At 44.3% G+C, this 72,089-nt stretch overlaps 2 protein-coding genes across 2 annotated transcripts; one reads left to right on the top strand and one right to left on the bottom strand.

The window, feature by feature from the left end:
- Positions 1 to 23,309: 23,309 nt before the first annotated feature.
- LOC117455423 (streptococcal hemagglutinin-like) lies at positions 23,310 to 25,682 on the bottom strand. Its single transcript, XM_071204906.1, has 3 exons — positions 24,373 to 25,682; positions 23,773 to 24,331; positions 23,310 to 23,357 (listed from the first exon to the last, which is right to left on the bottom strand). Exons 1-3 carry the CDS (start codon positions 25,680 to 25,682, stop codon positions 23,310 to 23,312), a joined length of 1,917 nt encoding a protein of 638 aa, XP_071061007.1.
- Positions 25,683 to 31,663: 5,981 nt separating this feature from the next.
- LOC117455422 (immunoglobulin superfamily DCC subclass member 3) lies at positions 31,664 to 59,305 on the top strand. The gene is made up of 15 exons (XM_071204905.1): positions 31,664 to 31,764; positions 32,524 to 32,594; positions 39,375 to 39,662; positions 45,175 to 45,319; positions 45,904 to 46,034; positions 46,927 to 47,064; positions 47,159 to 47,317; positions 51,587 to 51,752; positions 53,565 to 53,815; positions 53,897 to 54,061; positions 54,611 to 54,799; positions 57,459 to 57,572; positions 58,399 to 58,525; positions 59,007 to 59,121; positions 59,231 to 59,305. The coding sequence occupies exons 1-15, from the start codon at positions 31,664 to 31,666 to the stop codon at positions 59,303 to 59,305; spliced, it is 2,235 nt and encodes a 744-aa protein (XP_071061006.1).
- The last annotated feature ends 12,784 nt before the right edge of the window (positions 59,306 to 72,089 follow it).

Raw genomic sequence — 72,089 nt, 5'->3', positions numbered from 1 at the left:
AAATGATCAAAATACTACGGAGGGAAGATATTTTCGTTTGGAGGGGAAGCTCGCGAGTGTGTGTGCGTGTGTGTGTTTGTGTATTTTTGCGTTTGTGTGTATTGTGTTTGTTTCCCGGGGAAAACCCTCACGAGAAACACCGGCTGTTGTTGTGCCTGCTGTGGCGTTAAATTACTCCGTTCTCCGCTTCTAATTATGCCGTTACAAGCTTCAAAGTTATATTTATCATCTGAATTTGCCGAAACAAGTTTAATATTCTGAAAGCCAAGACTCTGTTTAATTTAAATCAGATGAAAACAAACTGTAACGGATCCTGCCGTGTTATCTATGATTACTATACTCTTACGTTCATAATGTCAGCCGGAGGGAGGGGGGCGGCGCTGCTGGAAGAGCAGAGTGCGAGTGAGAGGTGCCTGTCTTCGTCCCTTCACAAGCTTCAAAAATGTACTTATCGTGTGATTTTGGAAATAAAAGTTTCATATTCTGAAAGCCAAGACTTGGTTTGTTTAAAATCAAACAAAACACCCGAACCCTGAAAAAATAGTTTTTTACGTAAATCCACGTTTATTCTGAAATGAGCCGTTGCGACTTCCGACTGATTTCGATAGAGCGGGTCACATATATAGCCTTGAAATAAAGGAATTATTTTTACTTTAATCTGCATTTGGGTCCTACCTGCTTCCTTCGCTCAACCGTAACATTACGAACCGACCAAGGATGGACCCAGCGGATTCAGCTTTTTTGATGCCACAGGCGGCTGCTAAGAGAAGGAGGTGCAAAGCCAAGCTAGCAGCCATGCCTCAATGCTCCAGTACCGACCCACGCAGCTTTGCGTCCATACTGGATTACCTGGCTTACACAGCCAGGGTCCAGGCTTCCGCTCCGGACCTTACAGCCAGATTTCCGGCTCCAGCTGCCACAGTCCCATCTCAAGTTTCCTCTGGAGTCCCCTCTGGAGTCCCCTCTGGAGTCCCCTCTGGAGTCCCCTCTGGAGTCCCCTCTGGAGTCCCCTCTGGAGTCCCCTCTCGAGTTCCCTCCTTTTGTCCCTGCTCAAGTCCCTGCTCTAGTCCCTCCTTTAGTCCCTCCTCTCGTCCCTCTTCTGGTCCCTCCTCTAGTTCCCCTCGCGAGTCCCCTCTCGAGTTCCCTTCTCTAGTTACTCCTCTAGTCCCTCCTCTAGTCCCTCCTCTAGTCCCCTCTCTAGTTCCCTAGGTCCTGCCAACCCTAGGTCCGGTCTCGTTGGAGGTCCCGCCGTCTGCTCCCCTGCCGGGGGTCCTGCCAACCCTTTCTCCTGTCTCGTTGGAGGTCCCGCCATCTACTCCCCTGCCGGGGGTCCTGCCAACCCTGTGTCCTGTGTCGTTGGAGGTCCTGCCAACCCTATATCCCGTGCCGTTGGAGGTTCTACCGGGGGCCCTGCCAGCCCCATGTCCATCACCTGTCTCGCCGGGGTTCCTGCCAACTCCTGGTCCACTTCCGTGGGGGATCCTGCCGAAGCCTGTCCGGCCGACACCGGGTCCTGCCCGGTCTCCGGAGCTGTCCCATCAGCGCTTTCCTGCCCGGCCTCCGGATCCGGTCCGGTCGACACCGGTTCCTGCCCGGCCTCCGGAGCTGTCCGGTCTTCGCCCTCGAGCCCGGCCCTCTGAGAGCCGGAGTCTTCACCCTCAATCCCGGTCCCCTGAGAGCCACGGCCTTCACCCTCGATCCCGGGCCCCTGAGAGTCACGGCCTTCGCCCTCGAGCCCAGCCCCCTGACTTTCCCGGCCGCGGTGGCCTTCGCCCCTCCATAACCCCCACCTTGGACTCTGTCTTGCCCCCGGGCCGTCCGCCCGAGTCCCCCTTCTCGGCTTCTACCTTACCCCCGGGCCGTCCGCCCGAGACCCGTTCCTGGTCCTCTGCCTTGCCCCCGGGCCGTCCGCCCGAATCCCCCTTTTTGGACTCTGCCTTATCCCCGGGCCGTCCGCCCAAGACCCCTTCCTGGTCCTCTGCCTTGCCCCCGGGCCGTCCGCCCGAGACCCCTTCCTGGTCCTCTGCCGTGCCCCTGGGCGGTCAGTTCAGTCCCGTCCTCCAGACCCCCTCCACCCACCCTGGTGGCCCTAGTTTTCACTTACGGAATGTGGGGTCAGTCTTTACTGGTTTTGCTCTGCATTCTCCCTTCCTGGCCTTTGGGAACTGCAGTTTATACAGAGGGTTTCCAGTGGATGTAGTGGCTTGTGCACGCTCAGCGTTTTCATTGTAGTGCAGGGCTGCCAGGTACAGTCTTTCATTTCCGCCATGATAAAAAAAAATGTAAATAATAGCAAAGGATGTACAAATTGTCACTAATTAGTAAGTATGTGAGGTGCTGGCCTGTAAAGAAGAACACATAGTTAGAACAAAATCATCTCAACTTAGTATTCAGGATGAGAAAATACTATTTGGATAAATATAGTCTGAAATCCCAAGAGATGGGGCTAAAACTCTCTATTTAGCAAAACTCTCTATTTAGCAAAGCTCTTTGCTTAGTCTTTTCCAATCTGAGTTAGTTTTGAACCGTAACGTGCATGCTGTGTTTCTGACTCAATACAGATGATGTGTTGGAGAGGGGCTGAGCTCAGTAGACTGACTGTAATGAGTGCTAGCCACTAATTAGCCTGTTGCTAGAGGTAAGGCCTTGTCAACAACAACAGACCGACGGGGCTTTAGCTCAGTTTTACTCGTGGTGTGTGTGTCCCCTCGCATACATACACAGTGTTGTATCCTAACACACCCCCATTTATATTCATGTGCGCAAACAAGTAAACACACAAAAGCTTTTACATATAACGCTGCTAAACACGGCATGTCTCATTAGCTTAGCGTAGCGTAGCTTAGCTTACAGATCGATGATATCTGATCGTTCTTACAGACTACAATCACAAAAGCGTTTACATATAACGCTGGAAAAAACGGCACTTGCCTACAGAAGATTACGTTTATTTTTATTTTTTATTTATTTGTTTATTTTATTTAAAGGACAGTGCACATTAATTCACATTGCTGTAAATGAGCCAGTATTAGCCAGCAGGCTAATTTTCAACTGTTGTCCTTGGCAAGATGTTAACTGACCACAACAAGACTAGAAAATAAAAACATAATTAAATAGAGTACAGCAGACAACATCAGTACACCAATAAATAAATAGCAGTACAACAATAAATAAATAGCAGTACAACAATAAATAGGAACAGTAGTACAACAATAGAGAGGAACAAACAAACATGCAAACAGATGAAATATCATCATACCTTGATTCAGTTAAAAGTGTTCACATTTTTGATTGTTTAAAAGCCAGTTCTTATGATTGTGGTTAAATGTATGATAAGAGGTGTTATTATAACTTACTCAATATGATTGTAGAGGATACAAAATACTAATAAATAGGAGAATAAATACTTGTGTTATCGCCTAGGGCGTGGCTTTACAGCCTTCACACAGATCGCCATTACGGCAGTATGTCTGAACATGTTAGCAAATGCCTGATAATTCAAATGACAAAGCAAAGACTGCGGAGCGTACAAAATAAAATGCTACAAAAATATATAAACACCTAACCGATTACTATTTGGGTTTGAGGCGACATTGATACGGCGAAGCTACATGCTACATGCTACAAGCTAGAGATAGCTTTATCAGGAAAAACACCGCTAAATAAAAACTTACAGCTTCAAAATTGGATGTGTCCTCACTGGCCTGGTCCCGGATGGTTGCTATTGATCCCGGGTTTAGCATTACTTTGGAGGCATATCCGTGTTGGACTTGAGACAAGTTCATAAACATGTCCGTCGTAAAATGTTTGGAACACACAAACAGAAATCTGCCGTGGTCTTCTGGCACATGTCCCTTGTAAATGAAGTCTAGCCATAGATTCATTTCTTTTTCCACTGATGGCATTGCATGCAGTCCCCTGTCCCGAGTCTTGCAGCCAACAACAGCACAACGTTTAACTATCTTAGACATCCTGGCAAGAGCAGGCAAAAACACAGATGTGGGTTGATTTAGCCTGCCGATAGCCTATATGCGAATGAGAGGTTCGGCAATGCACGTGGCCGTGGCTCATTCCCCTGATAGGTGGAGAGTTGACCAATAAGCTGAGGAGTTCTCTGTGACGTAGAAAAGTATTGAAATCTGGATCCGTTTTTTTCAGATCTGTAGCAGCCCCTTTTTTAGAGATTTGGCGAAGGAGGAAAATAGAGAGGGTTGTGTTTTCTGACACTTGGTGAGTTCCCTGGAACACCGGGGACACATATTCATGTATAAAAGACGTACAAAGGTGCATTTTGCATGATAGGTCCCCTTTAAGGTAAGATGGCGCCTGCCCATTAAGGGCTTTGTAGGCGAGAAGAAGAATTTTAAATTCTATCCTGTGTTCTATAGGGAGCCAGTGTAGGGCAGCCAGAACAGGAGTAATGTGGTCCCTTTTCCTAACTCTGGTTAGTACACGAGCTGCAGCATTTTGAATCAGCTGAAGCGACTTGATTGACTTCTTGGTACTGCCTGATAATAAAGAGTTACAATAATCCAGCCTAGAAGTAACAAATGCATGGACTAGTTTCTCTGCATCGTTTTGAGGCAAGATATGCCTGATTTTTGCACGTAGATGGAAGTAGGCGGTCCTTGAAATTGATTTTATGTGGGCGTTAAAGGATCAATCCTGATCAAATATAACACCAAGATTACTTACAGTCTCACTGGAGGCCAAATTAATGTCATCCATAGTTAGTATATCTTTAGATAATTTGTTTCGTAGATTCTTCGGGCCAAGTACAATAACTTCAGTTTTGGTCATCCACGTTTTTAAGTCCTTGAGGCAGTCTTGAATTTTATTTAGATAATTAATTTCATCAGGCTTGATTGATAAATATAGTTGAGTATCATCCGCATAACAATGAAAGTTTACAGAATGATTCCTTATAATATTGACTAACGGAAGCATATATAATGTGAACAAAATAGGTCCGAGCACTGAGCCCTGTGGCACTCCATGGCTAACTTTGGTTTGCGTGGAAGATTCATCGTTAACACGTACAAACTGAGAGCGTTCAGATAGATGTTAAATGGTAAATGGACTATACTTATATAGCGCTTTATCCAGTCTTTAAGACCCCTCAAAGCGCTCAAAGATAGGACCTAAACCAGCCTAAAGCAGTTCCCTGTATGCCAACTAAGTGCTCTAGTCTTTGCAATAGGATACCATGGTCGATAGTATCAAATGCAGCACTGAGATCGAGCAAAACAAGAATAGAGACAAGTCCCTTGTCTGAGGCTATTAGAATGTCATTTGTGACTTTAACCAGAGCTGTCTCTGTGCTATGATGTGTTCTAAAGCCAGACTGAAAATCTTCAAATAAATCATTGTTTTTTAAGTAATCACACAACTGTTTTGCGACCGCTTTCTCAATAATTTTTGAGAGGAACGGAAGATTAGAAATAAGTCTATAGTTGGCTAAAACCTCTGGATCGAGGTTGTGCTTTTTAAGAAGCGGTTTTATCACTGCTACTTTGAATGATTGTGGAACATAGCCTGATAATAAAGACATATTCATAATATTTAATAAAGAAGTGCTAATTAATGGAAAAACTTCCTTCAACAGCTTAGTTGGAATTGGGTCTAACATGCACGTTGATGGTTTAGAAGAGAGAATCATTGAATGTAATTGTTCAAGGTTTATGGCGGAAAAGCATTCTAGTTTACTATCTAGTGTAATATTAGAACTTACGTTTCCGAGAGCTGTTTATAACACTATACTGGTCAAAGGCAAGAGGTCATTAATTTTGTTTCTAAAAGTAACAATTTTATCGTTAAAAAGCCACATACAATCATTACTACTGAGTGCTATGGGAATAGAAGGCTCAATGGAGCTGTGGCTCTCTGTCAGCCTGGCTACAGTGCTGAAAAGAAATCTTGCATTATTCTTATTCTCATCTATTAATGAAGAGTAGTAGGCTGCTCTCGCTTTACGCAGTGCTTTCTTATATTCATTGAGAGTAATATGCCAAATTAAACGAGATTCTTCAAGTTTAGTGGAACGCCATATCCTTTCAAGTTGTCTCGACTTTTGCTTTATTTTGCGGGTTTCGGCATTATGCCATGGAGCTAATCTATGTTGTTTTATTTTCTTCTTTTTCAAAGGAGCAACAGAGCACTATCAACAACATGATCAATTTGGGGTGGTGTACATTTTGTATAAGTTTCCTCCCCTACATGCAGACATGCTATCGAGTTAAGTATTGGTGGAATCTCTTCCTTAAATGTGGCTATAGCACTAACAGATAGGTTTCTGCTGCAGGAGCTTTTGACTAATGCTTTGTAGTCTAGTAACAGTACTTCAAAAGTTACTAAGAAATGGTCGGATAAAGCAGGAGTATGCGGTTCGACTAATAGTTGCTCAAATTCAATACCATAAGTCAGAACAAGGTCGAGAGTGTGATTATAGCAGTGGGTTGGTTTATTTACACTCTGACGGAAACCAACAGAATCTAATATAGAGTTAAATGCAACAGTAAGGCTATTTTTATCATCGTCAACATGAATATTAAAGTCACCTACGATAATTACTTTATCTGTTTTAAGAACCAAAGTTGATAAAAACTCAGAGAATTCTGATAAGAATTCTGAATAAGGACCTGGTGCACGATACACTGTAACAAATAAGATTGGCTGCAAAGTTTTCCAGGTCGGATGCGTAAGACTAAAAACGAGGCTTTCAAAAGAGGTATAATTACATTTTGGTTTAGTATTGATAAGTAAACTTGAGTCAAAGATTGCTGCAACTCCACCTCCTCCTTTTAGGTTTGCTGCATACATTTTACAACGCAGCTTAAAGGATAAGACAGAAATAAAGTCATAGGCAGTTATTGTACATACATGTCATTAAAGTCAGATCTACTCATGATCTTTTCCCTTGGGTGAATTATGACGTGTGTGACATTGTTGTAGCCTTATTCTCTCAGCTGCAACCCTGGCAGTGAAATTAAAACATATTTCACTGTTGTAAAAAGTTACATTCATCTTGTGATCATCTGGGAGTAAGGGATTACATCATGTAACAGGATTACATCAAGTAACAGGATTACATCATGTAACAGGATTACATAATCAGGGTAGAAAAAACGATTCCCTTACAGTTACATCAAACGTTACTTTTACTGTTAGACTAATGTGTTATTTGCTTGATTTTGCCCAGAGGACATATTTGTAAACTAAAGATCTTGGTTTCTTCTCTTCTAAAGTTAGATAGTTTTTTTGACCTAAATAATACACTTTTCAAATGTTTGTATACATATTATTTTGTAATCTGTAATCAGGTTACATTACTTTTATACTGTGATACTCAAGTTAGGCTGCTGATTACATGTGTCCACAGGTAACCAGTAAATGTAACAGAATACCTTTTTAAAGTAACCCTCCCCACCCGCACACTGCATACTAAGGGTTGAATGACCAAGGCCTGTACCTTTTATTCTGTTTCATGGGAAGACATGTAAGCAAAACATTAACTAATTGGAAAACACGCATTTAATTAAAGTCAGAGGTCGTAGTGTTCTGTAGGAATGATCAGGAGGCAGCCACTGTCTGTAAGAGTTTCATAATGAGTTCTGCAACAACACACCGTAGACTGGTCTTTAAACACACACCAAAGCATAAGATAGTTCCGGGCATTACCAAAACATGACTGACGTCACACACGTATCCCTACGCCTTGTATATTACAAAATAGTAGCATTACAACACAGAGGTTTGTTTTTTGTTTATTTGTTTAATTTGAGTTTTGAATTGGATTGAATGAAGTGGAAAGAAAGTCTGAGGTAAGGAGTGTGTGGGCAGCAGAGAGCGCTGCAGGCCAGAGGAGCATCCTGCACAGAGAGGACACAGAGTGATGGGCAGACACTCAGCTTCACTTTATCATTATATTCATCATCATGTTGACTTTACTCTGCAACATGTGATTCTAGGAGAAACTTGCAGAGAATGACAGATGATATATTTGGAGAAAAATCTGTTCATTCTGAAATCTGTTTCCCAAAACATTTCTCAAAGTCAAAGTAACATAAAACTATTTATAGGGACTTCCGGTTTACACATGAGGCGATAAGCAGCTAAGAAGAGGAGCTCCCGGCCAAATAAGTTCAAAAAGGAAGAAAACCCCGATAAATGTGATTCGAAGTTGGAAGAATAGGTCATGAGCAAATTAGTAAATAAGAAAGGAATGGAGAAAAAGACGAAAGCCGAAAAACAGCTGGGAGAGATGCAGGTCCAGACGGAACACAGTCAGCCGCTAACGGCTAACGCTAAAGCTAGCAACGACGAGCAACCTAGCTGGGTGTCGGCACTGCAGACTATCTTAGATGCCATCCGGGATAAACTCGAGAAAGCCCAGCACAACATGGATGCTAAACTGGATCAAATTTGCAGCCGGATGGAAGAAAATCTAAGAGGAGTAAGTGAGGAAGTGGGACAACTGAGAGAATATATGGACAAACACGGAGAAGATATGAAGCAAGGGCTTGATAGCTTCAGAGAGGAAACAAATAGAAACTTTGAGACCGCTGAGGCGGAGATGCGGGCCCAAAAGAAGGATATGGAGATCCTAGAAGAGCGTACGGCTGGGGTCGAGGAGTGGAGTACCGACGTCCAGGACATTATTACGGCCTCTCTTGAACAATAAACCAAGCTCCAAGATAAGCTGTCCGACATAGAAGGGAGGTCGAGAAGAAATAATATACGAATCTGGGGGTTGAAGGAGGGAATAGAGGGAGACTCGGTCTCCGAGTACGTCGACAGGTTAATTCACAAGGAGCTGGGAATGTCGGAGGATATTAAATTGGAGATTCAAACGGCGCACAGGGCACCTGCTCCAAAACCACAACCAGACAAACCCCCAAGAGCCATTATTGTCAACTTCTTGAGGTTCGAGGTCAAGGAGAACGTCATTAAGACGGCCTGGCGAACGGCGATGGAAGTGAAGGGACGGAGAGTGACATTCGACTTCGGAGACGAGAGCGGGGAGACAACAACAAGATGGGAGTGAGGGAAGACCGGCACCGTATCGAGGGTGTTGATGAGTAGTCTATGAGGGAACAAGATACGGCGTTGAAAAGACAGAAGGATGAGAGGTGACGGGCCACGCGATCAGAAAAAGACAGAGCACAGACACAAACAGATTTAACCAAATTACTTATAAATGCTATTGCCTTTTATTTTGTGCCCCGAAAATACCTTTGAAACACTGCAGTGGGTAAGTAAGAAAGAGTGTTATTTGTTTTTATAAAAGGAACCTGTATGGACATGTATGCACTGCAGGCTGGGGAATTATTTATCTATAACATTTTACGATTTGATTCGGACTAATTTAAAGAAGTGCTAATTCACTAGAAACATAGAATCACCAGAATCACCAGGGGTTTAAAGACTATATGAAAAATGTTCACAAAGTTCCGGCCGGGAGCTCCGGAGTTTAAACCACACGCTGGACAATTATAGTGAGGTTGGGAGATCAGCCACAGGAGAAATCTCCGCCACTAGGGGGGGGCCTCTCACAAGGAGAGGCCTTACCTTCCACCCACCAGCGGGGGAAAGGGGGATATTTTTGAAACCCCCGAAAACCTTGGAAGATCAAGTTCTGATGTTTAATTTGTATTTGTTTAGCTTAGTGGTTGCTGCTACTATATATATTGTGTTTTGTGACATGGAGGGAACGAAAAGATGCTTTGAAGGGAAATATAATGCAACGTAGGGGAATCAAAATGGTGTCGTTAAATGTCAATGGTTTGAACAATCCGATTAAAAGGGGGAAAGTATTAACCAAATTTAGAAAGGAGGAGATGCAGGTTATCTTATTGCAAGAAACTCACCTATCAGTACAAGAACATGAACAACTGAAAAGGTATGGATATAACAACACATTGTATAGTTCATTTAAACAAGGTAGGAGAGGGGTGGCTACACTAATTGGGAACTCAGTAAAATTTGAAATAAACAAAGAAATATATGACAGAGAGGGGAGGTATGTGGTGATCAAGGGGAAAATGGAAGGACAAATGGTTACACTAATTAATGTTTACGCCCCACCGGACAGCGATAAGACTTTTTTTAAGGAATTGTTTGATATCATAGCTGTGGAAATGGAAGGAATCCTGATTTGCGGGGGGGACTTCAATGTGGTACTAAACTATGATTTAGATACAACAAGTAGCCTACAAGGAAGACTAGGACGCATATTGTCAGATACATGAACATACAACTGAAGGAACTAGGAATCACAGATATATATGGAGAGATGTACACACACTAGATAGAGACTACACACACTACTCACACCCACACTCAGTCTATTCTAGGATAGATTACTTTTTTATGTCAAAGGAGATAAATATAGGGTAGAAGACTGTAGAATAGGTGTTACAGACCTGTCTGACCATAGTGCAATATATCTAACATTGAATCTAAATGGTAGGAGGAAGAACACCGCCTGGAGATTGAATGTGGGTCTATTAAACAATAAGGGGTTAGTGGAAGAAATAAAGAGAGAGATAATCAGATATAAGGAGGAAAATGATAATGGGGAAGTAGACCCAACTATTCTGTGGGATGCACTAAAGGCAGTATTAAGGGGGAAACTAATAGCACAAACGGCACACCTTAAGAGAACCAGACTGGAACTCTACCAAAATGTAACTGGACAACTAAAAGAATTAGAGAGGCAACATAAAAATACAAATGACCCAGAGACACTTAGGAAGGTTAAGGACATTAGAGGGAAGATAGAAAATATATTATTAATAGAGGTGGAGAAGAAAGCTAGGTTTGTAAAGCAGGCATATTATGAAGGGGGGCCCAAAGCAAATAGATTATTGGCTAGAAAGATAAGGGCACAACAAACATTAAACACTATACATAAGATTAGGAATCCTAAAACCAATCAGTTACTAAGAGAGCCGGAGGACATAGAGAGAGCATTTGAGGATTATTATAGGACACTATACGCACAACCAACTGCAGCAGAGGAAGAGAGTATGAAGGCATTTTTAGAGGGGCTGGACCTACCATCGATAGGAGAAGAACAGAATAGGCTATTGAACTCAGATATTACAGAAAAAGAGATGCGGGATGCAATTAGTAGAATGAAAAATAGCAAGTCACCAGGCAGCGACGGGCTGCCATCCGAATTTTATAAGATATTCAAATCGGAATTAAGCCCCTTACTGTTGGCATCATTTACATGTACTATGAAAGAGAACAAAACTCCCCCGTCATGGAAAGAGGCTATCATTACTACAATTCCCAAGGAAGGCAAGGATAAAGAATTATGTAGTAGCTTTAGACCAATATCCATACTTAATGTAGACGACAAGATGTATACGTCCATAATTTCGAAAAGATTTGAGACATTTATGCCCGACATTATAGATGAGGACCAGACTGGTTTTATTAGAGGGAGACAGACACAAAATAATATAAGGAAAACAATTCATATAGTGGAGGAGGCCCGAAGGAGGGGAGACAGTGCAATGTTAGTGAGTATAGATGCAGAAAAAGCTTTTGATAGTGTGAACTGGGTCTATTTGTATAATGTCTTAGAAAAGTTTGGATTTAATAAAAAGTCAATCAAATGTATAAAATCATTGTATCATGAACCAACAGCTAGAGTGAAAGTGAACGGTAGTCTGACGGATCGGATTAAATTAGAGAGGTCGACAAGACAGGGCTGCTGTCTCTCCCCGACACTTTTTGATATCTTCATCGAACCATTGGCCCAAGCAATTAGGCAGAACCAGAATATAAAGGGGGTTGAGGCAGGAGGTTTAGAACACACACTGGGACTGTTTGCGGACGACTTGATAGCAAACATGGGGCAACCAGATGTGGGCTTCCCGATACTGATGGATTTACCGGAGGAATATGGACAATACTCAGGGTACAAACTAAACGTGACAAAGACACAGATTTTAGCACTAAACTACACAACAACACCAGAGATCAAAGATAAATACAGAATTAGATGGGACATGGATACAATTAAATATTTAGGGGTTAACATCACAAAAGGATTAGACAAATTATACAACGCAAATTATACGCAGATCAATCAGAATATCAAGAGGGATTTATGTAGGTGGACAATACAGACCTTAGACCTTAGTTCAAGGATTGAAATAGTTAAAATGAATATACTGCCTAGGCTACTGTACCTTTACCAATCACTACCTATATCTATTCCACAAAGTCAATTTATGGAATGGGATAAATGGATTTCAAGGTTTATTTGGGGGGGGGGAGGCCCAGGAATAGGCTTGCGACACTGCAGCTACCCAAAGGGAGAGGAGGATGGGCAGTGCCGAGTTTCCAGGATTATTATTATGCAGCACAAATCAGAACAGTGGCATGCTGGTGTAATATGGAATACGTAGCTAAATGGAAGGACATCGAAACAAATGGGGAAAACAACCAGATTCACTACTCGGGGATAAAGAATTATTCAGGACACAGGAAAACGTATTAGACCCAATCACAACATTCACTTTAAACACTTGGAACACGGTAATAAAGAGATACAAAATAGGAAAACAGACAAAGATTTTGAGATGGATAACAAGTGATAATGAATTCCAGCCGGGAAAAGAAGATGCAGGTTTTAAGCGATGGGCCCGAGGGGGCATCACAGCAATATGTAGGGTGGTGGAAAAAGGGGAAATGCAGAGTTTTCAATATCTAAGAGATAAGTTCGATCTGGAAAGGGGTGACCATTTTAGATACTGACAGGTGAGAGACTATTATATAAAAGAAATAAAAATGGATAAAAACACTAAACAAAATGGGGTAGTTAAGGTCATGATTGAAGCATATGAAGGGAAGAAAGGCAGGGTGATTTCAGCTCTATATCAGGCTCTGTTGGAGAGTACGGGGAATTCAACTCTATATATAAAAGAAAAGTGGGAGAAAGAACTCGGGATTGATATGACAGAGGAAGAATGGTATAATGTATGTAGAGTGCAGCATTCAACTACTGGGTCAAGGGTATGGAGGGAATTTGGGTGGAAAAACATAATCAGATACTTCATAACCCCAAAGATAAAAGGGAGGTATGCCCCGGAACAGAACGCATGTTGGAGGCAATGCGGCGAGGTGGGGGCAGACCACACACACATTTTTTTAAATGCCAAAAGATGAAGGGATACTGGGAGGAAGTGTGGGGAGTATTGAAGGGGATCTTAGGTTATGAGGTTCCTAAGACCGGCCTGATGTTATACTTGGGGAATCTGGTGCAGGAAAACTCACAGGGTGGGGACAGATACCTGATTAAGGTGCTGCTGGCTGCCAGCAAGAAAACAATTACCAGAGCATGGTACAGAGCAGATCCACCTACAAAGGAGCAATGGCTGGGAGTATTTGATATGGAGAGATTCACACACATATTGAGGATCCAGGAAGGGAAATTTGAGTCTAAATGGGTTGAATATAAAAGAAAAATGAATGACACCACACATTGAGAGTTGGAACCAGACCATGATGTTGCATTAAAATAGGATAGAAAGCTTCCATGTCACTGTTTGCTTGTTTTTATTATTATTTGTATTGTCTTTTTTCTTCTTCAATGGGTCTCTAATTCAAGTGTATACTGAACTATATGTTGTTTTGTATGTTTATAAAAATGTCAATAAAAATGTAAGTGAAAAAAATATATATATATATATTTATAGTACTTCCTCCTGTTTTATTATTATCATTTCTTAAAACACTGAGTAAAGCTTTTTCACATGATTCATTTATGTTTCACTACAAGCTAATGTTGCCCAGCTTGTCACATTAAAATGTAAGACTAAAATCCATCATCCAGTTAAAATGTTGAGTCAAAAACAACCAGGATGTAAAAAGTGAATTATAACAATAAAACAATAGACTGTTTAAAGGGCAATTGATGTCTCTACCTACCCTGGTGACAAATGTGTACAGGGTACGAGTCAATGTTCACTTAAATAATGGGATACTATTGAATTATATAACTGACCTAGTAACATGTATTTAATTGTTTTACAGATGAGAGGAATAACTTAGTGATAAAAGCAACCTTTTCCGTTTGCTCGAGAGCTTTGGGCACACTTTAGTATTTTGTTACCAATTATATGAAGTTTTTCATGATCCTTTCTCAGCTCATGATCCTTTCTCAGCTCATGATCCTTTCTCAGCTCATGATCCTTTCTCTTTCTCAGCTCATGATCCTTTCTCTTTCTCAGCTCATGATCCTTTCTCTTTCTCAGCTCATGATCCTTTCTCTTTCTCAGCTCATGATCCTTTCTCAGCTCATGATCCTTTCTCTTTCTCAGCTCATGATCCTTTCTCTTTCTCAGCTCATGATCCTTTCTCTTTCTCAGCTCATGATCCTTTCTCTTTCTCAGCTCATGATCCTTTCTCAGCACATGATCCTTTCTCTTTCTCAGCTCATGATCCTTTCTCAGCTCATGATCCTTTCTCTTTCTCAGCTCATGATCCTTTCTCTTTCTCAGCTCATGATCCTTTCTCAGCTCATGATCCTTTCTCTTTCTCAGCTCATGATCCTTTCTCTTTCTCAGCTCATGATCCTTTCTCTTTCTCAGCTCATGATCCTTTCTCAGCTCATGATCCTTTCTCTTTCTCAGCTCATGATCCTTTCTCTTTCTCAGCTCATGATCCTTTCTCAGCTCATGATCCTTTCTCAGCTCATGATCCTTTCTCTTTCTCAGCTCATGATCCTTTCTCTTTCTCAGCTCATGATCCTTTCTCTTTCTCAGCTCATGATCCTTTCTCTTTAATGTAAGACTAAAATCCATCATCCAGTTAAAATGTTGAGTCAAAAACAACCAGGATGTAAAAAGTGAATTATAACAATAAAACAATAGACTGTTTAAAGGGCAATTGATGTCTCTACCTACCCTGGTGACAAATGTGTACAGGGTACGAGTCAATGTTCACTTAAATAATGGGATACTATTGAATTATATAAATGACCTAGTAACATGTATTTAATTGTTTTACAGATAGTGATCCTTTCTCTTTCTCAGCTCATGATCCTTTCTCTTTCTCAGCTCGTGATCCTTTCTCTTTCTCAGCACATGATCCTTTCTCAGCTCATGATCCTTTCTCTTTATCAGCTCATGATCCTTTCTCTTTCTCAGCTCGTGATCCTTTCTCTTTCTCAGCTCATGATCCTTTCTCTTTCTCAGCTCGTGATCCTTTCTCTTTCTCAGCACATGATCCTTTCTCAGCTCATGATCCTTTCTCTTTCTCAGCTCATGATCCTTTCTCTTTCTCAGCACATGATCCTTTCTCTTTCTCATCTCATGATCCTTTCTCTTTCTCAGCACATGATCCTTTCTCTTTCTCAGCTCATGATCCTTTCTCAGCTCATGATCCTTTCTCAGCTCATGATCCTTTCTCAGCTCATGATCCTTTCTCTTTCTCAGCACATGATCCTTTCTCTTTCTCAGCTCATGATCCTTTCTCAGCTCATGATCCTTTCTCTTTCTCAGCACATGATCCTTTCTCAGCTCATGATCCTTTCTCAGCTCATGATCCTTTCTCTTTCTCAGCTCATGATCCTTTCTCAGCACTTGATCCTTTCTCTTTCTCAGCTCATGATCCTTTCTCAGCTCATGATCCTTTCTCTTTCTCAGCTCATGATCCTTTCTCTTTCTCAGCTCATGATCCTTTCTCTTTCTCAGCACATGATCCTTTCTCTTTCTCAGCTCATGATCCTTTCTCAGCTCATGATCCTTTCTCAGCTCATGATCCTTTCTCTTTCTCAGCTCATGATCCTTTCTCTTTCTCAGCTCATGATCCTTTCTCTTTCTCAGCACATGATCCTTTCTCTTTCTCAGCTCGTGATCCTTTCTCTTTCTCAGCACATGATCCTTTCTCTTTCTCAGCACATGATCCTTTCTCTTTCTCAGCACGTGATCCTTTCTCTTTCTCAGCTCATGATCCTTTCTCTTTCTCAGCACATGATCCTTTCTCTTTCTCAGCTCATGATCCTTTCTCTTTCTCAGCTCATGATCCTTTCTCTTTCTCAGCACATAATCCTTTCTCTTTCTCAGCACATGATCCTTTCTCTTTCTCAGCTCATGATCCTTTCTCTTTCTCAGCTCATGATCCTTTCTCTTTCTCAGCACATAATCCTTTCTCTTTCTCAGCTCGTGATCCTTTCTCTTTCTCAGCTCATGATCCTTTCTCTTTCTCAGCACATAATCCTTTCTCTTTCTCAGCACATGATCCTTTCTCTTTCTCAGCACATGATCCTTTCTCTTTCTCAGCTCATGATCCTTTCTCAGCTCATGATCCTTTCTCTTTCTCATCTCATGATCCTTTCTCTTTCTCAGCACATGATCCTTTCTCTTTCTCATCTCATGATCCTTTCTCTTTCTCAGCTCATGATCCTTTCTCAGCTCATGATCCTTTCTCTTTCTCAGCACATGATCCTTTCTCTTTCTCAGCTCATGATCCTTTCTCTTTCTCAGCACATGATCCTTTCTCTTTCTCAGCTCATGAACCTTTCTCTTTCTCAGCTCATGATCCTTTCTCTTTCTCAGCACATGATCCTTTCTCTTTCTCAGCTCATTATCCTTTCTCTTTCTCAGCTCATGATCCTTTCTCTTTCTCAGCTCATGATCCTTTCTCTTTCTCAGCACATGATCCTTTCTCTTTCTCAGCTCATGATCCTTTCACAGCTCATGATCCTTTCTCTTTCTCAGCACATGATCCTTTCTCTTTCTCAGCACATGATCCTTTCTCTTTCACAGCTCATGATCCTTTCTCTTTCTCAGCTCGTGATCCTTTCTCTTTCTCAGCTCATGATCCTTTCTCAGCTCATGATCCTTTCTCTTTCTCAGCTCATGATCCTTTCTCTTTCTCAGCACGTGATCCTTTCTCTTTCTCAGCTCATGATCCTTTCTCTTTCTCAGCTCATGATCCTTACTCTTTCTCAGCTCATGATCCTTTCTCTTTCTCAGCACGTGATCCTTTCTCTTTCTCAGCTCATGATCCTTTCTCTTTCTCAGCTCATGATCCTTTCTCTTTCTCAGCACATGATCCTTTCTCTTTCTCAGCTCGTGATCCTTTCTCTTTCTCAGCTCATGATCCTTTCTCTTTCTCAGCACATAATCCTTTCTCTTTCTCAGCACATGATCCTTTCTCTTTCTCAGCACATGATCCTTTCTCTTTCTCAGCTCATGATCCTTTCTCAGCTCATGATCCTTTCTCTTTCTCATCTCATGATCCTTTCTCTTTCTCAGCACATGATCCTTTCTCTTTCTCATCTCATGATCCTTTCTCTTTCTCAGCTCATGATCCTTTCTCAGCTCATGATCCTTTCTCTTTCTCAGCACATGATCCTTTCTCTTTCTCAGCTCATGATCCTTTCTCTTTCTCAGCACATGATCCTTTCTCTTTCTCAGCTCATGAACCTTTCTCTTTCTCAGCTCATGATCCTTTCTCTTTCTCAGCACATGATCCTTTCTCTTTCTCAGCTCATTATCCTTTCTCTTTCTCAGCTCATGATCCTTTCTCAGCTCATGATCCTTTCTCTTTCTCAGCACATGATCCTTTCTCTTTCTCAGCTCATGATCCTTTCACAGCTCATGATCCTTTCTCTTTCTCAGCACATGATCCTTTCTCTTTCTCAGCACATGATCCTTTCTCTTTCACAGCTCATGATCCTTTCTCTTTCTCAGCTCGTGATCCTTTCTCTTTCTCAGCTCATGATCCTTTCTCAGCTCATGATCCTTTCTCAGCTCATGATACTTTCTCTTTCTCAGCTCATGATCCTTTCTCAGCTCATGATCCTTTCTCTTTCTCAGCTCATGATCCTTTCTCTTTCTCAGCTCATGATCCTTTCTCTTTCTCAGCTCATGATCCTTTCTCTTTCTCAGCACATGATCCTTTCTCTTTCTCAGCTCATGATCCTTTCTCAGCACATGATCCTTTCTCTTTCTCAGCACATGATCCTTTCTCTTTCTCAGCACATGATCCTTTCTATTTCTCAGCACTAGATCCTTTCTCTTTCTCAGCACATGATCCTTTCTCTTTCTCAGCTCATGATCCTTTCTCTTTCTCAGCACATGATCCTTTCTCTTTCTCAGCACATGATCCTTTCTCAGCACATGATCCTTTCTCTTTCTCAGCTCATGATCCTTTCTCTTTCTCAGCTCATGATCCTTTCTCTTTCTCAGCTCATGATCCTTTCTCTTTCTCAGCTCATGATCCTTTCTCTTTCTCAGCACATGATCCTTTCTCTTTCTCAGCTCATGATCCTTTCTCAGCACATGATCCTTTCTCTTTCTCAGCACATGATCCTTTCTCTTTCTCAGCACATGATCCTTTCTATTTCTCAGCACTAGATCCTTTCTCTTTCTCAGCACATGATCCTTTCTCTTTCTCAGCTCATGATCCTTTCTCTTTCTCAGCACATGATCCTTTCTCTTTCTCAGCACATGATCCTTTCTCAGCACATGATCCTTTCTCTTTCTCAGCTCATGATCCTTTCTCTTTCTCAGCTCATGATCCTTTCTCTTTCTCAGCACATGATCCTTTCTCTTTCTCAGCACATGATCCTTTCTCTTTCTCAGCTCATGATCCTTTCTCTTTCTCAGCTCATGATCCTTTCTCTTTCTCAGCTCATGATCCTTTCTCTTTCTCAGCACATGATCCTTTCTCTTTCTCAGCTCATGATCCTTTCTCTTTCTCAGCTCATGATCCTTTCTCTTTCTCAGCACATGATCCTTTCTCTTTCTCAGCTCATGATCCTTTCTCTTTCTCAGCTCATGATCCTTTCTCTTTCTCAGCTCATGATCCTTTTTCTTTCTCAGCTCATGATCCTTTCTCTTTCTCAGCTCATGATCCTTTCTCTTTCTCAGCACATGTTCCTTTCTCAGCTCATGATCCTTTCTCAGCTCATGAGACACATCACTATTCTCTATCCACAAAGAAATGATTTGCTGTGATCAATTTGCAGGAAGAAGGAACGCTTCGCCCCTCCTGAACCAGTAATGAGTAACCTAAATTAAAAGTATTCAATTCAAAATGTGCACCTTTCTTTACTAAGCCTTGGTAATGCAGCAGACATTGTGAGGGCACTATATAAAAGGAAATATGAACTGGACATACAAATAAAGTCCCCTCAAATGTAATATAAATGATAATATCAGATTGTGATTGTGTAGTGCAAAGCTCTCAAGCATTCAGTTCGCTCTTGCCCCTATGTTGGCTCTGCCCGGTGTTGGCTCTGCCCGGTGTTGGCTCTGCCCGGTGTTGGCTCTGCCCGGTGTTGGCTCTGCCTGCCCGGTGTTGGCTCTGCCTGCCCGGTGTTGACCCTGCCTGCCCGGTGTTGGCTCTGCCCGGTGTTGACCCTGCCCGGTGTTGGCTCTGCCCGGTGTTGGCTCTTTCCGGTGTTGACCCTGCCCGGTGTTGGCTCTGACCGGTGTTGACCCTGCCCGGTGTTGACCCTGCCTGCCTGGTTTTGGACCTCCAGTTTCCCGCCTGCCATCTGACTGGATTTGTTTGCCTGTTTGACGGATCGCCTGTCTCCTTTACTGTACCTGACCTACAGATAGTGAACTGGATCTGACTTGACTTTGGGTTCAAGTCCGTACCAGTGAACAATACACCTTGTTGGTGCTCCCCTGAGAATGACAGCTGATCTGACCAATAGAAGGCCAATATGCTTATGAGTTTCCTCTTGATGAGTTTCTCCATTCAAATGTATTGCCTTAACTTACCCTAACCCCCTATAACATTTTCATATCATATTGGAAGTCAATATGGCCCAAAGTTAACCCGAACATGCTCACGCTGGTCAGGGGCAGCCCTGCTTCTACTCCACTACAGTTCAGAGGTAAATGGTGTACTTTTCCTCCACTACATGTATTTAATACCTTTAGTTACTTCACAGATTTGGATGAATGATGTGAAATCTAATCAAGTGTTGAATCAGACTTTAGTTCCACCTGGAGTAAATCCACCAGCTACCCTGCAGTCTACAAAGTACTTCAAACTAGCTGCACCTTCACCAGCTTTGAGAACACTTTCATGATCAATCATTATAAAACATATCATTTCAATCAGGAGAGATGGTTTTCATGTAAGAATACGTATTGCCAGGAATACACAAATGAATGTACTGGAGTTTTGGCGAATAGGCCCCGTTGTGTATCATTCGGGAGGGGAGAACCGATCCGATGAAACCCCCCGGGGTCTAGACACTCGTGGTGGTGGATGGATAGTTGGGTTCGGTCTGAAGGGGAGTGGCTTGGCTTGAGCCTGGATTCAGAGGGACAGGAGGTGAAAAGGGGGGAGGAGGGTTGTGTCGAGTCACCTGAAATGACAGCTGTCAGAGGGGAGAGCAGATTTGATAGGCTTGTGAGAATAGAGCGAAGTGTTTGGTTAAGCTGGGGAGTGACACCCCGATCACTTATTGAGAGGAGAGAGAGTAGTAACATGGAAATAGTAAATGAATGAGTAAAGAAGGTCTTCCTGGTTGAACTTGTGCTGAGCTTCATTTCAATCAGGAGAGATGGTTTTCATGTAAGAATACATATTTATTGCCAGGAATACACAAATGAATGTACTGGAGTTTTGGCGATTAGGCCCCGTTGTGCAGGAGTATCATTCGGGAGGGGGGAACCGATCCGATGGAACCCCCAAAAGAGGTGAAGTATAATGAAATGAGATGTACTGGGTTTCTTACCTTACGAGCTGGCTGCGGTGATCTATGGATATAATGAGAGAATTGTACAGGGATGGAGAAGACGTGTTATTGAATAGCGTATAATTAAAGAGTGGAGTTGCTCTTAGGGAGCGGGCCTTCAGCTTGTTAAAGCTGAACAATGACACGTGAATGATAGCCTGATTCAACACAGGGTTAGGGTTAGGGTACGATAATGACTCACACGAGCCTGTTAATGCATGGACAATCATATCCTGGCTCACACGAGCCTGAGACCCCTCGGTCATGAATGCGCATGGGTGACATGGGACCGTGACTTGAAATAAAAACATGTGACAAAACATGACGTGCAGAGTAAACATGGGCATGATCTTAGATTGAGTGATATAGTTCATTCAGATAGGATCGTGATAAAAGATATGCGTGCTGATATGTTATTTAATACCACCACCATTATATGCATAATGATCAGAGTTTACCATCCTTATTCTATCTACATACATCTTATAAGAGTATAATTAATGTGTATAATATCGGTTAAAATAAGTGCTTCAACATACTTAACATTGCAGGAAAGTTGATTGTCAAGTTCCAAAACAAACCATGCAATATATTAGACGTTATGTACTTTGTCAGGCTTAATAATTATCTGTAGATAGATACCCCCAAAGCTTTGTTCTTATTCAAAAGAAGACCTTAACCTAAATTATTCTTTAATGTTTAAATAATGCCTTAGTAGTTTGTCTGTTTTGCACATCCTCCTATCAGGCACTAAACTGTTTTGTTGTACATATCATTTACAGTATCTTCTTGATATTTTCTATTCTATATTTATATCATTGACCTTCTACTTTCTCTTAATATTTAAATGTTTTCATCAAATATAACACATTCAAAAGTGCTTTACAAAAATGAAAGACATTAAGAAAAAGGCATTTTAAACAGTCATTATAAAGCAACACAATCTTCCTGCATTGCAATTACTCTAAACGTGTAATAACGTGCTTTAACCAGTAGGTGGTTTGGGTTAAAAAGCTGTCAAGTTTACAGTGTTAACAAAATAAAATATACTGCTGTTCCTGTTTAGTTTACGACGGATATATTTAGTTATTGTTTTGATATTTGTAACACAAAAGCGATGGAAAAACACCACAGCAACACAGAAAAGATGGTCTTAACATGACCCAGCGGTCTAGTAGTTCATAAAAAACAATAATATCAAAACTAAATATTCAAACAGAACGGTAAAAGAATAGTTTCCGGTCTATTCTGAGCCCGATCTCTGTAGATAAATACAAATAAAGAACTAAGACAGATGTGTAATATGTAATGCAGCCAAACCATTTATTACAATGCATTCATGTGATGACTTTCAAAGAGTAAAGCAAGCACTGCTGAATAAAGTATGATTTATCTTTTACGAAACCTTTTTCATATGGAATGCAGTTGGAGGTCAACCAATCACAAAGATTGAGGCAAAGCGGAACAATAGCTGAGGATTCTGGGTAGTGTAGTGTCTTCGGCCATCCTAAACTGAACAAATATTTGTTTCTCCGAATCGAAGGAGTTACATAAAATAATGATGACGTAAGCTGTTTGCTTATATTACGTTTACAACAAAAATGTTATTAGACTGTCACAGTTATTCTATGGGGCTGTATTCTTGTTCTAACACTTTAGCCATCCTTAGATTATATATTTTATTACCTGAGGTATTTGATACACTGGTTTATTTTCCTCACAGCTATCTCCGGGCGGTGCACTTCGAGCTGCTGAATCATTGCGAGGCAACATCAGCTAAACCAACAGAGTGTCTGCTGGCCAGGTTGGATTGCAGTAGAAAGGTGTCACCTCTTCCAATCATTCAATCACGAAAGAACAGCTCTGGATGTTCCCATCGTGGTGGCAGCATGGGGGGTCAGCAACATCAATGATTCCCCTATAACTAACCCTAATCCTGGTCAGGTCCTACATAATTCACACCTGCCCAAGACCCTTACCACGGCCCAAGGGGCGCACAGGCTACCAAGGACATTTCCCTGTGGCCTGAGCAGTGGCAGTAAACAATAATTCAGGCTAAGCTCTTCTTCCTCATGATGCTTTCACCTGCAGCACTTTGAAACCAATCTGAAAGTAACCACATAGGATGTCACATAGAGCTGCACTTCTGACTAGCTTGTTGATAAAAACATTGTGTGACAGATTGAGCAGGACAAAAAGAGAGATCTTGTCTTTACTCAAATTGTGGCAAAATATGTCAAAACTGAATTAGCGTCATTCTTGTAATTGTAGGACTCGATTGTCAAGATGCTGGGCTTGGGTACAAAGTCCTCCATTGTATCATGTTATTCAATCGGACACTTTAACCTGCTTGTTAAATGTTTCAATCCAAAACAAATCCTTTCATGCACAGAGGTCACTCCAGTGGACAGCTATTCAAAAGGTGTTTTCTTGTATATGCATTGTTTTATTTTGCATGGTTGCACAATCAGCCACTACATAGGACCCTATTGCATCATCCCACACACTGCCACTCAGTGGAAAGTCAGTGGAAGTGCATGAGGTATGTCTCTAAACCAAGATGGACGACAGACCGCCAGATGGATCAAGTCACCTGCCGATATCCTGCCAATCCTTTCATGGACAGCGCCCCCTGCAGGTACAAAAAATGTGGTGACATCAAGTAACAACTAAGGAATCATATCATTCATAAATGATCAAAGTATTGATTTTCTGTTGGGAGGAAATCATGGTTAACCACCTCTCTTCACTACAGTGGACCTCATGCATCACTGGCTGTATTTCAACTACAATTCATACTGCTACTGCTGCTGTTGTTCTTGAAAATACTTCATTTGCAATATCTTTTTGGGACGTAAATCAATATACTTGTTATTATAATGTCATTTTAAGATTTTGTATATCTTTATATTTTGTAGTGCTCAAAAGCAGACCGTGATAGAAAGGCCTACAAGATAGTGGAGGAAATACCATCTGAGTCGAGTGAAGATGATGTTAGTGGCAGTGATGACGACAAACTGCCAGAAAAGGGAGCTAATGAAACTGACAGCGCAGCTGAGGAAGCTGAGGAAGCTGAGGATGCTGAGGATGCTGAGGGAGTTGAGGGAGTTGAGGTTGAGGAAGCTGAGGATGCTGAGGATGCTGAGGGAGTTGAGGTTGAGGAAGCTGAGGATGCTGAGGATGCTGAGGGAGTTGAGGTTGAGGAAGATGAGGATGCTGAGGGAGTTGAGGTTGAGGAAGCTGAGGATGCTGAGGGAGTTGAGGATGCTGAGGGAGTTTAGGTTGAGGAAGCTGAGGATGCTGAGGGAGTTGAGGATGTTGAGGGAGTTGAGGTTGAGGAAGATGAGGATGCTGAGGGAGTTGAGGTTGAGGAAGCTGAGGATGCTGAGGATGCTGAGGGAGTTGAGGTTGAGGAAGCTGAGGATGCTGAGGATGCTGAGGAAGCTGAGGAAGCTGAGGATGCTGAGGGGGTTGAGGAAGCTGAGGATGCTGAGGGAGTTGAGGTTGAGGAAGCTGAGGATGCTGAGGGAGTTGAGGTTGAGGAAGCTGAGGATGCTGAGGATGCTGAGGGAGTTGAGGATGCTGAGGGAGTTGAGGTTGAGGAAGCTGAGGAAGCTGAGGAAGCTGAGGAAGCTGAGGATGCTGAGGATTCTGAGGATGCTGAGGGAGTTGAGGTTGAGGAAGCTGAGGATGCTGAGGATGCTGAGGATGCTGAGGGAGTTGAGGGAGTTGAGGTTGAGGAAGCTGAGGATGCTGAGGATGCTGAGGATGCTGAGGAAGGTGAGGTTGAGGAATCTGAGGATGCTGAGGATGCTGAGGGAGTTGAGGTTGAGGAAGCTGAGGATGCTGAGGGAGTTGAGGTTGAGGAAGCTGAGGATGCTGAGGGAGTTGAGGATGCTGAGGGAGTTGAGGTTGAGGAAGCTGAGGAAGCTGAGGAAGCTGAGGATGCTGAGGATGCTGAGGATGCTGAGGAAGCTGAGGGAGTTGAGGCTGAGGAAGCTGAGGATGCTGAGGATGCTGAGGAAGCTGAGGATGCTGAGGGAGTTGAGGTTGAGGATGCTGAGGAAGCTGAGGGAGTTGAGGCTGAGGAAACTGAGGATGCTGAGGATGCTGAGGAAGCTGGGGAAGCTGAGGATGCTGAGGGAGTTGAGGTTGAGGAAGCTGAGGATGCTGAGGATTCTGAGGATGCTGAGGGAGTTGAGGTTGAGGAAGCTGAGGATGCTGAGGATGCTGAGGATGCTGAGGGAGTTGAGGCTGAGGAAGCTGAGGATGCTGAGGATGCTGAGGAAGCTGAGGAAGCTGAGGAAGCTGAGGGAGTTGAGGATGCTGAGGGAGTTGAGGTTGAGGAAGCTGAGGATGCTGAGGATTCTGAGGATGCTGAGGGAGTTGAGGTTGAGGAAGCTGAGGATGCTGAGGGAGTTGAGGTTGAGGAAGCTGAGGATGCTGAGGATGCTGGGGATGCTGAGGGAGTTGAGGCTGAGGAAGCTGAGGATGCTGAGGATGCTGAGGATGCTGAGGAAGCTGAGGAAGCTGAGGGAGTTGAGGTTGAGGAAGCTGAGGATGCTGAGGGAGTTGAGGTTGAGGAAGCTGAGGATGCTGAGGATGCTGAGGATGCTGAGGGAGTTGAGGCTGAGGAAGCTGAGGAAGCTGAGGATGCTGAGGATGCTGAGGATGCTGAGGAAGCTGAGGAAGCTGAGGGAGTTGAGGTTGAGGATGCTGAGGATGCTGAGGGAGTTGAGGATGCTGAGGGAGTTGAGGTTGAGGAAGCTGAGGATGCTGAGGATGCTGAGGATGCTGAGGGAGTTGAGGTTGAGGAAGCTGAGGATGCTGAGGAAGCTGAGGGAGTTGAGGTTGAGGAAGCTGAGGATGCTGAGGATGCTGAGGGAGTTGAGGTTGAGGAAGCTGAGGATGCTGAGGATGCTGAGGATGCTGAGGATGCTGAGCTGATCAATGACATAGTGTTTAATACAAACTTGTATGTACTCCAAAAAGGAAAAGAAAATCTGACTGTGACCTCAGACGAAATGAAAACATTCCTAGGAATAAATATGGCCATGTCATACATCAGATACCCAAGATCAAGAATGTACTGGTCATCCGAGAAAGGGCTTCGTCTTGATTTGATAGCAGATGGCGTGCCAGTAAACAGATCTGAGCAGATTCCGAGTTACGTTCACTTTGTTGATAATTACTCACAGGCCCCAGGAAATGCTGATAAGCTCTTCAGAATCAGTGTTAGAAGCACTCAGGGAAACGTTCCGTACAGCAGTCGATCCTGAAGAATTTCAATCGATTGATGAGCAGATGATTCCCTTCAAGGGCCGTCTGTCTATCAAGCAGTACATCCCCAAAAAACGCAAACCGTGGGGTGTAAAATGTGGGTGAGCGCAGGATCCTCTGGAGACATGTACAGGTTTGAAGTCTATCAGGGTGCAGCTGTGCGTGGTCAGATCAGTAGTAATACGCCTCTGTGACGACATACAGCAAACAAATCACAAGGTGTTTTTTGACAACTTCTTTACTACCATTCCACTCCTTCAGGAATTGAAAAGCCAGGGCATCTGTGGCACTGGTACATGCCGAAGAAACAGGCTCCATGGAGCACAACTGATACTCAAGAGTGAAAAGCAACTCAAGAAAGAAGGAAGAGGAGCTTGCTCTGTTGCCACCAATGCTCAAAACCTGAGTATTACACGTTGGCTCGACAGTTAGTGATCCACATGGCCTCTACCTCTACCCCATCAGATGTGGCCCAGAGGTGGAGCAAGAAAGAAAAGAAGATGCTCAACATCCAAAGGCCATTTTCTGTGAAGCTCTACAATCAGCATATGGATCTCATGGATCAATGTGTCGCGATGTATCCCCACAGACGCAAAAACAAACGGTGGTACATCAAAGCGTTCTTCACTGCGAATGCCTGGCACCTATACAACATGTCTGGTCTGGAACAGATGGATCTTCTGCACTTCAAGGCATCTGTAGCTCGTGCGCTCATAAATGCAGGATCCAATCAAGATACGCGGAAGAGGAAGACCCAGTGCCACCCCACCTCGGAAGCGCAGAGCAGTGTCCAAGGCACCCCCTGAGATCAGGTTTGGCTCTGGAAACCACTGGCCTCAGCTCACTGGAGCAAAACATGCAAACAGATGCCAGGATGCTGCATGCACACGAAGAACCAAGTACATCTGCATGCAGTGTCGCGTGGCTTTGTGCCCTGGGTGCTTTGCGCCCTGGGTGCTTTGTGCCCTGGGTGCTTTGTGCCCTGGGTGCTTTGTGCCCTGGGTGCTTTGTGCCCTGGGTGCTTTGTGCCCTGGGTGCTTTGTGCCCTGGGTGCTTTGCCAATTACCATGGTAGATAGAAAAGTGAAATAGAGTATTCCTAAATGGTGTTTTGGATATGTATGCAGATGTTCTTTATATTTACATATATCATTTTAAGTTTGCACATCTTTTTTTACCATTTTATCCATATTTTTGTTAAATACACATTTCTTCAGTTTAAACCTAAACGCATACCGTCCACCTGAGTGGACATGTAAATATATCTTTGAAAAAACTGTATAAAAAAAAATAAAGTTCAAATCTTGTTTTCCACGCCCCAAGAGCAATAAAAACACTTGGTAAAAAAATCCTGAGTGAGGCTTTCATAATTCATGCATGAAAGGGCTAAATAGAAAAAGTGTCTCCCCCAAAAACCTCCATACCAGACGGTTCTGAACCGAACCCTTTTCATGTACTTTCTGAATGAGTTTTGAATAAGGCTGGTTAAAATGGTGCTTTATTGAAAAAAGATAAATACATATATACAGCACAGGCTTGGATAGTCATGGATTACATCATTATTGGGGCGGGAGTGGTTCAATCTGTAGGGGATTGGACTTTGGACCGAAGGGTTGCCGGTAGGGCTGAACGATTAATCGATTTTAAATCGAAATCGCGATTTGAAATGATGCGATTATCAAATCGCAAAGCCTGCGTTTTTTTCCCCCTTTTCTTTTGTACATTTTTTTTTTTTTACAATTTTTTTTTTTTATTGTGTGTCAGTCATCCACACTAATCAGAAGTGCTGTGCTCCACATGTACCAGCCATTGTTAATCAATCAGAAGTAGCCCATGATAGAAGGTGATAGACAGATTGATCCAATCACCTGCCAAGTGCTTCTGAAAGTGCCTGCCCTCTCCAAATGGCTTCCAATGGAGCTTTCCTAGATGGTTTGGTGAAACAAACCATCTGAGTCAGGTTAGTAATGCTCCATCACATGTTTCTATTACAGGGTGAATCCTAAACTGAAGCTTGACTTTAAAGCAACCCAACGGAAGTTTCATGTAAGTTTAGTTTTTTCACTCGTAGCTCGGGCTGCGGGGGTGCTAGAGACGGGAGTACGTTGATACGACCTTCCTAGCCGGAGTTATGGCCGCATTTTACAATAAACTTCCGTTGGGTTGCTTAAAAACAAATATCGCAATTCGAATCGCAATCGCAATATTTGTCAGAAAAATCGCAATTAGATTTTTTCCCAAAATCGTGCAGCCCTAGTTGCCGGTTCACGTCCCCGATCGGTCCAAAAAATACAGAGTGTGGACTGGTACTGGAAAGGGGCCAGTTCACCTCCTGGACCACTGCCGAAGTGCCCTTGAGCAAGGCACCTAACCCCCAACTGGCGCTGGCTAGACTGGCTGCCTACGCTCTGACCTCTCAACTGCATGTGCATATAACTGTGTGTGTATTTGTATATGTATGTGTGTGTTCTAAAAAGTGTGTACTGTATGACCTGTATAAAAACGCATGTGTGTGTACGACAGAGTGGAAACTGAAATTTTAATAAATTAAAATCAATTAATAAAGGTCCATCTTCTCTTCTCTCTTCTCATTCAACCGGATTACGTGATCAGGATACCATAAAAGGTAACTGTATTCTTTATAGTTACATAAATGAAAAGACAGTAAATGACTGATTCTTGGGATATGGGACAAAACAGGTCCTTCATTGGATAGTCTTCTTTATGTCTAAAATCAATCAATTAATAATAAAAAAAATACTTAATCTAAAAGACTTTTTTTCTAATTATTTCATAGGTTCAAATGTGGGCATTTTACACAGAGGTTCATGTAACCTGCCCTCGACAAGACTACCAAAGAAAAGTGTTTATAAATGCTACAAATGCATAAATATAGAAATACAATGAAAGTAATGGCTAAATAACATATCACATAATAAAACGTTTTGATCAGCCCTGATTAATCAGCAAATGTCCTGTTCAGCTATAACTTTGTAAACCCCTTCTCCACTTCCTGCTCTAACTTGGTCTGGTCCATCTTGACTTCACTGCAGTCACAGCTTTAACATGTCAACACCGTCAGAGTTATTTCATTTCTCTTTTTATTTGCATTGCATTTCATATTGAGGTAATCCAAAAGTTACTGTAAACTATCAGGTTATTTTGATACTCAGACTAGGTTGCATCGATCTTGTACTTGTAACGAAATACAGTGTCAAAGTAACCCTAACACTAGAAAATAACTTCTGAGCAGCCTGGCAGGAGCAGTGTGTCCGGCTCAGGTCACACCGGCCCTCAGCACAGGAGGCAGGGAGGGGGGGGGTGGCTAGCAGCGCTCTGTTTAAGTGAGCATCAATCATGTCTCCGAGGCTGACCCCCCCCCCTCCCTCTCTCTTCCCTGCAGCGCTGCTATTGGCTGGCAGCAGAGCGACCTGCTCTATCAGTGTCCATTCATCAATGAGGCTGAATCTCAAATGACCCCGTCCTGGCTGAAGGGTCTTCCTCCTCCATTCTCACAGCCTTCCAGGGGCCGAACACTGGACCAGGGAACCTAAGGGACCGCAATGCTTTGAGAAAAACTGTTGAAATTAAAGCTTTACCACCAAAGAACATCCAGGAGGAGACCGCCACTGCTCCATTGGGATTACTTTTTCAGCTATCTGATTTGTGTTAAGGTTCCAAGGGAAGGAACCTCTGACGTCAATAGGTTTTGAGAGAAGAAAAACCAAAATGAAGCCAAGACTCTTCCTCTCCACCCTGACAACTTTCTATATTTTGAGTAAGTATAGTTTATATTCTGCTCTCTGCAGTGTGTGAGGGTGCATGGAGAGAACTTTGCCCAGCCTCCAGAGTTGTGTTGTACTTTGAATTTGACATTTGATAGAACTAAAACCTTTGTCACTTAAGTTAATAATAATCCAGCTAATACATGGAAATCCATAATCGTCATCATAACAGTAACTTGTTGAGGTCAAGCTGTTCTCCACAGAACCTCCGTCAGTTAGATAAACAGGGTGTATCACCCTTGTGTTTTAGACGACTTGACTTGTTGAATTGGAAAAACTCTGCTGTGTCCTCTTTGCTACCAAAAATGACCCGTCCTGGTCCATGACTTCCTCTCTTGTGAACTGATTCTCACTCATCTCCTGCACAAAGAAGCAAGACATTCAAACTCAGAAGGAGTGTCAGTGTCTGCATGTAGACTGGAACTAAGCCTTACGGTCAACAAGAGCTAAGACCTGATCACATAGAAGTCCAGAAGACTAACGTGTCATCACATGATGGACTTGGTGCTTCTTCACAGCCACCTCTCCCGGCCTTCCAGGCTGCAGGGAAACCAATCCAACCTGAAATGTCCATGACCAGGGATGGATGTACAAAGTGGTGAATAAATGAAGCCTATCTATAATCTATGAAGGGGTCTCCTCCAAACAATTCCTTAAAAGATTAGGACCTAAATACCTTGGTGATAAGATGTCATTATTATTAAACATCTTTATATCTAGAGGAGAAATACATGATTCAAGTTGAAGGCCATCGAACACAATACAACACGAGGCATTTGGTCAAATTAGATGCACAAAATACATAAATACAAAACAAGTAAACATATGTTATAATAATCAACATTTTCGGGTGACACTAAATATTTAAAACAATTCTGTGTCTAGAATTATTTTATTCACCAAACATTTATTTAAAAAAAGATAAAGCCTAAAGGCCAGGTATCTTGAGGTTCAGTTACATTTGGATCACGTCTGTAAAGTAACCCAAGAGTTGAGGGAAACCAGTTGAACTGGAGGAGAATCGGAGCAGCTTAGCATGAGAAAGGAAGCCGCGCAGACGGTGGTGCAGACCCTGTCTTCAGGTCACACCACAGAAAGGGGTTAGAGTCTGTGACCTCTGACCTCTGGGAGGGGGTTTGGCTCTGGATCGTTCTGGTCAGTGGAGCAGTCAGCTGGGGGACCTTTTGTTTCTGTGCCCACCCCCCCAAGACCTCAGTCTCCTAAACTGACCTTCACCCTCATCTCCATAACACTGCCCTCAGATTGAAACCTTGTTAAAGATATGTGTGGAAGGTAATCCCCCTACAGCTGCCCATGACCGTGTCCTCGACAACCCCCCACCGTCCCGTCCCCACTGCTCATTCCGACTCACATGCCGGCAGGAACACCCCTCCGTTTAAAATCCCCAGCGGGGGCACAAAGGGCCTGTGGCGGCCGGCGCGTCACAGAATAGAGTCCAACATCTCAATCTGTGCAGAGTGTAGGCTCCTGCTAACAGGGTCTACTCCGTCTAAAGGTGGAGCTAAAGGCCCTCGTGTGATGTTGACTTACTCTGTGAGGTGATCATTTTTTATTAACCAGATAAAAGCATGGAGATCAAATCTAATTGACAAAGCTGACCTGGCCAAGAAGGCAGCAACGTTACACATTATCACACAGAACACAGACATGTGAAACACAGAGAACACAACTAAGTGAACAAAAGAGGAAAAGCAGTCCCTACATGGTGCACATTGGGACAGTAAGAAAGGTGCTACTTGACTGCAAGAGCAGCTGCTGGTAAGGACTTCAGACATCTTCAATTTAAAACAGGCTATTGAGACAAGTGCCCTCAGTTTGAGGCGTGACTGAAGGTCGTTCCAAGACCAAGGACCATGATAAAGCAGCCTCCTTTTCCCAGCCTCAGTCCGCACGGCAGGAACCTGGACCCGTATCCAGGCACCTGGACCCGTATCCAGGCACTGGGTCTGAGGCTGTGAGAGTCACAAACTGGAGCACATATGTTCAGTGGAAGCTTTCCTGAAATGGCTTTATACATTCATAAAAACCAATGCTGCATCCTGCGCACACTAAGTGAGAAGTTGAGAAACAACATTTAAGTCTGTAAAGGAAGCCAAGAGAATAAGCACACACTGCTTTAGTGAATTTGAATGCCACGCACCTTCAGTGGTTTTATTTAAGTGTCAGTCGGCGTGGAATCTGTAATGCTCCATACTTGCAGTTTGAACTCTAAGATCCTAGTGTCAGCAATGATGTGCTGTGTCACTGAGACAGCCTTCCTCATCCAGCACCAGTCCCTGGGCTGCCCATCTCCTGCTCCTGCACTGAAACTCTACTTTGAATATTATATTATTAACCAGCACTTATTAAAACTATTGTTTTATGTATATATGTCACACTATGGGACTGCGGGAAACGGTATCTCGAGATTTCTGGATGTATAACACATGTAGTAATTTTGACAATAAAGCTGACTTTGACTTGTGACTATGGAAACATGACATTCCTGGTGTAAGTAGTTTTGATTATTATAAGACATAAATGCAAAGGCCCACGTACTTCATAGGAATGAAGGCAGTGGGAAACCCCTTTGCTTGAAGTCGAGGGATCTCTTGTGATGCTAACATCCTCGTGGACCTCCGTCACCACTGCATTTCTGCCATTAGATTACAGTCTCCAGGCCAGCAGTACTTCCAGGGCTTTCAGGAGCCGCTCTATCCCTGTGCTTTGTGAGGTCTAAAGCCCGGACACACCAACCCGATGTTGGGAGTCAGAGGCCGTCAGAGGCCGTCGGGCATTCGCACCGTGTCCCGCACCGTCGTCTCTTTACGGCACATTTTCACACACATGATTTCTTTGTCCCGACTTTCTCTGACCTCCCGCGCCGATTCAACATGGCCGCGGGAGGTCAGAGAAAGTCGGACAAACAAATCACTCTGATTGGCTGTTCAGCTTAGCGAGTCAGTGCATGAGAAGCGAAGCGGAAGTGAGGGACCAAAACAAACGATTAAGAAGGCACACACAGACGGTTCATCTTTTTCATTTTCATCTCACCCGGACGCAAGAGCTTCTTTTTTATGTTTACATGTTTTCGATCGACGAGAGAGAGAGAAAATGGAACCCAGACGCTATTTGTTGTTTGTTTATATCACGCAGCCTGTTCTTCTTCTCTCGGTGTATAGTCTGTCTTCCGGCTGTTGCCTCTTTTGAATGACGAACACACACTACGGCTGCCTGCTGGTAAGGACAGTTGATGCCACTCGTCGACTGGAGTCTTTGCGGTGTGTTCGTAGGCGGGCGGCGTAGCGGACGTAAAAGTCGGGACGCCTTCGTTCTTTGGTCTCAGGTTGGTGTGTCGCGGCCTTTAGTGTCCTACCAGGACACTAAGACCTTACAACGTATTCCCCAATAAATGATCCCGCCCCCCTGTGTGAGTGACACCTCACTGATTAACACTGCAGGACAAACAGAAGCCTCCTCTCAATCACATCAGATAGATGCGTATTGATCCACCTGGCGGGTGGGTAGCATGTTTTTGGCCAGGCTTTTTAATTCTGCACTGACCATTACTAAATCAATCCCCAAATGCAGATGGGGCACCCCTATCCCAGGGCCCCAGGGCCCCAGGGCCCCATATCAGTTTATGCAGGTAACCAGTCATCAATAGGTCAGGAAAGTGAGATTGAGAAGTTGCTGTAGGAAGTCTGATTTCAAACTGCATTAGGCCTATATTATTAAAATAATGTACACTGCCACTCTTCATATTTTATGATATAAATCTGGTATATTTCACAGTAGAGCTAATTACAAAATAAAGTTAAATTCTGAGACAACGCTTCGAGTAGGGCTTGGAAGCTAAATGCTAGGCAGCGATAACTCAATGCTTCCCTTCTCACCTCCCTCACTGAGATACACTGTAAACATCTGTTACCAAGGGACAGACAATGCTCTCCCACAATGCTGTGCTGCAGCAGCATTTAAAGGATGCACCATGCGGCATCTTAGCATTGCAGTCTCTTCCTGATGAAGTCACCATCACATCCTTGACCTCACACTGGTTTACATACTCCTCAAGGAAAAGACATTGAGAAAAGATGTTGGGCATTTGTCTGTAACCGTGTGTATCTCTGCTGTGAAGTTGGGCATTTTACCATGAGGGTCTTTGAGGATTAGCTTTAGGAGCCAACATTAAGTGGCCACTTAACAAACTGCAGTTTTGACTCCGTTTGTTCAACTGGTATAAAAAAGGTTTTTCAGGAAGAAGGTTTAAAATAAGGTTTTTACACCAAAATGTAGGTCATTTAACACTGGAAATATAAAAAGACTACCTCTACTATTTGGAAACCAATTTTCTCCACAGTAGTTCCGTTGAGTTGTTGAAAAAGTAAATGAATAGTTCAAGCTGCCCTAACAGAAATAAGCTAGGGAGATAGCGTTTGGACATTGAACTTGGCATATGACAAAATGACCAAAAGGCCTGGGTAAGCCCGCCACAGCCTAACCCTAACCCTAACCCTAAGCCACTACAATCGTGTGAGAGTTTCACTCCCATGAGGAGGACAAAGGATGAAGATCAAGGCCAGATCACAGCTGGCCCGGCTGCCTACATGTTCCGCCTTTTAGTTCAGATCTCCATCTTCACATTCACTGTTGAACTGCATCCTCTTGTGAAACAGATATAATATAGAAACACAGGCAAGGGGAAATAACAGAGGGAAATATTACAAAATATATATATTGTTTTCATGTTGTGACTTTAATCTTCTCTGATTTGTTCATATTAAACCCATGAATCAAACATGTTAATGGTATGTCTCAAGATTGAAACCATTCAATATGAAGCTGCAAGTCCAACCCAACTGTTAAACCACTAATCACCCTTAACTTAATATTTCTTATTTCCATTCTTGTCACAGCTCAAATCTATTTAGCCCTCCAAATGTGCCTTTGGAAGCGAGGGAGAGAGCGGGAAGAGGAAAATAAATGAGTGCACGGATCTCAGGACTGCCTTCACTTTCCCTGTCTCTTGTCATGGGGGGGGGGGGGCAGAGATCTGTGAACTTCATTCCAGCTGAACAAGAGCAGTGGAGGCTGAGAGAGTCGCTCAGGCTGCCACCCCCCCCCCCCCCTCATCTGCAAATCCACCCTCCTCACCTCTGACTCATGACCCCTGAGGGGGAGGGGTTCCAAACACAGGGTGCAAGTGTGGGGGTTGCTGGTCATCCCCCACACTTAAATAAATCTCATTATGGTCCCAGCCATCTATATTGAAAATAGTGCCCTCTCAACGCTGCGCTGCTAACCCGCCTCAGAGAGTCAGCTTGTGGGAACTAGGCAACATTTAACTAGTCTGAAGTGCCTCAAGGCTGTCTTCTAGCACCCTTCATACAGTATATGCAGATGTTATACATCCTCTCAGTATGTTGCTTCATGTCTTGGGTTTCTCTGATACACTGAACAAACTGAACCGTTAACTTTAATTCAATGTTTTATGTCAACAGATGTCACATGAATGTATTAGGATAGTTGAAAGCAATATTATTAAGTTCAACGTAATGCACGTAAAACATCGAATTGAAGTCAATGTTCAAGTTGTTTCAGTGTAGCACATCTTGAGTTGTGACTTCTTTTACAAGACAATATCTAAACAACAAGCAATATAAACGTTATAATCAAGCAGTTCATCGTGCGGTGAGTTCTCGCCCTGCGACTGACTTGGAGAATGGGGGTTGGTCGATAAGAAGAAAACAGAGACAGATATGAAACGGTCATCTTAATGTTAGAGAGCACTGCCTTGAAATAGTCGACTATGACATAACTTGTTTAAATACTGGCTCTGCTCGGCCTCACGGCCTCACAGGCTGCAACACCCTGTTTCCAATGACCGTGGCCACGGAGCGCAGCGCAGGTTCCCCCTTGGGAGTCCTGCATGTCATTACCAGGCCCGAGGGAAGGGAGGCTCGGGGGGGGGGGGTATATCAGCCCAGAAGCAGCATCCTCTCTGCTGCTGGCTGCATCTGCTGGTGGAAGATCTCTCATTGGGAATAAGGCAGATGCTCAAATCTAAATGTCAGGACGATGGCAGAGATCATGAAGGGGGGGCAGTTCTGCTGTGTGTCCAAGCTGTGTGGAAGGCTGTGTTTTATAAGAGAACATGCATACGACACTGTCATGTTAAAACGTGTGACTTTGTGGTAATGGAATGTCCCATCAGTCCACACCCCTGCTTGTGTTCAGCCAGCAGGAAGGGGTTATGTTAAAGGTAGCTAATGTGGAAGATATTTGAGCAGTTCTAACAAAGAACAAAAAGTCACATTGTCCTCACACTCTGGCATTTAAGATGTCTTTATTTATGGAACATGTTTTGGTCCAACTTGTCCAAGTTTGGAGATACCATTGAAACATAACATTTAAAAAAACGTAACAGTGGCATCTGTTTCTCGAATCAGTGTCCTTGATACTGCCTTCTCCAATCAGTGCCAGGACTCTGGAAAGTCATGTTCTGTTGAGATGTGTTCTGTACTATCTCGGTGTAAAGCCTGGTGTGTTGGTGTAGAGGCTGAAATCCCAGAGACAGTTTTCTGCTGCTTTTTCAAACTTGGTGGCATCTGCATGTTCACCACTAAACTAAGTGAGACTCGTTTTTTTGGTTTTGAAGAAAGATTTAAAATCAATGATAAAAGAAATGTGTACTGATGTGTTCATTGTATCAGCAACAAGCCTTCAGAGTGAAAAGGACTGTCACTAGAAACAGACACGCGGGGCCCAAGTTCAGCTGCAAGTCTGTGTGTGAGACAGCGCACGTTGAGTGGACCGGCCGGGGGTAAACACATGCAGAACTGCAGGCTGACATTGATTAGGAGTTGTGCAGGTTCAAGTGCAACGGGCATTGTCACTGCCTTACAGCTGGGGAGGAAAGCGGCTTTATCAAGGGCTCGCTTTGCATACGAGGACATTACCACCAAAAAAGACGTAGACTGCAAATGTCACCAAGGTCACACAGGGGAGGGGACCAGGGTGAGGCAGAGGGCTCTGGTGGCATGGGAAAGTCACCTCGGAGATGGGTCTGAAAGGATGGGAAAGGCGGGGGGTGGAGGGATGCATTAGAAGGGGCAGATGGTGCCCTTGGGTGCATGGTGGCTGACTGGAGTTTGTACAGAGGTTGCTGTGGGAGAGGTGCAAATCAGCATAGTCACAACACTATTGTCACACTCGGCCCGCTTCAATGAGGGTCTCCTAACTTGACCCTGGCCAGTGTTCTCCCCCCGCTCGGGTATTGTTGTCGCCCTCTCTGGCTGGTTGGCTCTCTGGCATCCAGCCTCCATTGTGGCTCGCCTTTCCTAAAGCAGTGCAGCCGCAACACCAAGTGCACTATCAATCAGTGAGACCGCTCCCGCTGCAGAGTGAGGGTCTTCAAGCCGTTAGGAGGGGCTTCTCTGGGGCTCGGCGTCCCACAGAGAAGCCCCCTCTTGTGCTGCTGTCTCTGGAACCATAAGATGATTGTGCGTTGGGATGAAAGATAGGTACAATGTCCCATTAGAGACCAAATCCTCCCAACGCCGTTCAACTCATTCGTCCCGCAGTCAGAAGATTCTGTTCCAGGAACAACTCGTGCTGCGTTCCAGCAGAAAGTCACGCTGTTCTCACAGATGGGTTTCTTCAGCTGGGATTCAACGAGTGTGTGCACAAACAGCCAATGCAACAAGTGTAGAGCTTAATGCTGTGTTACGGCAGACTCCTGGGTCTCTGCATACTGTAAGGGAACTCAAGTTGATCCATGACGACATCTACAGTACATGTGTGTTGTATAGTTGTGTGTGTGTGCAGGACAAATAGGCAGAGATGTTCACAAGTCTTTTTTTGCAAGTCCAAGTCAAGTCTCAAGTCTTTGGTCACGAGTCCAAGTCAAGTCTCAAGTCTCTAAAACATAAAAGTCTCATGTCTCTTCTGGTTGTAATCAGCCTTCTATTGTCTGCTGCTATCCAGTCTGTTAAGAATACTGCACAGCTATATCTAAGACATTATCACTCCTATATCTATTAGCATACAGTATCAGTACTGACTAGTTGTTTGTTATATGATCACTTTAAACAGGCTATTGCAATATGAGGAAAAACATCACACTTTAGCTAAATGCAAACAACTTATAAGCAAAACACTTCAGAATCAGAAATCAGTAAGCAAGCAATTCAATAATCTTTTCAAATATTCAGTTACAAAGCTAGCAGCAAGCTAAGTTAGCATTACACAGCTGATGCTGAGCTAAACATGTTTGCTAACCGTCCATATGCGTTAATGTGACTGACCTCTCCGGGTGAGTTTCCAAGTGCCTGATGAAATCCGACGTTGTTGCGCCAGCATCCTTGATTTTGATATTGCAGACTTTGCAGTGTGCGCTCCTTCTGTTGGTGCCGCCGGCGTTTTGTTAGAAGTGTTTGTAGTTGAACTTAATTACAAGCGGTACAGCCGCAGGTGTGCCGCCGGTCGCCATTGTGTTACTACGAGGTAGTAACAGAGGCGCGCACGTCTGCGTAATGAGCCCGGCTAAAATAACTGGATGGCCTACCTGCCTGTCAGCCTTCCATCTGGGCACAAACTGATCTCGTGCCCTCATTGGTCATGTGCGCGTTCGTGTGTGTTGGAGGAGGGGCTCTATAAGGAAGTAGCAGCCTCTAGCAGATTATCTCCGGTTGTGTATTTTGAAATTCTAGCGATCTCGAGCCGGTTTCTCTCAAATGTACCTACCCCACCTTTAATACGCCAAACATAGAAAACACAATGATTGTTCACGAGTCCCAACACACGAGTCCAAGTCGAGTCTGAAGTCTTTTGGTCACGAGTCCAAGTCAAGTCTCAAGTCTCTGTGTGTGCGACTTAAGTGCGACTCGAGTCCGAGTCGCAGACTCGAGTCCCCATCTCTGCAAATAGGTTATACTGTTAGTCATCTCAAGATACACTGAAAAGACTGAGATATTAACTTGAATTAAATGTATAATGTCAACAGATTACACATCATGGTATTAGGTTAGTTGAAAGCATAAATACAAAGTGGTTCAACTTAATATTATTGCTATCACCTACCCTAATATTAAAGTGATCTGTTGAAATAATACATTTAATTAAAGTCAACGTTTCAATTTCTAAAAGTTTTTCAATTCTAAGAGATGAAGGTCTTGGTCTTTAATGCGCCTTCCATCACTCCCTAATGTTCCGGAAGGTTTAAAGGGAGCATGAGGCTGATTACATTAGTGGGTTTGAATATGACTCTGGACTCTGGACTCTGGACTCTGGACTCCGGACTCTGGACTCTGGACTCTGGACTCTGGACTCTGGACTCCGGACTCCGGACTCCGGACTCCGGACTCCGGACTCCGGACTCCGGACTCTGGACTCTGGACTCTGGACTCTGGACTCCGGACTCCGGACTCCGGACTCCGGACTCTGGACTCTGGACTCTGGACTCTGGACTCTGGACTCTGGACTCTGGACTCCGGACTCTGGACGGTCAAGTAAGCAGACATGTATCATCCAGTGTCTCCCTCTCTGATCATTCTTCTCCCCCCTCAGATGTGTGTCTGGCCTCAGAGCTGTCCTTCCTGCTGGAGCCCAGCGATGTGATCGCAGTGAGGGACCGCCCACTCCTGCTGGACTGTGGGGTGACGGGCGAGGAGCCCATCATGGTGACGTGGCGAAGAAACGGGGTTCCTTTCCCCGCCAGCCAGCGGCTCCAGGTGCTGGCCAATGGCACGCTGTTCATCCAGAGCTTCCAGAAACGCAGAGAGGGAAGCGACGCGGACATGGGCGAGTACGAGTGCGCCGCTCAGAACCGCTACGGCATGATCGTCAGCCGCAAGGCCAAGGTCCACTTGGCATGTAAGTGTTTGAAGTCATACAATTAATATTTCATTTCACACAACATGTTCTTGACCAGCGATTGTTTTTTGCAATGTTGTTGCAATGACAGTAACCATCAAATCACATTCCCAGGCTAGCTCTTGCATGAAGAGAACCTGAGAAGGAAAGTGTCAGCACCTCGACTGATGAACCCAAACGCACGACCCAGAGACAGAGTGTTGAATATAACAGAAAGTATATTTATTATCACAGATCAGGTCATCCCTCTTAGCAGAGTGGGTGGAGGAGATAACAACAAGCGCTCACAAGGAGGAAACAACTAGCATAACAAAAAGAGGACTTCATAAAAACTTAAGCCAACAAAATAAACAAAATAACAAAACCTGACACGAGAGAAAGCGATCCTTTCTGAGCTGAGGCTTGGCACGACCGTTCGGGGAAACAAACAAGACGAACTGACACAGGACAGGGGAGAGACAGGACTATTTAAACATGAGGTGAGTGGGGACAGGTGGAGACAACCAGGGGAGAGACAGGACTATTTAAACATGAGGTGAGTGGGGACAGGTGGAGACAACCAGGGGAGAGACAGGACTATTTAAACATGAGGTGAGTGGGGACAGGTGGAGACAACCAGGGGAGAGACAGGACTATTTAAACATGAGGTGAGTGGGGACAGGTGGAGACAACCAGGGGAGAGACAGGACTATTTAAACATGAGGTGAGTGGGGACAGGTGGAGACAATCAGGGGAGAGACAGGACTATTTAAACATGAGGTGAGTGAGGACAGGTGGAGACAACCAGGGGAGAGACAGGACTATTTAAACATGAGGTGAGTGGGGACAGGTGGAGACAATCAGGGGAGAGACAGGACTATTTAAACATGAGGTGAGTGGGGACAGGTAGAGACAACCAGGGGAGAGACAGGACTATTTAAACAAGAGGTGAGTGGGGACAGGTGGGGACAACCAGGGGAGAGACAGGACTATTTAAACATGAGGTGAGTGGGGACAGGTGGAGACAACCAGGGGAGAGACAGGACTATTTAAACATGAGGTGAGTGGGGACAGGTGGAGACAACCAGGGGAGAGACAGGACTATTTAAACATGAGGTGAGTGAGGACAGGTGGAGACAACCAGGGGAGAGACAGGACTATTTAAACATGAGGTGAGTGAGGACAGGTGGAGACAACCAGGGGAGAGACAGGACTATTTAAACATGAGGTGAGTGAGGACAGGTGGAGACAACCAGGGGAGAGACAGGACTATTTAAACATGAGGTGAGTGGGGACAGGTGGAGACAACCAGGGGAGAGACAGGACTATTTAAACAAGAGGTGAGTGGGGACAGGTGGGGACAACCAGGGGAGAGACAGGACTATTTAAACATGAGGTGAGTGGGGACAGGTGGAGACAACCAGGGGAGAGACAGGACTATTTAAACATGAGGTGAGTGGGGACAGGTGGAGACAACCAGGGGAGAGACAGGACTATTTAAACATGAGGTGAGTGGGGACAGGTGGAGACAACCAGGGGAGAGACAGGACTATTTAAACATGAGGTGAGTGGGGGACAGGTGGAGACAACCAGGGGAGAGACAGGACTATTTAAACATGAGGTGAGTGGGGACAGGTGGAGACAACCAGGGGAGAGACAGGACTATTTAAACAAGAGGTGAGTGGGGACAGGTAGAGACAACCAGGGGAGAGACAGGACTATTTAAACATGAGGTGAGTGGGGACAGGTGGAGACAACCAGGGGAGAGACAGGACTATTTAAACAAGAGGTGAGTGGGGACAGGTGGAGACAACCAGGGGAGATACAGGACTATTTAAACAAGAGGTGAGTGGGGACAGGTGGAGACAACCAGGGGAGAGACAGGACTATTTAAACATGAGGTGAGTGGGGACAGGTGGAGACAACCAGGGGAGAGACAGGACTATTTAAACATGAGGTGAGTGGGGACAGGTGGAGACAACCAGGGGCGGGGCAGACGCTGATGAAGGTGGGGAACACACACAAGGGGAGGGAGACACAGGGCCTGAAACGAAAGACAAGAGGTAAATACAAATAAAACAGGAAATGACAGACACAATACATGAACACAACCAACACATTTGACGAGACACAACAAAAGGCAGCTCCATGTAGCCGGTGTGCACATTCTCTTCTGGTTCACACGCACAGAGAAGGATAGGGAGGGATGAACCCTCTTTAATGGTCACACATGCAGAGCACACAGTGACATGTGGCCTCTGCTTTGAACCCACCCAGCACCAGGAGTCCAGCACTAGGAGCAGGGCAGCTAGTGTACAGGGGGAGCAATGGGGGAAGGGGGATGTCCGGTGCCTTGCTCAAGGGCACCACGGCAGGGCAGGAGGTGAACTGGGACCTCTCCAAGTAGCAGTCCACACTCCATATTTGTGTAGGTCTGGTCGGGGACTTGAACCGGCGACCGTACAGCTCCCAGTCCAAGCCCCTTGACTGAGCCACTGCCGGATAGGTGTTTCTTCATAGTCTCTGTCTCAGACACAGCACACATTCCTCGGGACGTCTTTGGAGTTTTAGTAGTCATTTAACAGACTTCCAAGCAGCCAGTCAGCCACCAGGTGATCACATTGCTGATACTGGTCCAAAGGTGACACCCCACTGGCCAGGACAAAGCTAGTCCCTGCTGGTGCTGTGGGGTCGCTTGAGTTTTCAGTGCTCTGGAATGTAGGGTTTCCACTAATGTCCAGTCCACCACCACCCAATGTGTTCTGCAACACCACTGACAGACACGAGCACACAGCTACGCAGTTACAATAATGATCAGATTTATATGATGCCTTTCATGAAACCCAAAGACGCTTTACATCAGCAAGAGGCGGCTAAAAGGAGAAACAGTCACACAACAGGGACGAGTAACCAACAGTAGCAGTACACCTGTTGCAATGGCCCTCTGTGTGAAACACAAGGTGGCACACTGAGCTGAAGGGAGAGACACGGCTCACAGACCAGCCTGCACAGACACCTCTGGATACAACATGTGTTCCTAGGGCACCCCCTGCAGCACACATGCTCTGATTCATACATGTTAATGTTATAAATAAACCACAGAGCTTTCTTGGGGGTGATGGTAGGGACGCTATGGCTATGCTAGGGGAGCTGAAGTACCCCCAAGCCCCTCCCTGGCCGATGGCCCATAATAGTGACCTTCACTGCAGTGATGTAACAGTCATTGGTCACTCTCTAGTCCTGCTAACTTGAACATCACACCGTCCTTGCTGTGTTCAGGGTTCTTGTTTTATGGATGCAGGATAGCAGGTAGATTGTATTTATTAAATAACCAAAAAGAAAATTCCTGACGTATTTTAATATACAAATACCTTCATTCCCCACGGGCCGAACCCTAAAGCAGGGCGATGTCCCACAGATAGTCGCCGCATGCTGCCTTTTTCCTGTCCACACATCCAATAGTCCTGGTTATAAATGATGCTTCACACGGTGCACACCTCTGCATCATACTTAGAAGCCAAAGCCCCCCCGGCTCTTTAATGCTCTGTTGTCAGAGGAACAGGCGCCTGGTTACAAACCCCTCAGCCAACATACCAGCTCTCATTATGAACAACTATCAATTACACTGACCAGCACATGTAGATCTACATTACTGTACTCGCCTACATGTGCTCAACACACACACACACACACACACACACACACACACACACACACACACACACACACACACACACACACACACCTGCACTGCATACAACCTTTTGCTGCCTACCCCCACTCCCTTCATCACACCATAACACTTTGTGTGGTTTATGGTTCACCCTGGAGACTTATGGGTATCTTGAGGTGGTCTTACTTCAATGCAATGAGTTGCCATGGTGCTGCTGTCTCACTTGCAGAACACTCCTCTATTGTACACACCTTATTGATTAAGGCCAGCAGGTCATGAAAATCTGTTTACATAGTCACGTGTGGGGACTCGCCTCCCTTATGGGGACAAAATGGAGGTCCCCATGAGGGGAATCATTAATGTTAGGGTGAAGACTTGGTTAGGTTTAGGGTTAGGGTTAGGGTTAGGGTAAGGTTAAGGGTAAGGGTAAGGTTAAGGGTTAGGCATGTGTTGGTTATGGTTAAGGTTAGGATAAGTCTCCAGGAAATGCATGTAAGTCAATGTAATGTCCCCTGGAGTGATGTATACATGGTGTGTGTGTGTGTGTGTGTGTGTGTGTGTGTGTGTGTGTGTGTGTGTGTGTGTGTGTGTGTGTGTGTGTGTGTGTGTGTGTGTGTGTGTGTGTGTGTGTGTGTGTGTGTGTGTGTGTGTGTGTGTGTGTGTGTGTGTGTGTGTGTGTGTGTGTGTGTGTGTGTGTGTGTGTGTGTGTGTGTGTGTGTGTGTGTGTGTGTGTGTGTGTGTGTGTGTGTGTGTGTGTGTGTGTGTGTGTGTGTGTGTGTGTGTGTGTGTGTGTGTGTGTGTGTGTGTGTGTGTGTGTGTGTGTGTGTGTAGTGTGTGTGTGTGTGTGTGTGTGTGTGTGTGTGGTGTGTGTGTGTGTGTGTGTAGTGTGTGTGTGTGTGTGTGTCCGTGTGTGTGTGTGTGTGTGTAGTGTGTGTGTGTGTGTGTGTGTGTGTGTGTGTGTGTGTGTGTGTGTGTGTGTGTGTGTGTGTGTGTGTGTGGTGTGTGTGTGTGTGTGGTGTGTGTGTGTGTGTGTGTGTGTGTGTGTGTGTGTGTGTGTGTGTGTGTGTGTGTGTGTGTGTGTGTGTGTGTGTGTGTGTGTGTGTGTGTGTGTGTGTGTGTGTGTGCAGAATGCTACATGAGTTCTGACTCATCCTCTAAAGCTACATAAGACCAGGGTTGGGAGGGTTACTTTACAAATGTAAACCGTTACAGTAACTAGTTACATGTCCAAAGATGTATCAAAATATAAAGTAATGTAACCTGATTACTTTCAGTTACTTTTGGATAACTTCAATATCGAATGCAAGATAATAATAAAAAATGACAAATAGATGTTTTTAGCTCTATGCGACAAAGTAACGTTAGAAAAGAAGAAAGCAAGATGTTTCATATCGGAGATGTACTTTCCACATGCTGTTTAGGCTTAATACACTCATCAAAAGCATAGACTGCATTACCTGGTGTCACCTACTGCATTAACAAAAGAAAGAAAGAAAGAAGAATTGAAGTAGCCTAAATATAAACCATAAAGAACATTCCTTCAGGAAGTCTATGTATAACATATCCATCTTCATTTTAAAATGTATTGAAACGCTGTAATCCTGCTAGCAATCTCTATTTTTGAAAAATGTAACAGTAATCTGATAACTACGTGTGTATCCTGATTACATCTTCTCGTTACATGTCATCTGTTTCCCCTGTTAACCTGCGTTACAGACATTACACTAAAGACATAAACAGTTGTTATGGGAGAACTAAGGGTAGTCACGAGAGTGGTCCACCCATCTGACCTGATAGAATGTCCTGTCAGTGTGTCGAGTATCCGGCTCATTGGACTGGACTGTGTGTGTTGCCCTGCAGCTCTTCCCAAGTTCCACACCCACCCTCTGTCCATGTCTGTGGACGATGGAGGCGTAGCTCGCTTCCAGTGCCAGATCAACGGGGTTCCTGAGGCCAACATCAGCTGGGAGAGGGACCGAGATGCCCTCAACACCACCGACAACAGGTAGAACCATGACAGCTGCTGCTTCTCCTGCTACTGTGCACACTCAAATACAACTAGGCCAAAGACAAGAACAGACATGTACAAGATCGCTGATACGTTAAGTTTAAGACCTTTTATTGTACATTATATGAAATAAAACTCTACTTTTAAGGTTCGGATTGAATGGTGCATGAAGGATTTCAAACCTTATTAAATAGTGGGAACCTTTATCTCCAATTTGATAGGACATGGTTGGTAATTATGGTCTGTTTATTCATATAATTTATCAGGGGTTAGTGTTAAACCTACAATCTTTGAACATGTCAACATGTGTCATAAAGTACATATATACGAATTAGGGCGGGGCAAACCATCACCAAACTCTAGGAAACAACCAAGACAGAAAGTGAAACAAGACATGACACAAAGAGAGTGTTGTGCAACTAAATGAGGGAGCACAAAAAGCAAGATCAAGACAACACCGTGCTGTAACAGGTGTCCTGTGTTACATTGTGTTACACCACATTAGTGTATTCAAGTACAAAACATAACTATACAAATGTGTTTCCTGTGCCTCACCTGCCTGCCCACCTCTCCCTACACAGATACACTCTCCTGCCCATGGGTGTTCTTCAGGTGTCAGGCGTGAGGCAGCAGGATGCCGGAGTGTTCCGCTGTGTTGCCACCAACATAGCTAACACCCGCTACAGCCACGAGGCCATGCTCAACATCACTGGTGGGTGGACACACATGAAGCATGATAGACTTGTTAAGTTAAGAATGTGTGGAGTGACCAAGGATAAAGAGTTCTATTCCCTCTGGCTCTGTACTTGTAAGGATATATTTAACGTTTCTATGTACATATAAATGGAGTTATCTTCACTTAAGGGATAATATAGGGTTAGCTCTTCTCCATGAACCAGTCTCAATCACAGCCAGAGCCCATACAGTGTGCCCATAGAGTTTACTTCCTGTCTGTGGTCTTCTGCTGTTCCCTTTAGTGTTTACTTCCTATTGGTCTTCTTCTGCTGTTCCCGTTAGTGCTTACTTCCTGTCTGTCTTCTTCTGCTGTTCCCTTTAGTGTTTACTTCCTGTCTGTCTGTCTTCTTCTGCTATTCCCTTTAGTGTTCACTTCCTGTCTGTCTTCTTCTGCTGTTCCCTTTAGTGTTTACTTCCTGTCTGTCTGTCTTCTTCTGCTGTTCCCTTTAGTGTTTACTTCCTGTCTGTCTTCTTTTTGTTGTTGTCCAGCACTCTCTGTCTTTTAACCTCTTTCCACCTCTTCTTCTCTTTTTCTTTTCTTTTTCTGGGGACAGTTTAGCCATCATGAATCCAAAGTATTCCATGGTGTTTTCTGAGAAAGAAAAATGTATTGATATTGATATAACTGCACATAGTCCCGTGATCAGAGCGTCCTTAGCAACAGTCTATTATCGAAAAAAGAGCAGTTCACTAAATATCCAAATTGACCAATCAGAATCAAGTAATAAACAGTAAAAGTACACTGTGTAACACTGCAATACATCTTAGAATGTATTGTCAGTACAACTTCAGATATTCCTGTCCAACAGTCAACAAAGATTCCTTAACTGAATTCTCTGTATTCACTCTTTGTTTTCCCTATATTCCAGGTGGGGCTCCCCGAACCTACAAAGAGCCGTTCATCCTGTCCGGACCCCAGAATCTGACCATCACTGTCCATCAGACGGCCATCTTGGAGTGCATCGCCTCAGGAAACCCCAGGCCCATTGTTTCCTGGAGCAGGCTAGGTACCATTGGACATGTATGATAGAGTGTGGAAGATTAGGTAATAACAGCTTGTTTTAAGTTTTATTAAACAAACATCGTTGGTGTCTCCATCAGACGGGCGCTCCATCGGGGTGGAGGGGATCCAGGTCCTGGGAACGGGGAACCTGATGATCTCAGATGTTTCCCTGCAGCACTCCGGGGTGTATGTGTGTGCTGCCAATCGGCCCGGCACCAGGATGAGGCGTACTGCCCTCGGTCGACTCGTGGTACAAGGTGAGGCCATAAACAGGGGTGATCTAACCGGTGATGACTCCGTCGTCCGGTGATCTAACCGCCTTCTGGAAGAGCTTCACAAGTAGGCTACGTCGGTACTCAAATGCGCTTTGTGACACAAGTGACGGTACGCATTTCAGATTGTTGCAGCGCATGCGTACCTGCGTACCAGTTATGTGCCTGTACCTGGCCATAAAGATATACTGCTTTAGTGTTCTTCTTCTAGAGCTCCTTACTAGACATCACTAGACAAGTTATACTAACTCACATGCAAGGCACTTTGTTAACAAGTAACTTTCTTATAGCATGGGAAATATTTGTTACCATGGTTAATATTTGTTACTTAACGGTTTAAGCGGGGCCGGGCCTGGTTTGGCCCGGCCCGCTTAAACCGTGATACGTGCTGCAGCGGAAAAGCACCATTAGACCCCAGAATGAGTCTAGCACCAACACATCTATATAATGCCCTATTAGCATCATTTTATTGTACCCACTATGTTGTGTACTTTGAATACTTCAGACTGATATTTCTAATGTAGGTGCTGGCTTGTTTTCATATCTCTCCTGCATGTCCTCAGCTGAGAGAGTCCACATGCCCAGCTGCAGATAAAGACATGACGGTCACAGGAAGAGATCACATATAAAGAAATCTGACAATATTGAGTTTGGCTCTGTAGTTCACACTTTGCAAAGTGCAGACTATCGGCAGCGGAATGCAGGAACAACATTTAAATGTAGCAACAAAAAACCGCACTTAAGTGAAAGTGATGCAGCAGCACTAACAACGCTGCTGCATCAGACCCTCTCAGCGGATCAATCAATACCAGCCCCCTCTAACACAGAGGAAGGGAGAAGGGGCTGATCTCTAATATATGCATGCATGTATTGATCAGTTTCATGGAGACAGCACACAGCTCTGGTTCTGCATGCTGCCTCCAAAATGACATGATTACAAACACTGCATTAGTGCGAGCTGAGATTACATGAAGCTGTAATCTCGTTTGACTGAATCCTGCTCTGTGAGTACGAGTGGAGATCAGCTCACTCTTCATATGCAGACGGTGTGTCCCAGATAAAGCATGTTGCACTCAGCTCAGTGTCGCTGAGATGCTGTGAAGTGAAGCTTCTGAAAGTGCAGGAAGGAGTCGTAGTCACAGAGAAAAGGGAGACTGCTTTCATGACATGTGATGGCAGAATAAGAACAGGTTTCACAAAGACTGAGAAACGCAAAGTGCTTAAGTTAAGTTCTACACACCATGCTGTTGGTCCTGTTCCTTTAGACATAACGAGCCGAGCACATTTCAAATGGTTCTGACCCAAAGTGAAGGCAGCACAAACGCCCTGTATACGAGAGTGTGACATAATGTGTGTGTTGTCCCTGTGATGCGGATCCTGCGCCCTTCCAACTGGAACGCACTCTTATTTAGTCGTGTAGAAGAAGAACAGAGAAATGTTCAAATGTATCAAACAAGTGTTTACATTTTGATACATTTAGAAATAGGTTTCCATATCTTGGCAAAAAGTGACTTGTGCTGAGTCACAGTATGGTGAACCTTAGCTTCCATCTGAAGTGTGTGTGTGTGTGTGTGTGTGTGTGTGTGTGTGTGTGTGTGTGTGTGTGTGTGTGTGTGTGTGTGTGTGTGTGTGTGTGTGTGTGTGTGTGTGTGTGTGTGTGTGTGTGTGTGTGTGTGTGTGTGTGTGTGTGTGTGTGTGTGTGTGTGTGTGTGTGTGTGTGTGTGTGTGTGTGTGGTGTGTGTGTGTGTGTGTGTGTGTGTGTGTGTGTGTGTGTGTGTGTGTGTGTGGTGTGTGTGTGTGTGTGTGTGTGTGTGTGTGTGTGTGTGTGTGTGTCCATGGTCATGGTCAGGCCGAGGGGACAGAGAAGACAACAAGCAAAGAGACAAAGAAGTGTCAGACAGCTAGATGGTCAATGCTGGGTGCAAGGTGCATGGGGGGGGGGGTTGATGACCTGTGACCCTGACCCCTGACCCCTGCCCCCGACAGGAGGACTGTCTGTGGAAACGGTTGAGGTGAGGGAGGAGGGGGTGGAGTCAGGATGGACAGATAGGGAAGTGGAGAGGGGGGGTGTGGTCCCAGAGTTAATTAGGGAAAACTGGGGGTGAATAGCGACCCGGCGGAGGGGTCAGGGCAGCCGGGGTGTCACCTCGGAGGGGGTACACAAAGGATGGACGGCCATATTGGAGGTTCCTGTGTTACACCCCTCCCTGTTCTGCACACCAGATGAGCCGCACAGCTTTTGTCATGCAGATCCCGCTGAGCGCCTCAAAACATTTCTCACGTTCAATATGCAACAAAATCTTTCCCACACTAGAGATGGAGCATCACACGCTGGGACACATTCAGTATCGCCCAAATGTGTTGGAAATAATCAAATCATTCAAAAAGAATACAATGATGATGAAAATGGGCTCGAAATCTGAATGAAGTTAGAATATTATTGCAATAAGCTGCAAAGAGTCTTTTATTGGCCTGCGTTAGAAATGTGTTCAGTTCTATGAGGACATGACACAGGATGGCTCACGTATGTAAAGGGTTTATGTTCAGTGCCTGTCTGAACAGGAGCAGGTGATTGGCTGCTGCAGGTGATTGGCTGCTGCAGGTGATTGGCTGCTGCAAAGAAAACACAAAGGAGATACACGTGTGTATGGGAGGGGGTAAACCACAAGGTCAACAGAATCACAGATCAATAGTATGGATCCACTGACGGACGCTCAGACTGACACTTTCTAACGGTGACGGGACAACGATAATGACCACACACACACACACACACACACACACACACACACACACACAGAGACCTGATAACAAAGGAAACACAGTCTGAAACGTCGTTGCAAGTTGTGAGTCAATGTGCTCCAGATCAAAGCATCACATGACCAAAGCTGCATGACCGTGATAACAACATTAAACATGGCCGCCACACACACTATCTAACGAGTTCATGTATCACGTTATGTGTTACTGATATCGTGTGACATGAGCTCTGTCTTGCTGTGCCTGCAGCGGCCATCTTAGCCCCAGTCTGTAATCCTGGATGTGATGGGTCTTCATTGGTCTGCCCTTGTCTCGATGCTCTCCATCTGCGAGTGCTTCCAATGTGCAGCAATACATTCCAAACACCGAGAACCTGGATAACGTGTTTCCCCCCTCCATAACCTGATGTTTGGAGCGACACAGTGCTTTGGATATGTTATCAACATAACCTCACAGCTGGCACCGTCTCTTCTTCACCCCACCATGTGAACAACCTCACACCTGCAGGGTGACCGCGTCACTTCAGCCTTATGGGATAGCTGTGAGAGCTGTGACTGATTCATTTCAAACCTTTATTTATACAGATAAATCCCATTGACACCATTGATCTCTTTTTCAAGGGAGAGCTGCTCAATACTGATATCATGAAGAACCCCCTGGCTGCAGGGAGAGGAGAGGTCTTATGGAAATGGTCATCTTAAAACACACCCCCTCAGCCCATATTTAGGGGCTGGGGGTCACACAGGCTGTTAAGGTCAAAAGATGATTGAGCTGCTGAGCGTTGGGGGGGCTTTGGGGCTTTGTTGGCTAGCACCCCGCACCCCCCAGTTCATTGTGTCTGAACTGGGGGGTCAGGAGGAGCAGTCACCCTGCATCTGGACAGCTGAGAGAGAGTGTGTGTGTGTGTGTGTGTGTGTGTGTGTGTGTGTGTGTGTGTGTGTGTGTGTGTGTGTGTGTGTGTGTGTGTGTGTGTGTGTGTGTGTGTGTGTGTGTGTGTGTGTGTGTGTGTGTGTGTGTGTGTGTGTGTGTGTGTGTGTGTGTGTGTGTGTGTGTGTGTGTGTGTGTGTGTGTGTGTGTGTGTGTGTGTGTGTGTGTGTGTGTGTGTGTGTGTGTGACAAAGATTGATTAACTGATGTTCAATGTATTTCTGAAGGAAAGGATTTAAAGTGTAGGTTCCATATAGATCCCATTGTTGTAAGTCAAAAGCTATTTCTCATGAATTGTCTCCACCAGGACTTTTTAAACTACTTTCTTAAATAAAAAGTATAACATTGTATATTCCAATGGAGTTAAAACGAATGTGATGTTTGGCAAAAGCTGAAGTAAAATGGACCGGAATTCTTTGAGCGAATTGATACGGCTGCACCAGTCGTGTAATTAAGCTACATAATGAACCTTTGGTATGGTTCAGTTATGTTAACAAAGATTGTTTTAGTTGTATATTGTGATGGTGTGTGACTCTGCTCCTTGTCTCATGTCCCTTTGTCTCCTCAGCTCCTCCTGAGTTCCTGCAGTGGCCGCAGTCTGTGTCCCGACCAGCAGGGGGCAGCGCTGTGTTCACCTGCGTGGCCCAGGGGGTCCCGGAGCCCCACCTCATCTGGCTGAAGAACGGCAAGGTGCTGGTGACCGGGAACAACGTCAAGCTGACCAACAACAACAGGTATCATTTTCAATGGTGCACTGGTTACATATTGAACATAGAATATTTGTGTTGTGCCCAATTCTTTAGTTGTTTTCACAAGATGGCATAAACAGATTCTATAGTATTCAATGAATGAAAGGTGGAAAATGTATCTTATAGTTTTCGAAAATCTGAAAATACACATGTGTAAAGATATCTTCTAAACTGGTAGCAGTTGTATCCTCAGATGTTTCATTGCTCACAGACGGCAGAGCTTCACGTAGTCCTGCATCTCAGAGCTGTGCCGCGTGGTGGCAGCGCTGCACAGAGAATGTGATCAGAGTGAGCTCTTCAAAACATGTCATGTTAAATTGAATCAATACAATATTTGTATTAGCCTAAATCCCAAATATATTGGTTGCCTCCATGTGTTTCGCTTTCAAATATTTCATGCACCATACACACACGTGTTGGTGTTGATTTGATCATTGATGTTGGTTTCTCACTAACAATCAACAGGACACTCGAAAGCAGATTTTTTAAAATATTTTTTAATTAAATAACTGAGTTATTAAACCAAGATGTTGATACTGGGTCCTGTAAAGATAAAAAACGTAATGCATGAGCCCTTCCCTAGGTCCTATTGTAATCCATCGTGTGTTTAAGATCATATTCGCAACAAAAAAGCCCTTTTAAAACGACGTAACCCTTGTGTTGTGTTCGAAAGCTGTTACCGTTCATGGTGTTCGCGGGTCAATGTGTTCGGGGGGGCAGAGGGAGGGGAGACCAGGTGCATGTTGCCAACAATTATTGTTACGGTGGCTGAAGGGGGAGGGGTGTCTAAAGTCAAAGATGAATCTTGATTGGGCCAAATTTGAACCCGAGTCACCCGCAACAATTCTACTGGGTCTTCCCAGACCCGAACACCAAAGTATACACTTTCTTTTGGCTAAAATGGTCAAAATCAGTTTTGTAGTGTTTATATAGCTGTTGTGGAGGATATCAATAAGCCTAAGTAGTAGTAGCAGCAGCAATAGCAGTAGTAGTAGTAGTAGCAGTAGTAGTAGTAGCAGTAGTAGCAGTAGTAGTAGTAGTAGTAGTAGTAGTAGGAGTAGTAGTAGCAGTGGTAGCAGTAGCAGTAGTAGCAGTAGTAGCAGTAGTAGTAGTAAGAGTAGTAGTAGCAGTAGCAGTAGTAGTAGGTAGTAGTAGTAGTAGTAGTAGTAGTAGTAGTAGTAGTAGTAGTAGTAGTAGTAGTAGGAGTAGGAGTAGTAGTAGGAGTAGTAGGAGTAGTAGTAGGAGTAGTAGTAGCAGCAGTAGTAGTAGTAGTAGTAGTAGTAGTAGTAGTAGTAGTAGTAGTAGTAGTAGTAGTAGTAGGAGTAGTAGCAGCAGCAGCAGTAGTAGTAGCAGTAGTAGCAGTAGCAGTAGCAGTAGCAGTAGCAGTAGCAGTAGTAGTAGTAGCGGCAGTAGCAGTAGCGGAAGTAGCAGCAGTAGCAGTAGCAGTGGTAGCGGTAGTAGCAGCAGCAGCAGTAGCAGTAGTAGCAGTAGCAGTAGCGGAAGTAGCAGTAGCAGCAGTAGCAGTAGCAGTAGCAGTAGCAGTGGTAGCGGTAGCGGTAGTAGCAGCAGCAGCAGCAGCAGTAGCAGTAGCAGTAGCAGTAGCAGTAGTAGCAGTAGCAGTAGCAGTAGCAGTAGCAGTAGCAGTAGCCGTAGTAGCAGTAGCAGTAGCAGTAGCAGCAGCAGCAGTAGCAGTAGCAGGAGTAGTAGCAGTAGCAGCAGCAGCAGTAGCAGTAGCAGTAGTAGTAGTAGTAGCAGCAGCAGCAGCAGGAGTGAACTGACTCTCTGTGTTCTGAGCAGCACCCTGGCTCTGACCCGGATCAGTTCTGAGGACGAGGCCATCTACCAGTGCATCGCAGAGAACAGTGCCGGCACCAACCAGGCCAGCGCCCGGCTGGCCGTGGCACAGCCCAAAGACCTGCCCAGCGCCCCCCAGGGCCTGAAGGCCAGCCCACTGACCACCAGCAGCCTGCAGATCTCCTGGATCCAGCCCCCCCCCAACGTCACCGACAGCATCATCGGATACGTCCTGCATATCCGCAAGATAGGAGGTGAGTGTCAGCACCATCAGAGCAGGAGAAGTGCAGAAACACACCATCTGTACTTAGTAGTCAAATCTGTATGTGCTTCAGAGCCGGACAGCCTGGAGCTGCAGGAGGCCATCAGTAAAGAAACCTTCCAGCATGACGTGGCCAACCTGGAGCCCGCCACCACCTACTCCCTGTACCTGAAGGCCTACTCTCCTCTGGGGGCCAGCCAGCAGTCCCTCTCTGTGGGGGCTACAACTCTAGGGGGCGGTGAGAACAAGGAACCTGACACACATGGACTAAATAATAACACAAAGAGAGTATAATGAATGAATAATAAATGCTACATGTTTAGTGTGTCTAACTCTATTTCACTTACTAAATCAAGAATTTAAACGGCATAATGAAAAAATTGTAAGAACAAAAACTAGTCCATACGGCATCAGAGTGTTTTCCAATGAAGTAAATGCTGTTCTAATGCAATACAAGTACCTACACATGCTGCATGCTACATTAACAGGAAAGGACACTTGTGCGATATTACAGTATCAGACATCTAAGAAGGTACCTAGCCTCATATCACGATATCCATAAAATACCCATATATTGCCGAGCCCTACAGAGGGGGTCCATTATTGCTTTCTCTTTGTTGGTATTATTTCACACCACAGTGAAGCAAATAGGTTAGAACAAACCCAGGTGCCGTGCTGCTGGATCAGTCTGTAAAAGAGCCTGTGAGGACAGTTCCAGCTGTCTTTGTTCTCGACTGTTATCAGCTCCCCTCTCACCCCTCCCTCTCCTTCTCCTCTCTCCCTTCAGTGCCCACCCCCCCCACCTTCTTCACCAAGGTGGTGAACTCCACGGCCGTGCAGGTTCTCTGGGAGCTGCCCAGCAAGGCCGGCAAGGCTGAGGGCTTCAGGCTGTCCTACCGCAGGGTCCCCCACGCTGACTTCCAGGGGCCCATCCGGCTGTCCTGTCACATCAATGTCCACACCATCTCTGAGCTGGGTGAGTGTGTGAGTGTGTGTGTGTGTGTGTGTGTGTGTGTGTGTGTGTGTGTGTGTGTGTGTGTGTGTGTGTGTGTGTGTGTGTGTGTGTGTGTGTGTGTGTGTGTGTGTGTGTGTGTGTGTGTGTGTGTGTGTGTGTGTGTGTGTGTGTGTGTGTGTGTGTGTGTGTGTGTGTGTGTGTGTGTGTGTGTGTGTGTGTGTGTGTGTGTGTGTGTGTGTGAGCGAGTGTCTACCTAACACTGACTCTGATCCAGTAGGTCTACTCATCTCCTGTTAGACTGAGGCTTAAACAAAGCCAAGGCAGCAGCACTTTACATTAGCTTTCAAGATTTGTTAAAAAGCTATTTTACTTGTGTGTGTGCTGTTCTGAGTTTGTATCTTAATGGTTGATTTTACTTATTGTGTCATGTAACCTTAACCTATTGCACTTATCTTAATAATAATGTAATGCACCAGCACCACCTGGTGCTCACTCTCACAGCTGCAGCACGTTACAGTAATTAAGTGTAAACCTCTGTTCCAGCTCACGTTCATCACTATGTTCTCTACCTGCTGTCTCTACCAAGATGTCATGCACATGTCTGAGCAGCATCTATTACTCGCTCATCTTCGTTTACCTGACAACTCTACGCTCAATGCCTGTTACCATAACAACACACATGGTTGAATGATTATACAAGACATCAGCTGCACTAAGCTGCTCCTTTTATTGGATTCTATTTCAAAGGATACAAGACCTCTGAGACGTTTGAACAGACACCAGTGACTGTCAATAGAGCGGTGCAGTGACGAGTCCTAAAACAGGAAGTGGGTCAGCATTTGACAACTTCCTGTTCCCTCATCTCAGAGCCAATGGGATTTCTCCATGGGGTTTTGGAAAATAGCTGGAACTACTAAAATCACGTTTTGTTCTCCGACATTAAATCCATCAGCTGTGACCCCGCTGGTGATTTCTGAAGAGTTGACGTGTCTGAGAAACGATGGTTGTTACCAAGTGGCTGAATAGGACTACAGAAGCCATGGAGGTCGTTGTACGTCATTACGCCAAACACGTAAACACTCCTCTAAGTTTGTTTGGCCTGTTCAGCTTGAAAGCAAGTCCCTGCCTCCTGCAAAGTGTTCAAACGCTTCAACTCGTGCCATCTAGAGTCTGTGTGTTTGAATATGGATCTTAAGTTGGCGTGACGTTGAAGCAGCGACCCTGCTGTAGCTCCTCTATAGCATAACGTTAGCATTTAGCTTCTGGCGATTAGGTTTATGATTAGAACATGAAAAAAGTAGGGTAGACATGTGGAGATTATCCAGCTGAACAAAACGTGCATTTATCAAACAGGTTCGTTTCCACACACCTTATTTCCAGCTGTTTTCCTAAACCCTGTGCAGAGATCCCATTGCTTTCTGTGGAGGGAACCAGCAGCTTACCTCCGGGTACATCATCCCTGCACCGCTCTATTCCTGTGGAGCTTTCCCTTTATCATTAACAGGTCTATTCATTGTCAGATGTGGACTGTAAACAAGTATCCGAACGTTTGTCTTTTATGCTGCTCCGTCTAACAGGATGGTTACATTTTCTGTGACACAAATGGGTGTGAAACCAGCAGGGTGACGAAGTGCAGCTTTAAGGGTCCCACAGCTTTCTACAATTTGAGTAGAGAGTTTTCAGTCAGTACACAGCGGTTCAGCTGAACATGTCTATCATTTCCATCAATGATCAATATGCTTGATCTCATGTCTGCCTTCACAATATAATTCATTTTCTTTTAAAAATGCTTTTCTAATCTTGCCTTTATTAAATCAAGACAAATAAAAAGGAAATAATCATGATTTATAAATGGCCATGAGAAGATATTTCTCCCTGTGTAGCTGCAGTTTGGTTCTGTCTATCATCATTGGTCCTTATAGGGGTTCTGACGGCCTCGATGCTGAGGTCATGTGCCATGAGTCGTAACCCCATGAGCTCATATCTGACTGCAGGTGCTCCAACAGGCACCATACAGAGCATTTAGGAATACATGCAAAAGGCTGTTTCTCTGATTGAATTGGGAAATGAGATGGCACCACTTATGGATGAAACCAGTTAAAGTCAGAGCAATGAAACGATGGTGCAGTGATGATGTGTTTTTGTAAGCCGACCCCAGGATCTAGCAATGCTCCCTCAACAAAAAGCAATGACATTTCTTTCTTGGATTCTGGTATGTTGCAGATTATAATATATGTGGCAAACACATGTGTGTGATTCTTACACGTTTTGTTCAGCAGGATAATCTCACAATTTGAACACCATTGTCTGATTTTTGAAACTCAAATGCAATTGGCAGAAGTGAAAAGCTCACGTTGGGTAATAAAGGAACTTCATCAAAGTCACATGACTTCACGTCACCACCGCGAAGCTAAAGGCGGCTAATGGTCGGCGTGATGACATTAAGTAGCTTCATTGAGTCACTTGTTAGCAACCACCTTATTTCCAAAAACATGTGAGAAAAACATCGACTTTAGGAAGGTGTAACCAGTATTGCTAAAATGATAACTACTTTCCAGGTTTTATGACTAAGCTCTGCATCAATGTTCAATAACCAGCGTCCTTGACCTCGTGTGCTGATCTAATGGGTATAAGTCATGGTCTCAAACTGCTGACTCACTCAGAGGTGGCTGTGTTTCAGAATCGGGTGCAGTGTATGAAGTGAACTTGGTGGCCTACAACGGGAACGGGGAGAGCGACGGCTCCAAGAGACTGGTGTCTCTGGCAGAGGAGGCCAAGAGCGCCCCGAGCCCCGGTGAGTCTCAACGAGGAAGCCCATAGTACCCACACCTATACACACCTTTAAACCTGGCTTAGCTGTTCAAATGAGACTTTATCAAGAACAGACATATTACTTTAAAATGAGATTTCAAGACAATACACATATGAAGGATAAGAACTGAATTTAATTATTGCAATATAAGATGCATACATGATATTAGACAACAGATATATTATATCCCAAGTATGCAATAGGACATCAAACTCCAGAAATGACAAACTTTATCCAAAATAAATAAGACAATAATGTATGACATATCTGAGTTAGATAACATGGGTAAATCAGAAGGCACCAACTCGAAAAAACCATGGAAACATACGTTTACATTGTATTTGGTTTAATATCATGTTAAACTCCAAAACAAAGCATGTTGCCATGGAAGGACATAAGTTGTAAAATGCAGAATATTTAGATTGGTGATTCAGTGAACAGCCAAATGGTGCGCCACAAGGAATTGTGGGACAGCCTTATCTCCTTTCCTTTCATAAAGAATTGTCCATAGTTTCCTAAACTAAATGAGATAAGGTAATGTTTGAAGCTCTTTCCATCCTGGCTGACACTTCTGGGTCGTATGATTGCTAGTTGAAGAGCTCATATTTCCCATTGTGTGTGTGTGTGTGTGTGTGTGTGTGTGTGTGTGTGTGTGTGTGTGTGTGTGTGTGTGTGTGTGTGTGTGTGTGTGTGTGTGTGTGTGTGTGTGTGTGTGTGTGTGTGTGTGTGTGTGTGTGTGTGTGTGTGTGTGCGTGTGCGTGTGCGTGTGCGTGTGCGTGTGCGTGTGTGTGTGTGTGTGTCCGTCCAGCAGAGAACAGCCTGTGTCAGTGCAGGGGGGGGGAGGCCTCACTCGGCAGCATCGTCATCGGCATCCACATCGGCACCGCCTGCATCATCTTCTGCGTCCTCTTCCTGCTGTTCGGGTACCGACGCAGGTCAGTCCTGCTGTGCTTACTTCACACTGATATGTAGTCGTGTTTACCGTCAGCGGTGAAATGTAATGAAGTACATGTACTCACGTGTTGTTCTTTAGTAAAATGTTTAGGCAACTGAGTGTGTTTATATTGTATGCTACTTTATACTTCAACTTTTACTACAATTTGGACGCAAATATTGTGAATGAACACATTTGTTCATCTGTAATCATAAAACACTCTTTAATATATGATTCTGAAATGGACCATTAGGCATAACAAGTACTTTTGGTACTTTTTGTATATTGTGATGCCTTTTGTGCTTTTACTCAAGTAAGAATTTGAAAGCACTACTTTGACTTGTAACAGATTATTTTAAATGATAGTATTGCGACTCTTACTTCATTGATCATCAAGATGCTGCAGCTTTTATGAAGGAGTGTTAAGCTATGCTAATGTAGCGTTAGCAGAACCTGCACTCACAGCTGGACCCTGTTTACAGTCTGTTCTGCAGTAAAGGGGCTCAGGACAACTGGTCTGTACCGAGGGACAGCACAGGACACAATGGGGTCCCTAAAGACGGAGCACACCGGCCCCAAGTGGAGCCCCCGCCACAGGTAGACCCTTTTCCTCTTGATCCAATCACTGTATCAGTTAACCTCCTAAACTTCAGTGGTATCTGATTCCTGTCTGTGTTCTCTCCTCGCTCCTTCTCTTCCTGAGCAGGTGGTCTGTCCGGCGCAGTACCAGGTGGTCATCGAGCAGCACGGTTCAGGTTTGCCTGGCACAGACACTGGCTAACACTGGTCTTTAATATCAACACCCATACCCCCCCTTCTACTCACTTAGCATCCCACCAATGAGCTCCCTCTGGGCCCAGTGTCAGGGTAACTTTCCCCATGACCGGCTGCTTCAAACCTTACATTAGTCTCTGCAAAAATGTGACAACATTCTCAAAGAGCTAGGAGACATGCTGGTCCTTGGCCACCCCACCCCTAACCCTAACCCCACCCCCAACCCTAACCCCAACCCCAACCCCAACCCCAACCCTAACCCTAACTCTCAAACCAAAGCTTTATTGCCTTTATTGCCTGTGCACATTCTCATGTGCATGTAGAAAAGCCTTCAAAATGCATTGCCAGATCAGTCTGTCACATTCCTTCAGTTTGTACTCCACACACACATGTCATTTTTCCAGTAGGGGTCTGTTCCATAACCAAAATATATAGTATTCCTCAGATCCCCCTGGTAAGCTGACGTGTTGAGTTGTGGTCTTAAAACCCAAATGAAGCCATTCTTAGTCTGTGGTGACGGAACTCTTTGCCTTCAGTTCCTCTGCAGTAAGAAATGGAAGAAACAGTGGCCTTTGCAAACGCCTTATGAGAGTGAAAGTGATAGGAAGTGATTGTCTATCACCGTATGAGCCATTTAGAGGAACCGTGTTAACAGTTTACTCAATTCCTCTTCCCCCTAAAAGCTGCACGCCTCCAAAGAAAGCTACCTCAGTCTGACAGGAATGTCTGAGCCATAGTGCAGGCCGGTTTTAGCCTGATAATGCTACCTTTGCTAGCCTACCTCAACCAAAAACTACTGAAACCCTTTCGATTCAGAAACTACTTCCTCCACCAGTGCCAGTGTACTGTGCCAGTCGCCAACTAGTCCAGAGAGTGCTGCTCAGGATGACTTCCAGGGAGTGTATAACCGTGGCATGGCCTGAACTCCACCGCCACAGCCCTGCCTTACCGCTCCAGGGATCGACCAGAGCCTTGACCACTTCCTGTCCAAGCCATGTCATCTTTCCATCTACAGGTCCAGTTTTGGAAATCTTTAACTTTCAGCGCTCCCTCCTTGATCAACGTTGACCTCGACATGGCTTTCCAGTGTCCATCTCCAAAGACTTATGTGTGCAGAGGAAGTAACTCATGGAACATATAAACCTCAAAGAGTGCCTCGAGAACATTTAAAGCATTCCTTTCTTTCTTTTAGTCCATTAGAGGAAGTTCAACATGATGCTTGCTTGTTCTGCACAACCCTGATGGAAAAGAAAGCCACAAAGTGTTTGAGGCCATGCTGCCAAGTTAACTCTCCAGGTGCCAAATGTGTCACCCTGAGACCTCAATGACACTGAGTTGGCAGCAAATAATTTTAAAGGTGACACTCGCCTGAAGGCCAGCGTCAGCCTATCCAAAAAGTTCTTCTCTGAAAACCAAGCTGAATGATACCCAAAGATGTAAACATTTTGATGGTTTTCCTTATTTTCCTTTAAAGAATTATTTTAAGAGAGACATTTACTTAAATGTTTGGATTGTTCCAATTTGAAAGGGGTCACCTGTGTATGAAGTGCTTTACGTAACCCAAACCAAAACAAGTCTCATGGTTTCCTTAGCGTTTTCTTTGTAATGTTCTCATAACCTTTTGTTTGGTCATTCCAGGCGCACCCCTTCACCACGGAACTCTTTGTTTTGTTGATTCTAACTTTTACCTTTTTGAAGAGTAACCAAATGGAGATGTCAGATATTTTGAAATACTTGCTATATTGTTACTGCTGTTTAAGGAATACTTGCTTTCTGTTTTTAGTAGTTCAATTCTTGCCAAATATTTATGTATTTTAACAAACTATGTATAAATGTAACATTCCAAGGGTTTAACTTTGCACTTCGTCATAACCAAAGCTCAGGATCATGCTTGTGAGCGTGATAATTTACACGAGTGTGTGAACGGTTAACACAAGGTGGACCTTGAGGGCAGCAGCTGTGAGAAGAAACCTCTTCCTTAAACCTAACGCAAAAAGTAGCTTTTTGACCTGAGTGGTTTAAACAAAGAGTCGAATGGTTGTATTTTAAAGGGAAAAACAAGTGCCCAAAAAGGAAATGTGTAATGTATCTTTATTTTCCTTAACGGCTGTCACTGCTTTATTACAACAGCCATTAAACAGGTCTGACAAAACACAACAGCTGTATACTCATCAACAACCCATATTAGCTCGCTAGCTAATGTTTCTTTCTTATCTTCAAACGAGTACACATCATATTTAGCTGCTCTGGTTACTAAATTGCACTGTTAACATCCGTTTTGCATGCTAGCTTGATGTAGCTATAGCACATTAAGAAGCTTAAATAGTCACTTGTTAAAGCCAACAATGGTTAGCTTGGATGCTAAATTGTGTGCAATCCTCATTGTTCACCATCGCTAACAAAACAACAATTCAATGTTACGATAGTTAATGTTCCAAACAAAAAAAGGCTTTAAACGAATATATCATTAACTAAGTGTGTTGTCACTCGAGCTGTTATGTTCCTCAAGGTTCACCTCAACCCTTTGGGAGTGTTTTAGGTTTCCTCAAAGAATACAGTATTAAAGGACGAGGGCTTTTCTCCTCGTCTACCACTGAAGCTGTTAGACCAACACAATACCAAAAAGTGTTTCTGATTTAGACCTAAAAGTCAATGTGATTTTTGTAGTGCGTATTTAGTGGTTAAGCTTCTGTTTGGAACCATTTCCTTTCTCTGCCTCTTTTCATTTGAGTCTGTTGTTCTTCCTGCTGTGCACAGGAAAATGTGCCAAAGCAAATGTTTGCTTTTTCTTATTGTTGATATTATTATTAGAGTTGATTACATGAATTAAGGTTTTTTGTTTCATGTGTAAGGATGGTATGAAAATGATTTTTAGGTTATGGTCTTTGAGGAAGTGATGTGAATGAGAATGTATGGCTGGAAGTTTTTGAAGCCGAACTCACATTTTGCCCTTAAGAGCCTACTACTAGATAAAAAAACACCACAAACAAGTTTTAAAAATGTAGGAGAGTAGAAACTGTCTGCTAGTACCAAGGAGAAACAATGCTTTAATGATTATAAGTGCTTCTCTTTTCACTAAAGCTTTCCACTGTAATGTAGCCAACTGAATCCTAAAGCTTTACCCTGCTGTGACCGAGGTCCCTCCTCCGTCTGTAGCCAACATGACAAAGGTTGGGAGGTAAGGACTGACTGCAGACACACTGGAGACCGAGCTGTGACTGGAAGGCTTTCACTGTAAGTTCAATGCAGAATTCACACAAAAAGGGTGTCAGTTCACACAATTTACAAAAAATGTTTTCATAGTTCATCTTTATTTTTCTAAGGTTTGTCTTTTACGAACCTGGCATTCTGAAAGTGAACAGAAGGTCACTTTTTAAATAACAAGTTAGGGAGTAGTCAAAGTGTGTACTTTATCACAAAATGACAACATTAGTATTCGTTTTAAAGGGCCAAACAACTTCCACTGTTACCACCAAGGTAAACAATACAGAATACAAGTTAATGTTTCCATAAAACTTAGAGCCTTAGCTAACATGAGGTAGCTACGCCAATGTCAATACACTGTGCAATACAATGAAGCATATAATTAGAGTTTTTATTGATAAGTAGGCTAATTCAATGTCATTTTCCACCTTAACACACATGATGACACAGGTGACTTCCACCCTAATATATGTGATATTACGTATGACTTTTCACATTAATTAACATTAAAACACGATTTTTCTCATTTTAATCTGTAAATACCCTTTGTGGTGATTTTTCGTGATTTGTGTGAACTGACCCTTTAACGTTATTTATTTATTTATTCAGTCAGAGGGCACCTGTTGTGCGTCTTTAAGATATGAAGGTAATTACAAGACAACACCAGTATTTAGCTGCAGAAACTGTGGCGCTCAATGACAACATCCTAATAATTGACATATTCATCATCAGGTGATATCCTGGTCACTCAGTGACAAGCTATTCTTCTTTAGGCAAAACATTGATCTATAGCTGCACATTTACCAAGATAATGTTTTAAATTACACATTAACCATGATAGCTGCTGTACATTTTTACCTTTCTAAATAATTATTAAAGTGTGTTGAAATAGTAAAGGGAGAGCTATTAGCATTGGCTAGCGTGTTAGCCTAACCACAGCTTGGTCTCTGTCTGCAGACTGATCCTGAATGTCTCACCGCTGCCTTTTCTCCTCCCTTGATCACATACCAACATGCCTAAAACCAAATAAAGAAATGTGGATGAAATAACGTTTCTCTATGTATTTTTATTTGTGTAGCATACACCAAATATAGTTACCCATGTCATTGGTGGTTATTATGCTTTTGAAAATGATTCACATTCCAGGTTTTAACCCTGGACTCTGCTGAGGTGAGTTGCTGATTTACTTTAAGCAAAGAAATATACGTAGCTCCCCTAACCAACATGAATGTTATCAAAAATGTTGTGATATGATTTGTTTGGCTATCCTTAAAAATAAACTGTGCAATACATACAAGATACTAATACGTTACTATGAGGGTGAACACTCCCAACCCGTCACATGTTGACGGGCGGTCAGGACCCCTCCCCGTCACTCTATTACAGACAGGGTACCCCTTGAGAGTCAGCTTTCAACGGGCAGGGCGTCCCATTGACTTGCATAGAGCTCCCTGAACGTTGGTAATCTCTCTCTAGGTCGTCCTCAGGCGAGCCCTCCACCGTTGCTTCCAGTCATTGCGGTTCTCCATACATCTGGCCAGTTCATTGTGCTCCTACGTCATTCTTGAGTACGTCCACGTATGTTAGTGCGGGACGTCCTCGTGACCGATGCCCGTGTGTTGGTTCCCACAGCACCAATTTGCCGGCTGGCAGCTCTTGATGCCTTTGGCAATGTCCTGCTAGTCTCATTCTCCTGGCTGCAATTTTCTCGCTCACCCTTGGTATTCCCTCGTACAGGATCTTGTTGGAGTGTACATACACTCTTGCTGATGTTAAGTACTGCTCGCAACATTCTGGTGTAGAATCCGTCAAGAGACTTTTGCAGGGTTGGCTTCAGGGTCCAGCCTTCACTGCCATAGAGGAGAACAGACTCTACCGTTGCATAGAAGAAGCTGAGTTTGATTTGACGGGGAGGTTGGAGTTCCGTACACTGGTCATGCCGTTCAGGGCCCTCCATGCAAGTGCCTTCCTCACCTTAAGATCTTGCTCGGTTGAGTTAACCCATGAGCCCAGGTACTTGAAGTCCTTGACTTCTTTAAGCACAGTGCCTTCTGTTGTTGTCAGAGGTGGATGTTCCGGTAAGATGTTATAGGTGATAACCTCAGTTCTCTTGGCGTTTAGCCTAAGGCAACCTTGGCACACTCTGACTCCACTCTGTGCAGGAGTTCCTGTGCTTGCTCCACGCTGTCGGAGAGCAGGCTGATGTCGTCCGCATAGTCCAGGTCTGTCAGGACTACTGTGGGGTGTCGTCTCAACCTCCTTGGTGTTAGAGTGAAGCCAAGATCCTGCTCTCGTCAACTGATGGCCTTCCTGAGCGCATAATCCAAGAGAATGATGAAGAGGAAGGGGGCCAGGGTGTCCCCTTGCATTACCCCAGCCAGGATGTCAAACTCATCACTGTTGCCGTCTGGGGTCACCACCCTGGCCCTTGTTCCTACGTACATGGTCTCTATTGCCCGGAGTAGGTTGGGAGGGACACCGTAGGCCTCAAGGATCTTCACCATCGTGCTTCTGTGGATCGATTCAAATGCCTTTTTGAAGTCGATAAAGCACAGTACAGCAGTCAGGTTATCCTTTTTCACCTCCTCGATCATTCTCCTTAGTGCCAAGATCTGGGATGCGGTGGTTCTCCCCTCTCGGAAGCCATTCTGGTTCTCCCTCAGGTGAGGGTTGATGGCGTGCCGTATCCTGTTCAGTATCATCCGGTTGTAAACCTTTGCGGTGTTACATGTCAGGCAGATGCCTTTGTAGTTGTCTGGCTTTGAGAGGTCTCCAGCTTTAGGCACTGGGATGATGTTGGAGAGAGACCATATATCAGGCTCCATGTTGTGCAGTGGAGCGAGGTTGCAAAAGTCTAGGATGAGGTCATCGAGATCACAGTACTTTAAGACCTCCGGGAGTATGCCATCCGGCCCAGCACTTTTGCCCTCTCTCACTGTGGACTTCGCCCTGGCAAGCTCACTGGCTGTGAAGGGACCATCGTTGATGGGCAGGTTCTGAAGAGATGCTGTTATACTTTCCTCAGCTCCATCCGCTATTGTGCCCAGCAGGCTTTGGAAGTGGTTGAACCAGGTCGTCACCCTCTCCTCGGGGGTGTGTCCCTCAACCTGTCCCTCCTTAGTCCTCTTCCGCCCAGTCATCTCATTTATGACCCTCCAGGCCTCCCCATATTGCCTTTCACCTTGCGCTGCCTGCACTCTTTGCACACTCTCCATCAGTTCCTCCCCTTTGATGGTGTTGTAGGTACTGGAGAGAAACTGTTTGGCTTCGTTCAGTACCCCACGTCTCTCCAAGGTTGGTTCACGCTCAAAGTTGAGGCGTGCTTCCTCCACCCTACCCCGTGCCGCTACGACCTCCGGATGTCTGGACCGTAGGGAGGTTCTGGCTCTGTCCAGCACGGGCACACATAGCCTGGTCGCCTCCTCGTTTGCAACAACAAATCTCCTGTATTCGCTGCTGGGCTCCGCTCCCTTATCCAGCTGCCGAAAGTGCTTCCTAACCTCCTCCGTATACCTGGTTTGAAGGCCAGGGTCGGTTATGAATGCCTTCCAGTCATGCCGGATCTTGCGGCTTGGCTTGGGGACCCTGAGGCTCAGTCGCACCCTCATGGAGACCACGCGGTGATCAGAGCCCACAGAGCTGAACGTGCTGTACGGTTCAGCATTCAGGATGGAGTTCCTCCACTTTTGCCTCACAAGTATGTAGTCCAACTGACGTAGCATACCTGTGGCTCGATCTTGGAAGGTCCATCTCTTGCCTGTTCTTTTCCGGAACATTGTGTTCACTGCCAGTAGCTCGTGTTCCATGAGAAGGACCATGAGGTATGCACCATTGCGGTTAGGAGGGTCGTGGTATGGGTAGGGTGCGTCCTCTGGTCCAAGCCTTGCGTTGAAGTCACCCAGGATTGCCAGGAAGTTGTGCGCTAGGACATCTCGGACTGCTGTTGCAAGGTCCTTATAGAACTTCTCCACCTCCTCAGATGGTGCCACGTTGGTGGGTGAGTACACGACTATGACTGTTGTTACTGGGTTGCCTGAGAACTCTGCAATAAGGATCATATTGGTGTGATGATAAACCCGACGGAGAGCCTTACGCGCCCGAGGGCCCAGCGTTAGCCCTACGCCCCCTGTTGCAGCCTGGGCCTCGTTTCGACACGCAGATGCAGTGATGAACGTGCATCTCTCCACTCTGCAATACCCGATCCGGTCATCAGTGTGCACTCTTCTGTGTTCCTGGATTCCCAGGATCTCCACTCCCCGTTCCTCAGGACAGTGTGCTAATTCTACCAATCTAGCTTCTTCTCTCACTGTACATGCATTGAAGGTTCCCATTACAAATGGTCTCCGACAACGCATGAGTGCATCGGACGGGGTACTGTGATCGGACAGGACCCTCCCTTGCGGGTTTAGGGTCTTATCATCATGTTGTCCTCCGGAAGGAGGACCAGCACCACCATCTGTTGCGATGTTCCTACGGACTCCCGCCGCTGGAAGTATAGGATTTGGGATTACTTTGTTCTTCATGGTTGGCTTTACTATGCTGATTAAGGACTGGGGGGCGCAACCCCTCTCAGTCTTAGTTTTAGTTCAGAGTGTCCTTCTTCTAGATGGGTTGCCTTCCATGGCTATGAGCCCCATCTGCCCCTGCTATTTACCCATAGCTGGGACAGTGGTTGGCAGGCGCCAGGCATGTCCACACACCGATGGGCCTTGCCTCTGGGGCCCACTGTTGCTCCGAGATCCCCTACAGTTTAGCCTGGGACCTCACGGTACCCAGTTACCATGTGTGGCCACGAGGAGGCACTGCAGGAGTCTTGGCGGTGGAGCGGCTTTGTACCAGCAGAAGGAAACTTACACAATCGGCTCCTCTTTTCACCCTCCACGAGGAGGGCTAGCCGGCGGCAGTAGCTGAAAGCAGAGTAGCAAGCAGAAGCAGCATGAAGCATGCACTAACTACAAGCACTACTACCGCAGATCTACTGCACTACACATCACACAGCCCTGCATGCAAGCACACACACAAATAATAGAGGAGTTGGGATCGCGGCGAAATGCTCTCCGCAGATCCATTCTCACAGCGTTTATCAACCTTTTTCTAACTCAATATCAAGCCACACTTATTGTTTTTACTTCTTTATTTTAATTGAATAATGTAGGACTTTTGTTGCCGTCAGTTATGGGGAGAGTAGGGGCTCAGAATACTGAAATCTGTATTGTTTCATTGTTTTTTCCTTCTAATTTTGTATTATTTTCTAAACCACACACTGTTATTTACTCAACAATAACACACAATTATCCTTGTATTTATTTATTTGTTTGATTAATAAACACAAGTTGGAGTCCGTCAGGACCGAGGGTCGGAGCAGCTCATTTTCTTTAGAGAATTGTACACCCGGAAGCTTCGCTTGACAAACCCTGTGATAGTCCTCAAGCTCTGTAATTGGATGTTTGAGTGTGCGCCTAGGGTTACGCCGAGCGTCGAATAGCACTTTGAAATGGGATGGAACCACGGCAGACTGTCCAAAACTGGATTTGAATGGGTCCACCCCGTCCCCCCCTCCCCCACCCTGTCCCCAGAACTACACATGCTGGCTATTGTGTGTTTCGCAACATGTTCTCTATGGCACGTCTCTACTGGGAGTTGTAGTTTTAAAAGACGTTTTCGTATTTCCCATAATAAGAAGTTGCCAGTATTAAACTGTGTACATCCCTGGAGGTTTAGGGGACAGGAAACACTCACATTTAAAACATATAATTAATAAATGGGTGAACATTTCTTGTGCCCATAATGGGCAGCATTAATATATATATACACACATGCCAGCTAAGGTCAGCAGAGCTTTATTTAACACTGGTCTTATGTCTGTGACCCCTCCTGTTGTTAATTGATGAGCCTGAAACATGCACTTGTCAAGGTTAAGGCACATTTTGCAAATATGGCAGTAGCCATCGATCATCTTAAGATAAGATAGACTTTATTGATCCCAAGTTGGAAACATTTGCGTTACATCAGCATGTGTAACAGTTGTAAATATGCAGTGGTGTTTATTTGTAAATCATTTAGTATAATCACACAACTTCTGTGTTTTATATTTAATAATTCTGTGTTCTTTATTTATTGAATGTTCAATACCTGACAAGGTCGGAGATGAAAAACTTGGGTCGCAGGTTCCTCAACAGTGCATTACAAGACATCTATCAATATGTGTGTATACCTCCACCATTAAACTGTCGATTCTGCACATTTCTTATACTATCTACATACATCTTATAAGAGCATAATACATATGTATAATATCAGTTAAAATAAGTGCTTAAACATACAGTAGTTAACATTGCAGGAAAGCAATATATTAGTACTTTGTCAGGCTTAATTTTTATACCCCCAAAGCTTTTTTCTTATTCAAAATAAGACCTTAACCTAAAGTCTTCTTTAATGTTTAAATAAAGCCTTATTAGTTTGTCTGTCTGTGTCTCCTATTAATATCTAATGATAAAAATAATACATTTCAATAACGTGCTTTAACCACCAGGTGTCCCTTTCTATCAGCTGTGCGCCGTTATGGTGTAAATATACCAATATACCAATTGGATCAAATATAAAAGTCAGCCGAATTAGTATTGATACTGCAAGGAGACTTATATTGTGAAGAGAAATTTAAGATTTTGTTTAATTGATATATTTATGATCCACGTCACATATTCAGTTTCGGCGGCAGTTGTTCCTGTTTGTCTAGAAGTCTTCTCATCAGGGCTCTATAGAGTGGCGAAGTCACGCCCATCTACTTCCGGTCCATGGGACCTTATTTCGGAAAAATTATGTATTGAAGTCAATGGAGAGAGAAAACGTATCTTTCGATCCCGTTTAAATTGTGCCACGAATTACACATATGATGTTTGACAATCTTAAAAAATAATTTCCATGTCAAAAAAGTCACAGTTTGTCGTAAAACTGTTGAAATATAAGACTATGAAAAATACGCAACTAGGAAGACTACAAATCCCATCGCGTAAGTGATGTCATAACTGATGTCACAATTGTTTTCCTCCGCTAAATATAAGAGATAGTTAAGATAAGATAACTTTAACAAGATGCCTGTGTGCTTAGTAACAGGTTGTTATCATACCAGCAATGGGTCTTGCTCGTTCTTTCGTTTCCCGTCTGATAAAAGGACCAGGAGTGGCTGGATCAAGTTAGCTACCTAGCTAGTAGCAAGCACGTTAGTTAGCATTACAGTCTTAGCCTTGTCAATTTGATAAGCCTTAACATGAAGTAACATCAAGTAACCCAACATGTTAAACAGTAAGAGTAGTAGTCATATTTCGTGAACCCTTTGAAGAGTACTGTCACACCGGTGTGATCATTCTATAATACACCATTTAAGCCCGGGGGAGAAATGCTAACGCTAACGCTACATTAGCACCGGCGATCTGTTCTACTTCATGCTAGCTATCTGCACAAATTGTTGACATTGAACATTAAAAAGACCAGGCAGTTCAGAGAGAATCAAAGGCAGGCAGGCAGGCAGCTTTGCATGACATTCTTCTGGACGTGTTTCATTGTGGTGATAGTGAGGGTAGTCAATCGTGTTCTTGACAAGACAGTAGTGACGGCCATCTTGGTTACCTGTGTTGTTCTGCGAGACCAGAGATGTAGTTCATTGAGCGTTTCACACAAAAAAATGTGTTACTTCACAGTTTTTTTTTTTGACTTGCAAAGGGGAGGGACTTCGCCACTCTATAGAGAGGCGAAGTCCCTCCCCTTCCGGTCGAGCTCCATGGGACCTTATTTCGGAAAAATTATGTATTGAAGTCAATGGAGAGAGAAAGATTATCTTTTGATCCCGATTGAATTGTGCCACGAATTACACATATGATGTTTGTCAATTTAAAAGAAAATGTTGCAAGTAAAAAAAAGAAGAATGTGTCGTAAAACTGTGAAGTAACACATTTGTTTGTGTGAAACGCCTAATGAACTACATGTCTCTGGTCTCGCACAATACGCGTCACCAACACAAAGATGGCTGTCACGTTAGTACATTTTACCTCTTTCTTTCAGAACGAGGTGAAAATCAGTACAAGTCTGGGCATGTTGAGAGCTGTACATACACGAAAGGGGAGTTAGTCGGTTCTGTAAAAGCCAGCATGCGGGACCGGCTTTACAAGGTTTCGGTGAGTAACATGAGTGTAATGTGTAACGTTAATGTCAGCTAGCTAACATTAGCTAACAAGGTACACTAACATGTTTTGTTTCAGCAACTAGTTTTCTCGTTAAGAACTTTGTGGTCTCTGTGGATAACATTAGTATTCACAAGAACAAGGTACACTCCCGTGTTTTGTTTTAGTTGCTCTTCAGATTGAAGCAGACAGTTTTATATCGACTATACTGTATGTGTGATCTCCTTTTACATCTCGTTGTGTCATTTGAGTTTATTTGCTGTGTGTAGATTCAAGGATTTTGGTTATCTTGTCAATTTGTTTGGTTATCTAGGCACAGCTGTGTGTGACTCCCTCTGGTACACTGGTATGTGTTTTCCTAATCTAGAGTGTTGATTTAATTAATAAACTACACACTGAGTCTAGATCCTGACCATCCTTTTTTTTTTTGATCAAATGTTTTCATTATTAAGATCTGGTCTGCCAGCAGGATGCCCTCCTCTTTCGATCCAGCGAAATACACAATGGAACCCTCAAAGCGCTCCACCAACCCTGCCACCCTTTTAAACATGGCCTGATCAGGAATCCCTGTTTCCATTCGGATGACATCATCAGGTAATCCTGCTGCTGAATCTTTTTGCCATTCTATTACAATTATCCCCTGCCAGGTCTGCGGAACAACTGGACTGCAGGCTGGAGGGTCCAGGTTCGGCATCGGTGTCTGCGGACTGCACGCTGGAGAGTTCGGGGTCAGTGCCTGCAGACTCAGGCCCTTTGCTGTAGCTGTGGTCGGTGGACTGATTTACAGCTAAGCTCCCTTTCTCTTTTGTCCACTCAAATAAACTTGGCCATTTGTCTTTTCCATGTGGAAAATGGCAGCTGCATATTCTGCTTTTCTCATCAGGCTCCCTCTCTGCTCGTCTACAATGAGAAAATGATATAATTACTAATAATCATTTAAACCTGCCAAATAGTCCCCCTACCCATAGTTTAAACAGTCTGCACTCATCTATTTATCTTGTGAAGCACTTTTAACATTCAGCTTGTGTGTGTTTTGGTTGTCTTTAATTCCAGGTAGAAGAGGACCAAGAGCGAGGAAGTAAGACAGAGCTCTTAATGTGTGACACATATATGTAGTGATAAATGGCTTCACCTGACCACTGTTACTAAATAAAACAAGTTTTCTGCATCATCAGTCATTTTTTTCAAATAATTACCAATATTTCACAAATTCTTCATGTAAACTTAAGAGCACAGCTGTATGTTGAGTATGTCAACTTTGCTTGGTCCATCTTACTGGGGGGCAGCTACATGGATGTCGGTGCAGTCCACAATCATTGTGCAGTTGAAGGCAGAATGAATGACAGCGTTGTTTTCCCCCAAAAGTGGGCGGGCCGTAATTGCCCGGAAGTGACGTAAGTGTTAAGGCCC

Source organism: Pseudochaenichthys georgianus, chromosome 11, assembly GCF_902827115.2.
Source record: "Pseudochaenichthys georgianus chromosome 11, fPseGeo1.2, whole genome shotgun sequence".
NCBI lineage: Eukaryota > Metazoa > Chordata > Actinopteri > Perciformes > Channichthyidae > Pseudochaenichthys > Pseudochaenichthys georgianus.
The sequence above is the reverse complement of the archived record's forward strand: the minus strand, read 5'-3'. Positions and strand labels throughout refer to the sequence as shown.

Bases quoted from the DNA above. Each gene is read 5' to 3' on its own strand.
- LOC117455423 (XM_071204906.1), bottom strand. From the start codon at position 25,682: ATGTCATTGATCAGCTCAGCATCCTCAGCATCCTCAGCATCCTCAGCA. The intron at 24,332-24,372 runs CTCAGCATCCTC...CAGCTTCCTCAG, and splicing joins CCCTCAGCATCCTCAGAATC to CTTCCTCAACCTCAACTCCC. The intron at 23,358-23,772 runs GTCAGTTTCATT...TTGTACCTGCAG, and splicing joins TCAGCTTCCTCAGCTGCGCT to GGGGCGCTGTCCATGAAAGG.
- LOC117455422 (XM_071204905.1), top strand. From the start codon at position 31,664: ATGATAAAGCAGCCTCCTTTTCCCAGCCTCAGTCCGCACGGCAGGAAC. The intron at 54,800-57,458 runs GTGAGTGTGTGA...GCTGTGTTTCAG, and splicing joins CCACACCATCTCTGAGCTGG to AATCGGGTGCAGTGTATGAA. The intron at 59,122-59,230 runs GTAGACCCTTTT...CTTCCTGAGCAG, and splicing joins AAGTGGAGCCCCCGCCACAG to GTGGTCTGTCCGGCGCAGTA.